The sequence below is a fragment of the Salmo salar genome, chromosome ssa05 (genome assembly GCF_905237065.1).
Source record: "Salmo salar chromosome ssa05, Ssal_v3.1, whole genome shotgun sequence".
NCBI lineage: Eukaryota > Metazoa > Chordata > Actinopteri > Salmoniformes > Salmonidae > Salmo > Salmo salar.
The window spans coordinates 30348691-30420779 of NC_059446.1; the positions used below are offsets into that span (position 1 = coordinate 30348691).

The 72089-nt window shown below is 42.6% G+C and overlaps 2 protein-coding genes across 7 annotated transcripts; one reads left to right on the forward strand and one right to left on the reverse strand.

The window, feature by feature from the left end:
• The first annotated feature begins 41705 nt into the window (after positions 1-41705).
• Positions 41706-47564, forward strand: lbx2 (ladybird homeobox 2). Its single transcript, XM_014199363.2, has 2 exons — positions 41706-43952; positions 44644-47564. Exons 1-2 carry the CDS (start codon positions 43628-43630, stop codon positions 45102-45104), a joined length of 786 nt encoding a protein of 261 aa, XP_014054838.1. The 5' UTR covers positions 41706-43627; the 3' UTR covers positions 45105-47564.
• A 1015-nt stretch (positions 47565-48579) lies between these two features.
• Positions 48580-56898, reverse strand: pcgf1 (polycomb group ring finger 1). 6 transcript variants are annotated; one of them, XM_014199360.2, is made up of 10 exons: positions 56750-56765; positions 56534-56619; positions 55849-55954; positions 54338-54490; positions 53972-54043; positions 53783-53885; positions 51112-51157; positions 50756-50842; positions 50346-50426; positions 48580-49434 (listed from the first exon to the last, which is right to left on the reverse strand). In XM_014199360.2, exons 2-10 carry the CDS (start codon positions 56615-56617, stop codon positions 49384-49386), a joined length of 783 nt encoding a protein of 260 aa, XP_014054835.2. In that variant the 5' UTR covers positions 56618-56619; positions 56750-56765; the 3' UTR covers positions 48580-49383. The 6 variants fall into 6 exon arrangements, with proteins under 6 accessions (XP_014054835.2, XP_014054829.1, XP_014054836.1 ...); XM_014199354.2 differs by lacking the exon at positions 56534-56619 and having other exon boundaries at positions 55849-55957; positions 56750-56898; XM_014199361.2 differs by lacking the exon at positions 56534-56619 and having other exon boundaries at positions 55849-55951; positions 56750-56894.
• Between the last annotated feature and the right edge of the window lie 15191 nt (positions 56899-72089).

Sequence of the window (72089 nt, forward strand, 5' to 3'; positions counted from 1 at the left end):
ACATTTTGGCAGTTAATTACCATTGTGACATCGAAATTAGGGGACAAAACCGCAGATGCCAGGACCATGGCATGGAGACATGCCCCTTGGAGAGAAAACAATAGCATTGAACTGGGAAATCATTACACAGTAGAACCTGGAGTTCTCCAGTGTACAGGGATGATTGCCTTTATAGTAAATATGAACATGAACAGTTCATTTGTAGTAGTAACAAAGTCAGACCGTTTATGGGAGCATTGCTGTTACGTGCTATCTTAATTTGACAAGTTTCTCACAGCAGGAAAATTATAATGTGGATTATAATTAATGGACATTTTTATAGGGGTTGATCATTTTTTTGTTAGAATAAATCAAGTCTGACATTTTAAAGTTGAGATGGCAACTATAGAAGCCTTTTTAAACCTAGAAAACACTACATTTTGCATTTTTCTGCGATAACAGAGTGATACAATTAAGATAGCACTTCCTTATGCATGCTGTTGTTTTTCATAGGCCAAAGAAATGTGCGAAATGAGGACATGCAGGATCAACTTGATGGCAGTGCTGCAGCCAATATTATCAAATAATAATGTCAGAAAACTATCACACTTGCAGGGCCATGTTGAACCCATGAGAATGGGTTATGAACACAATCAGATTTTTTTTTCTGAGCAGGTGACATGAGGAGAGAACGTCTTTGTGCGTGTGTGTGTGCGTTTGTGTGTGTGTGTGCGTGTGTGCGTGCGTGTGTCAGGACTTCCGCCGAAGTTGGTCCCTCTCCTTGTTTGGGCGGCGTTCGGCGGTCGACGTCACCGGCATTCTAGCCATCGCCGATGCACTTTTAATTTTCCATTTGTTTTGTCTTTGTTTTACACACCTGGTTTCAATTCCCCAATTACATGCTCATTATTTAATCCTCTTTTTTTTCCCCATGGTTTTTGTGCATGATTGTTTTATGTATGTTCGGTCCGTTATTGTGGGCTCGGTATTACGACATGTTATTGGAATATTTGAGTAAAGTTACTTGTGTTACTCATCTCTGCTGTCCTGCGCCTGACTCCTCTGCACCAGCTACACCCAGACCACTACAGCGTGCGTGCGTGCGTGCGTGCGTGTGTGTGTGTGTGTGAAAATTTGCCGGACCCCAAAAGGAAGAATGCGTATGGGTTAGGTTTAGGGTTAAGGTTACGATTAGGGTTAGAATTACTGTTAGAGGTTAGGTTTAGGTTTAGGGTTAAGGTTACGATTAGGGTTAGAATTACTGTTAGAGTTTAGGGGTTAGAAGTTAGGGTTAGGTTTAGTTTTAGGGGTTGAGGTTGAGGTTATGGTTAAGGTTAGGGAAAGTAGGATTTTGAATGGGAATACATTTTTGGGTCCGCGTTTGGATAGTAAAACCAACATATGTGTGTGTGTACTCATTTGTGTGTGTGTTGTGTACTTGCTGCCGCAAAACAAAACAAGCCCTGGTCCAGAAAGCCTTGGGGCTATTTATTGGAGGTGGCAGGCTGACTGGCAGACTTCTCTTAATCAGCATGCTACGAGAGGTAATTTAAAGACGCTTTGCCGCTGACAAGAATTAAATTGTGTTTTGATTTTCTCATTAGCCTAATCTCAAGTGGGCCTCGTTATTGTGTAATTTTCCCGCATTGACATGACATCTCGTTTTGGGAGCTGACAGCCGTATGCCACCGTTTTGGGGATGGGGGGGATGGGGACAGGGGGATGGGTGGAGGGGGAGGTGATGGCTTCCTCCAAGGTGCTGGTTGGTGGATTTCTTTGTTCCCCCTTGGCTGATGCGATGACAGTGGACACAAGATGACTCGGGGGGGGGGGGGTTGGAGCGCAAGTAAAGTAGCGTAAATGTGTTAATGGTGTGAATCAGGACACCATTTTGTCCTTTCGTTTTGACCAGAAGTGGCTTTGCTGCAGAGTATATACAGAAATCTCGAGATTTGTGTGTGCGTGAGCTGGTGGCAACTCACCATATATACATTACATTGATACATACACTGTAGATACACACCTATTGAGTACACATGCTAATGCACACCTGCTTGTTACCTTATGAAACCTGGGTATATCAACAACTTATAATAAACAGGCTAAAATTTTATACTGATAGTGACTCAATGGCCTTACAGGTCTTATATCAAATTATTTATTTTGTTTTTTTGTTTCCTTCTTATGGGTAAATCCTAATACCATTACATTCTGAGACGGATTCTCATTTGTTTTAACACAATTGTTGCATGTAGCAAAGTGAGGAGAAAAAAAATTATAGTAATTTCTTATGTCTCCTAAATCCTTTAGGAACAGGTGAGAAGAAAATAGTTCCCAGGAGAATTGTGTCTGTGAACTTTACTGGGTTACAGCTGAAGTTACAACTATAAATCAAATGCTAAAAGACACTTTCCAGGTTGACCTTATAGCACAGTTGTCATGGAAATTACGTATTTTTAAATAATAAGATCAAATATAAAAGGTACTCGTCAATGTATGGGCACTATCTGATAAATGTATTGATGGTGCAACTTTTTTAAAAACCTTTTCTTTGTAGTATTTTACATAGACTTGTCAGGTTTCTAGCAGGGAATAAATCATCAGTCTTGTACCCGGTTTATTGTTGCTAGTCTTTAGCAAGCCAAATGTGAAAGCTTTGACCTGCCCATTGCCCTCCACACCTGTTGAGTTGAATCTCGCTGTGTAGTCTAGGTATTAGAAGAGCTGGGACCATAGACCTCTAACCCTGGCAATTTGACTGGTAAACTCATGGGTACAGTCGCAATGGCCACCTGGTATTGTGATGCAATAATTTCCATGTTAATGTAGAATGATCATTCAAATGATGTCAACAGATGTGGCTCATGCAATGGAATGTATTTTTTGTAATGTCAGCTGAGTTGAATCAACAAATCGCAGCGTATATTGATGGGTACACTTCCTGCTTTTATTTCCTGCTTTCACTTCCTGCTTTGCTCGATGGGTACACTCACAATGGCCACCAGTCCACCCATTATGCCATCATTGACTTGTATGGGGACGGCCATTCTATTCATTATATTTCTATGGCTGGGACACAATGAAGGCACAGACCTGTATGTGAGCAAATCCTGTGAGCGGGAAAGTGATCCTCCCATTGCTGTCCCCTGTAAAAAACAACACTATTTTATACTTGGTTATTTCCCGCTTGATATTTTGTTGGATACATTTTTTACGGACGTTTAAGCGCAGGAATTTAAAATGTCTATTTTTTTAATAAATCAATGACCAGTAATGGTCATTTGAGGAAATGTACTTTACATACATTTTATTTTATCTTGAAACTGGTTTAACCATATACATTTTGGGGTGCTGTGTAAATCCTACCATAATATCTGTAGTGCATAATATCATTAGTCCTAATGTCTGTAGTGCATATGTAATGCGTGTATATGGGAGGCGAAGTTAAGTGCAGGAGAGCGGAGTATAATAAACAGGCGCAATTTAATACCGGTTACCAAAATACCAGCACATAACACATACAAGTGCCAAAAACACGGTCTAAAACAAAAGTGCAACGCCTGACAATCATCCACGTAACAAATAATAATCACTCACAAATACAACATGGGGAACAGAGGGTTAAATAATAAACAAGTGATAGGTGAGTGAAGCCAGATGTGATAAGACAAAGACAGAAAAAATGGAAAATTAAAAGTGGATCAGCGGTGGCTAGAAAGCCGGTGACGTCGACCACCGAACGCCTCCCGAACAAGGAGAGGGACCGACTTCGGTGGAAGTCGTGACAGTACCCCCCCTTGACGCGCGGCTCCAGCAGCGCGCCGACACCGACCTTGGGGACGACCCGGAGGACGAGGCGCAGGGTGATCCGGATGGAGACGGTGGAAATCCCGCAGCAACGAAGGGTCCAGGACGTCCTCCACCGGCACCCAGCATCTCTCCTCCGGACCGTACCCCTCCCACTCCACGAGGTACTGAAGGCCCATCGCCCGACGCCTCGAGTCCAGGATAGCTCGAACAGCATACGCCGGGGCCCCCTCGATGTCCAGAGGGGGAGGAGGAACCTCCCGTACCTCAGCTTCCTGGAGTGGACCAGCCACCACCAGCCTGAGGAGAGACACATGGAACGAGGGATTAATGCGATAATCTGTGGAAAGTTGTAATCTATAGCATACCTCGTTCAGTCTCCTCAGGACTTTAAATGGCCCCACAAACTGCGGACCCAGCTTCCGGCAGGGCAGGCAGAGGGGCAGGTTTCAGGTCGAGAGCCAGACCCTGTCCCCCGGTGCGAACACCGGGGCCTCACTGCCGTGACGGTCGGCGCACACTTTTTGCCACCTCACGGCCCGTTGTAGGTGCACATGGGCGGCGTCCCAGGTCTCCTCCAAGCGCTTGAACCATTCGTCCACCGCAGGAGCCTCAATCTGGCTCTGATGCCACGGTGCCAGAGCCGGCTGATACCCCACTACGCACTGGAAAGGGAGAGGTTAGTGGATGAGTGGCGGAGTGAGTTTTGGGCCATCTCTGCCCAGGGGATGAACGTTGCCCACTCCCCCTGCCGGTCCTGGCAATATGACCGCAGAAACCTACCCACATCCTGATTTACTCTCTCCACCTGCCCATTCCTCTCGGGGTGAAAACCTGAGGTAAGGCTGACCGAGACGGACGGGCATTCCATGAACGCCTTCCAGACCCTGGACGTGAACTGGGGACCCCGATCAGAGACTATGTCCTCAGGCACCCCGTAGTGCTGGAAGACGTGAGTGAACAGGGCCTCCGCACTCTGTAAGGCCGTAGGGAGACAGGGGCAAAGGGATGAGACGGCAGGACTTAGAAAACTGATCCACAACGACCAGGATCGTGGCATTGCCCTGTGAGGGAGGAAGATCCGTCAGGAAGTCCTCCAACAGGTGTGACCACGGCCGTTGTGGAACGGGTAGGGGTTGTAATTTCCCTCTGGGCAGGTGCCTGGGAGCCTTGCACTGGGCGCACAACGAGCAGGAGGAAACATAAACCCTCACGTCCTTGGCCAAGGTGGGCCACCAGTTCTTCCCACTAAGGCAACGCACCGTCCGACCGATGCCAGGATGACCAGAGGAGGGTGACATATGGGCCCAATAGATCAAACAGTCACCGACAGCAGACGGAACGTACAGGCGTCCAGCTGGACACTGGGGGGGAGTGGGCTATGTGCGTAATGCCCGCTCGATGTCCGCGTCCAGCTCCCACACCACCGGTGCCACCAGGCAAGAGGCCGGAAGTATGGGAGTGTGATGCATGGACCACTCCTCTGTGTCATACATCCGGGACAGTGTGTCTGCCTTAGCGTTCTGGGGACCTGGTCTGTAGGATAGAGTGAAAACAAAACGGTAAGTTGCTCTGGATAAGAGCGTCTGCTAAATGACTAAAATGTAAATTCTCTGCGGCCACAGATGGTGCAGGGAATGGCCCCTCCTCCGGTCGCCCTAAGTGCAGCACCTCCCAGCTCCATGGGCGGTTCTGGGGGATGGAACTGACAGGTCCCGAGCCGGACGTCTGCGGGCAGTCAGCAGGTTGTCCAGCCGGATGGACTGGTCCACCAGGGTGGTGTCCGCACCTGTAGTGATCGATCAGGGCCCTGTTGTTCCATCCCGTGCTGGTGGCCAGGGTCCGGAAGTCCAAGGCGAAATCCTGCGTGCTCCTTGTCCCCTGCCTCAGATGTTCACCTGCTGCTCAACCCTTAGGCGGGTGGTCGAACACTGCCCGAACATGGTAGGTGAACTCTGCGTAATAGTTGTGTCTCCCTGACTCCATATGGTGTTGGCCCACTCCAGGGCTTTGCCTGAGAGGCAGGAGACGAGGGCGGACACACTCTCACGCCCCGAAGGAGAGGTAGAGCTCCAGCTGTAGTAGAAACCCCTGGCAGCCGTCCCATGATACTCCCTTGGGAGAGCGAGTCGAATCCCACTGGGACCAGGTGAAAGCGGGGTGGACAGCGGGACCTCTTGTAGTGGGGCTGGTGGAGGCACTGAAAAACCTCATCCTCTCTCCCAATAATCCATAGTCTGCAGCATGCGATCCATGGCTGTGCCCAGACGTTGCAACATGGTTGTGTGCTGCTGAACGCGCTCCTCCACTCCAACTGCTGGATTCTTGAGGTGAGTGATTCTGTAATGCGTGTATATGGGAGGCGAAGTCAAGTGAAGGAGAGCGGAGTATAATAAACAGGCGCAATTTAATACCGGTTACCAAAATACCAGCACATAACACATACAAGTGCCAAAAACACGGTCTAAAACAAAAGTGCAACGCCTGACAATCACCCACGTAACAAATAATAATCACTCACAAATACAACATGGGGAACAGAGGGTTAAATAATAAACAAGGAGTGAAGCCAGGTGTGATAAGACAAAGACAGAAAAAATGGATAATTAAAAGTGGATCAGCGGTGGCGAAGCCGGGGTCGACCACCGAACGCCGCCCGAACAAGGAGAGGGACCGACTTCGGCGGAAGTCGTGACAGTACCCCCCCTTGACGCGCGGCTCCAGCAGCGCGCCGACACCGACCTTGGGGACGACCCGGAGGACGAGGCGCAGGGTGATCCGGATGGAGACGGTGGAAATCCCGCAGCAACAAAGGGTCCAGGACGTCCTCCACCGGCACCCAGCATCTCTCCTCCGGACCGTACCCCTCCCACTCCACGAGGTACTGAAGGCCCATCGCCCGACGCCTCGAGTCCAGGATAGCTCGAACAGCATACGCCGGGGCCCCCTCGATGTCCAGAGGGGGAGGAGGAACCTCCCGCACCTCAGCTTCCTGGAGTGGACCAGCCACCACCAGCCTGAGGAGAGACACATGGAACGAGGGATTAATGCGATAATCTGTGGAAAGTTGTAATCTATAGCATACCTCGTTCAGTCTCCTCAGGACTTTAAATGGCCCCACAAACTGCGGACCCAGCTTCCGGCAGGGCAGGCAGAGGGGCAGGTTTCAGGTCGAGAGCCAGACCCTGTCCCCCGGTGCGAACACCGGGGCCTCACTGCCGTGACGGTCGGCGCACACTTTTTGCCACCTCACGGCCCGTTGTAGGTGCACATGGGCGGCGTCCCAGGTCTCCTCCAAGCGCTTGAACCATTCGTCCACCGCAGGAGCCTCAATCTGGCTCTGATGCCACGGTGCCAGAGCCGGCTGATACCCCACTACGCACTGGAAAGGGAGAGGTTAGTGGATGAGTGGCGGAGTGAGTTTTGGGCCATCTCTGCCCAGGGGATGAACGTTGCCCACTCCCCCTGCCGGTCCTGGCAATATGACCGCAGAAACCTACCCACATCCTGATTTACTCTCTCCACCTGCCCATTCCTCTCGGGTGAAAACCTGAGGTAAGGCTGACCGAGACGGACGGGCATTCCATGAACGCCTTCCAGACCCTGGACGTGAACTGGGGACCCCGATCAGAGACTATGTCCTCAGGCACCCCGTAGTGCTGGAAGACGTGAGTGAACAGGGCCTCCGCACTCTGTAAGGCCGTAGGGAGACAGGGGCAAAGGGATGAGACGGCAGGACTTAGAAAACTGATCCACAACGACCAGGATCGTGGCATTGCCCTGTGAGGGAGGAAGATCCGTCAGGAAGTCCTCCAACAGGTGTGACCACGGCCGTTGTGGAACGGGTAGGGGTTGTAATTTCCCTCTGGGCAGGTGCCTGGGAGCCTTGCACTGGGCGCACAACGAGCAGGAGGAAACATAAACCCTCACGTCCTTGGCCAAGGTGGGCCACCAGTTCTTCCCACTAAGGCAACGCACCGTCCGACCGATGCCAGGATGACCAGAGGAGGGTGACATATGGGCCCAATAGATCAAACAGTCACCGACAGCAGACGGAACGTACAGGTGTCCAGCTGGACACTGGGGGGGAGTGGGCTATGTGCGTAATGCCCGCTCGATGTCCGCGTCCAGCTCCCACACCACCGGTGCCACCAGGCAAGAGGCCGGAAGTATGGGAGTGTGATGCATGGACCACTCCTCTGTGTCATACATCCAGGACAGTGTGTCTGCCTTAGCGTTCTGGGGACCTGGTCTGTAGGATAGAGTGAAAACAAAACGTAAGTTGCTCTGGATAAGAGCGTCTGCTAAATGACTAAAATGTAAATTCTCTGCGGCCACAGATGGTGCAGGGAATGGCCCCTCCTCCGGTCGCCCTAAGTGCAGCACCTCCCAGCTCCATGGGCGGTTCTGGGGGATGGAACTGACAGGTCCCGAGCCGGACGTCTGCGGGCAGTCAGCAGGTTGTCCAGCCGGATGGACTGGTCCACCAGGGTGGTGTCCGCACCTGTAGTGATCGATCAGGGCCCTGTTGTTCCATCCCGTGCTGGTGGCCAGGGTCCGGAAGTCCAAGGCGAAATCCTGTGTGCTCCTTGTCCCCTGCCTCAGATGTTCACCTGCTGCTCAACCCTTAGGCGGGTGGTCGAACACTGCCCGAACATGGTAGGTGAACTCTGCGTAATAGTCGTGTCTCCCTGACTCCATATGGTGTTGGCCCACTCCAGGGCTTTGCCTGAGAGGCAGGAGACGAGGGCGGACACACTCTCACGCCCCGAAGGAGAGGTAGAGCTCCAGCTGTAGTAGAAACCCCTGGCAGCCGTCCCATGATACTCCCTTGGGAGAGCGAGTCGAATCCCACTGGGACCAGGTGAAAGCGGGGTGGACAGCGGGACCTCTTGTAGTGGGGCTGGTGGAGGCACTGAAAAACCTCATCCTCTCTCCCAATAATCCATAGTCTGCAGCATGCGATCCATGGCTGTGCCCAGACGTTGCAACATGGTTGTGTGCTGCTGAACGCGCTCCTCCACTCCAACTGCTGGATTCTTGAGGTGAGTGATTCTGTAATACGTTTATATGGGAGGCGAAGTCAAGTGAAGGAGAGCGGAGTATAATAAACAGGCGCAATTTAATACCGGTTACCAAAATACCAGCACATAACACATACAAGTGCCAAAAACACGGTCTAAAACAAAAGTGCAACGCCTGACAATCACCCACGTAACAAATAACAATCACTCACAAATACAACATGGGGAACAGAGGGTTAAATAATAAACAAGAGTGAAGCCAGGTGTGATAAGACAAAGACAGAAAAAATTGATAATGAAAAGTGGATCGGCCGCCGAACGCCGCCCGGACAAGGAGAGGGACCGACTTCGGCGGAAGTCGTGACAGCATAACAGTAAACAAACAGCAGCAACTTTAAGGTAAATGCATCTGTCTACAAATGACCCCAAGGTTGGTAAATGTGACTAAAACATTTTCAATCAGTCCCTAACTCTTTCATGTACCAAGGTCAAAAGTCGGAAGCAAATAACCTGCGGTTTGGAGCTGTGAAAGGTCAAAACGAACAATCGCCCATCAAGGTACAATACAACTATGTAAACAATGGGGGGTGACTTCATTGTACGGTTACTACATTTGATTTCATCACTGTAATCTTGGTTCCCAGACAGAAAACCAAAAAGAAGTGTGGTCCTTCGACACACTTCTCACAGAAAGGGAATCAGGTTTACTTCAATAAGCACGCCCTATTTGGGTAGAAGAGGGGGTGGAGGTAGAGGAGGAGGGGGCAACTTTAACCCTAGTAATCCCCCACAGTTCCTGTCGAGGCTCCTGTCAGGAACCCTGGTGATGCGTTCAGAGGGTATCCGGTGTCTCCAGAGGCGTCATGCCCATAGGAGGCACAGGGGCACGTGCCCCCTCAGATTTCTCCTGTTTGTTAAAAGAAAAATGTTGTTGTTATTTCTTTATAATACTACTAAATACAGTGCCTTCAGAAAGTATTCAGACCCCTTGACATTTTCCAAATTTTGTTGTGTGATTAAAATGTGTCATTTTTTTGTGAACGATCTACATGTAATGTCAAAGTGGAAAAAAATTCTAACATTTGTAAAACAAATATGAAAAATAAAATACTAATTACATTACTATTCAACCCAAATAATCAATATACGCAATACATACAAAAGTATGTGGACACCCTTTCACCCTTTCAAATTAGTGGATTCAAATTAGTGGATTCGGCTACTTATTTAATTGCTAACAGGTGTATAAAATCGAGCACACAGCCATGCAATCTCCATAGCCTAATTGGCAGTAGAACAGCCTTACTGAAGAGCTCAGTGACTTTCAAAGTGGCACCGTCATAGGATGCCACCTTTCCAACAAGTCAGTTCGTCAAATATCGCCCTGCTAGAGCTGCCCCGGTCAACTGTAAGTGCTGTTATTGTGAAGTGGAAATTGCTAGGAGCAACCATGTCTCAGCCGCAAAGTTATAGGCCACACAAGCTCACAGAACAAGGACCGCCGAGTGCTGACGTGTGTAGTGCATAAAAATCGTCTGTCCTCAGTTGCAACATGCACTACTGAGTTCCAAACTGCTTCTGGAAACAACCCCAGCACAATAACTGTTCGTTGGGAGCTTAATGAAATGTGTTTGCATGTTGGCATGCAAACATGCCTGAGCAGCCGCACACAAGCTTAAGATCACCATGTGCAATGCCAAGCATCGGCTGGAGTGGTTTGAAGCTCGCCGCTATTGGACTCTGGAGCAGTGGAAACGCGTTCTCTGGAGTGATAAATCACGCTTCACCATCTGACAGACGAATCTGGGTTTGGCAGATGCCAGGAGAACGCTACCTGCCCCAATGCATAGTACCAACTATAAAGTTTGGTGGAGGAGGAATAATGGTCTAGGGCTGCTTTTCATGGTTCGGGCTAGGCCCCTTAGTTCTAGGGAAGGGAAATCTTAATGCTACAGCATTCAATGACATTCTGGATGATTCTGTACATCCAACTTTGTGGCAACAGTTTAAGGAAGGCCCTTTCCTGTTTCAGCATGACAATGCCCCCGTACACAAAAAAGTGTGGTTCAAACAGGAATGATTTGTTGAGATTGGTGTGGAAGAACTTCACTGGCCTGCACAGAGCCCTGATCTCATCCCCATAGAACACTTTTGTTTGGGATGAATTGGAACACCGACTGTGAGTCAGACCGAATCACTCAACATCAGTGTCGAACCTGACTAATGCTCTTGTGGCTGAATGCAAGCAAGTCCCCATATCAATGTTCCAACATCTAGTGGAAAGCCTTCCCAGAAGAGTGGAGGCTGTTATAGCAGTAAAGGGGGGACCAATTCCATATTAATGTCCATGATTTTGGAATGAGATGTTCGACGAGCAGGTGTCCACTTTTTGTAATGGAGTGTATGTTAGAATCACCTTTGACAGCTTTTACAGCTGTGAGTCTTTCTGGTTAAGTCTATAAGAGCTTTACACACCTGGATTGTGCAAAATATGCCCATTGTTCTTTTCACAGTTCTTCAAGTTCTGTAAAATTGGTTGTTGAGCATTGCTAGACAACCATTTTCAGGTCTTGCCATAGATTTTCAAGTAGATTTAAGTCAAAACAGTAACTCGACCACTCAGGAACATTCACTGTCTTCTTGGTAAAAAACTACAGTGTAGATTTACACTTGTGTTTTAGGTTGTTGTCCTGCTGAAAGGGAAATTATTCTCGCAGTGTATGGTGGAAAGCAGACTGAATCAGGTTTTCCTCTACGGTTTTGCCTGTGCTTACAATAGCTCCATTCCATTTATGTTTAATCCTGAAAAACTCCCCAGTCCTTATCGATTACAAGCATACACATAACACGATGCAGCCACCACTATGCTTGGAAATATGGAGTGTGGTACTCAGTAATATGTTAGTTTGGATTTGTCCCAAACATAACACTTTGTATTCAGGACAACAACAAAAAAGTATTGCTTTGCCACATTTTGTGCAGTATTGCCTGGAATATTTTTATTCTGTACAGACTTTCTTATTTTCAGTCCGTCAATTAGGTTAGTGTTGTGGAGTAACTGCAATGTTGTTAATCCATCCTAAGTTTTCTCCTATCACAGCCATTCAACTCTAACTGTTTTAACGTCACCATGGTGAAAACTGAGGATGGTAAAATCCATGAGCAGTTTCCTTCCTCTCCGGCAACTGAGTTAGGAATTAAGCCTGTATCTTTGTAGTGACTTGGTGTATCCATCCAAAGTGTAATTAATAACTTCACCATGCTCAAAAGGATATCCAATGTCTGTTAATCATGTTAAACACTATTATTGCACACAGTCCATGCAACTTATTACGTGCATTGTTAAGGACATTTTTTAATCCTGAACGTATTTAGGCTTGCCTTAACAAAGGGGTTGAATACTTATTGACTCAAGACATTTCAGCTTTTCATTGTTTATTAATTGGTAAAAATTTAGAAAAACATAATTCCACTTTGACATTATGTGGTGTGTACAGGCCAGTGACAAAAAAATCTAAATGTAATCAATTTTAAATTCAGGCTGTAACACAACAAAATGTGGGAAAAGTCAAGGGGTGTGAGTATTTTCTGAATGCACTGTACCAAGCAATTGTATGAAATTGGCTTTCGCAAGCCCAGATAGGTTCCCAATATCCCAATCTCATAACTAGCTACCAAGAAGCCATTTCAGGCTATCAATTAAGTTAGAGTAGCTAGCTTGTCTAACTATCTTAGCTGGCATGCCTGCTGTCAAAGTTGGTAGACTTTAGAAATTACTTTTACTCACATTTTGCAGAGATACAAAGAAACATATTTTAAGAAGATACAGACAGCTCAAGAGGTATACTTAGATATGCAGAAAAATAGACATATTTATTTACATAATGATAATGATTATGGCTTCAGATTGGAGGAAAAAGCTGTTTCAGATGTTTGACAAATACAAAATTCTCATCAAACCATTGCAGTTTTGTAAGTGTTGTTTTAATGTGTCAAGCTTCAAGACTGTCAGTGGCTTTGAAGGTTAAGGACAAAATAAATTGCGCTAGGAGTGTCTGAGTGGCTGATTACTGATGTATTCTATCCTCAACATGAACAATAGCAGTTCAGCTGTACTGTGCATTGTCTGCATGTTTGGTGTTCAGTGCATCTACAGCTGCTATTCAAGTCAATACTGTTTACAGACTGCCAGTGTCTCTGTCTACTGGCACAAATTTACATAAAAATGAGTCTGTCCCCCACACCAGAGTGATCCAACATCTGTGTTGATCAGAATTAATTGAAATCTGTAATGTTGTACAGCAGTGCTAATTCACAGAGTTACCAACAGCATATATAGCAGCTATTTAGGGATGTCTTCATTCCCCTGATGATTAGGAAAATATTAACAAATGCATATGCAATAGTATTGAGATTTTCTTTTGTGTATGTTTGTGTTATTGTCAACGATCAGCACTTGACTAATTGATCGGTCTATAGTTCTGTGATACTGTTGCATTGTTGTTCACCACTGCTCTGATACCATACCGCTCATTATATATATATATTAGTACTACATTGGCTGTTGAAGATCTTCTCAGACTACAGATTAACCCTAATATGGACTATACTGTTCTGATACTGGATAGGAGTCTCCTGTGTTAGCAATACTGTAGATGTCCTGTTATTTCAGTTAACCAATTTAAATGGTAAGCAAATGACAAAAGCTATGTCCATACCTGCACCCCCATAGTGTGGTGGTCACTGAGATGGAGACAATCATTTATTCTGGCTTAATCGGGGTTCAAAACACTAGCAGGATTTGACTCTTCAGAAACCAGTGATCTGTAAAGGCACTCCGCTGGGGTACCCTAGTGAGTCTCTTTTACGCTGTGATCTATTGCCCTGCTTTAACTCCGATGATCTATCACACGGAACTGACAGTAACGGATGAGAATGATCCTCTGGAAAAACTCTCTCATTTGTCTCTGTCGCAGTCAGTGAACTAGAGGAGAGGCTAATACAGGGAGACGGCCCAGGGAGGGGTATAATGATGTCTCTGTGCTCCTCTCCTTGCTCGCTGCGTACGGAAGGCATATTAGACCATAATAAAGCCAGGCCTCGCTTCCCTTCTTTCTTTTTTTCCCTCATCTCTCTCTCTCTCTCCTTTCCACTCCCCGTGGCTCTCCTCTTTTACTCCCACTGTCTCTTTCAGCAGGTCCCCTTTGGCTTACTCGCTATGCCTGTGGCCATTTTTTCCTCAAGACATTATATTTCATAGAAGGCTATGAGACTTTGTAAAGGGGTTGAATGAGAGGTGATATCAATCTACTTTACTGCCTATTTTAGAGTATAATGATAACACGTTTCTTCATATGAGGTGTTGTATAGTCTTATAAACATCTTCAGAATATCTGCAGGTACAGTCACAGGACATTACGAAACTGTATTAGAAAGCAATAAGGTACTAGAGGACCGTTAGTTGTGATTTATTTTCAATATATCACAACCTCTTGTGCCTTATTGCATCACTATAATCTTCGTTTCAGAACGATCTATTAGAAGGTTTATAAGGCCATATAATACTTCCTAAGAAGGTGTTTCAAGAAAAGTGTTACCAAGATAAACCATTGCGTTGGTAATGTTTCCCAGTATAATTTCAGGTGTTACCAAGTTTTAGAGCCATGCCAGTGGATGACAGGACATATTTTTGGGTAGGACTTCCACAGAGGATGGAAATAGAGAGGGAGAGTGAGAGAGGGGAAGGAGAGTGTCCATCATAACATTGATGGTAAATATAGCACAGCTCCAGCCACAGACTAGACTAGACCAATCACAGAGGACCACGATCAGTGTGTCACCACTTCTCTGTCCAGTATCAGGTGCATGGGAACCTGACAATCAATCCATGCCAGCCCAGTTCTTAATAATATTCTGTGTGTAGTAGCTTCCACAGGCTTGTCAGGGGGATACAGAAATGCTTGAGTTTTGCCAGCCAGACTCGCTCGCTGTATGACCATCCGGTTTGAATTGCGTTGCTCTCTGGATTCCAGTTTGGAGAGGGTGATAAAAGCTGAGGTTCCAACAGCTATTGGACTCTGACGTTGGGCAAAGAGCCGAGCTGGGCTGTTGCCTTCCCTCTGTGTGGGGGAAGAACTGTAGGCCTGACTGCGGGCCTGAAGACCAGGCTGAGGAGGCAGGACAGATGTGCAGTGCAAGATCCCAAAGCCCAGAGCCAAGGGACTTACGCAGAGAGAATACACCCCCTGATGCCAAGCACGTGTACACACGTATAATACACCCTCAGACACATGTTCACATAGAGAGAAAGGAAAATGCACAATACACACACTGTCGCTGAAGAACATCGGTGCTCCTAATGCATAAACAATCAGTGGGGCTATAATGATTTGTATGCTTCTCTTTCATCAGTTCAAACTTTGTTTCGCTATATTCAAGGCTAACCTTAAAATGTATATACGGCTAACAAGCTCTTAATCCTGTCAGGGAAAAAATCCGGCCACAATAGTATGCATCTTCCACGGTAACCAGTCAGTTTCCCACCAGGAAGCTGTGATATGAGACAAGTTCCCTCAATGACGGACGCACAGGAGACCAGCAGGAAGTGTGTATGTGTGTGTCCAGACAGTGGATTTCCTGTGGACCAAAGAGAAAAGCGTCACTGCGGCTCATCTGTCATAAAGGTGACAAGAACCTATGTCAGGCTTCTGCATTGTTTGTGCATGTGGTCATAGCCACGGGAAGTAGGGGTGCTGAGGGTGCTGCAGGACCCCCTGAAAAATCAGAATAATACCCCCACGCCCAAACTACTTCCCGGGGCTATGCATGTGGTTGTTGCTGGTGAATTAAGTGACCAGCACCAAAGAACTGTCAACTTCAGGCCTTGGGGAGTGAATCAGAGGATATTGTCTGTACACCCATCCAAATCCCTGAGGACTCATACGGGGAGCAAATTAAATCTGAAATGTGTCGAGATGTATCTCTGGTCAAAAATAGGTAGAATCAACGTAATTTCCTTGTTATTTCAACTTAATTCATATTTACTTACTTACTTACTGGTGGTGCTGAGCAGTGAACCGAAATTTCAGTTATTTTTTGTTTTTAAACAACTAATTGGTTCAATTATTTTAATTCCATTTAGTTTTTTTTCTGCGAGCTCAATGCACACATTGGACAGTTGGTCTAGTTTCCAACATGCCAATAATCTACATAGTTTAGCTAATACAACGAGGTTATTAACTACAATGACCATAATCCACTGCGCATCTACTTGTCCGGACTGTGTTTCTTTCACGCCTTCTACAGAAGAGGCAGAAGAATGCTTGATCGTGAGGGGATATAGAGAGCAGCTGTTGAGATGATTGATAGTTGGTACTCAGCAGTCATAAAGTATGCCTTATTTACTTTGAAGAACTACTAAAATTATGATTTTAGTACTATGCAAGTCCACTAAGAACAAATTCTTATTTACAATGACAGCCTACACCAGCCAAACACAGACAATGCTGGGCCAAACACAGCTGGTTGTGAACCAGGGTGTCTGACCTGACACCTCACGCACTGAGAGAAAGTCTCTTAGACCACTGCGCCACTCGGGAGCCCGTAGGTAGCAGCATAGACAGCAGCTCTACAGAGCTGAGATGATGACGTGGAATTAAATAATAAAGTAATCAAATAAACCTCCGTTACCCTCCTCTGGAACATAGACTTGTTGTGTGACATGTTCCATAATTCATCTGCATGTCTTGCTCAAGGTTTTCCCTGAGCTGTTTTTCCAATTTTCTCTCTTGTCTGCCTTGCCATAGTTAAACGAAAGGCTTGTTATGGGTAAGGGTCATTTTTGGGATCTCAAGCAGAAGCAATGTGACACATTTAATCACTTAAATTCATATTAAATTCTGGTGTGTTTAGTCCGACCAGGCCATTTCCAGACATATTGATACACATTGCAAACTAGGGAGAGGACGCAAATACAGTGAGATCCCAAAATATTGGGACTGTGACTAATTTGTTGTTGTTTTGGCTCTGTACTCCGGAACTTTGGATTTGAAATGATAGAATGACAATGAGGTTAAAGTGCAGACTGTCAGCTTTAATTTGAGGGTATTTTCATACACATTGGATGAACAGTTTAGAAATTACAGCACTTTTTGTACATGGTCCCCCCATTTTAGGGGACTAAAAGTATTGGGACAAAAACACTTACAAGTATTTTCAAGTAGTCAAAGGTTTAGTATTTGGTCCCATATTCCTAGCACGCAATAATATGATTACATCTAGCTTGTGACTCAACAAACTTGTTGAATGCATTTACTGTTTGTTTTAGTTGTGTTTCAGATTATTTTGTGCCCGATAGAGCCCTACCCATTCCTGTGACATTCAGGCCCCTTCCCTACCCAGTCCCGATTGCTTCTCCCAAATTTAAAGCCCGGCCCGGCCCTGCCGAAACCCACAATCAGAAATAACTTTCTCTGTTAGTAAATTCATTAGCTGCTCTTCTCTGTCTGTCACTCAATCCCTGCTCATGGTCGGCTCTGAGTCGGTGAGTATCCATAGCAACGGCTCTGCTTGGGATGTTCTACTCAATGACGAGACATGAGAGAGCAGTTAACTGTTCGCTACTTTCCTCACTCTGAACTCCGACAAAACTTAAGGAGCATTATTATTTTCTGTGAAATAATCTCTCCTGTCTTATATTTGACAAGGTTGAAGCACTTCTGACAATGTTATGATCTTAGTCAGATATGACTGTAATACGCAGCAGAGCATGAGAAAATGGCTCAGCTTCAAAATGTTGGTGATCAATATTGTGATACCCGAGCCCTACCCGTACCCTAGTTATTGATGAAAACATAGGCCCTACATGGCCCTAACCCTATGTATAATGTCGGGCCCGTTGGCCTCGGGTGGCAAAGCTGGTTTACAAAGCATGATAAGGCCTCTGTAGTCAGCTATAGCCTTGGGTGAGAAATTGAGCTAGAATACATGTAATTGAATGCAGACACATGATTTGAATGTTAAACTTTTAATATTTTGCCACCAAATTATGCTTCAGTGCTCCAATACATTTTCATCAGCCTAGTTTATAACATTTGAGATATCTACATATAATGCACAAATTCATTTTCTTAAAACCTAGAACTTGATCATTGTACTGGATGAAATTAGCTCCCACATGGCATTCCAACAGGACTGGGTAAAACAAACTAACTGAACAGTTGTCACGGCTGTCGTATTGATGAGACCAAGGCGCAGCGGGTTGCGTGCTCATCATATTTTATTTAAATGTGAACACCAAGAAAAAAACAAGAAACAAAGACCGACAGGAACAGTTTTGCAGGCTATACACCACGCAATGCAAAAACAACTACCCACAAATCCCCAGGTGAAAACACGCAACTAATATATGACTCCCAATCAGGAACAACGACGTACAGCTGTTCCTGATCGGGAGCCACACAGACCACACAGAAATAAACAAACTAGAAAACCAACCTAGAATACAAAACCCAGAACATACACCAAAACCCCGTAATACATCAATAAAACACCCCTCTACAATACTCATAACCCCCGAACCACATAAAACAAATACCCTCTGCCACGTCCTGACCAACCTACAAATACAAATAACCCCTATACTGGTCAGGACGTGACAACAGTGGTCTATGGGCGACCAACTTTTTGGTCCATTCGTACTTCATTCCATTCTTGAAGTGGCAGCATAGCTCAGCTAATGCTGATCTCAAACCCAACTCCACAGCCAGGTCACCTGCAGTAGAGTTGTAGATGGGGATGGCAGACAGGCGTAAGCATCTGCCTCTGATTCCAAAGATTTCAAGTTTGAATGGAAAGTTATTTTTGATATTTTTGTTTTAAGCCTTTCCCAAACCTTAACCCTTACCTCAACTATTCAGAGTTAATGCCTAACCTTAACAATTTGGAGTTCATTCCTAAACTTAACATTAAACACTTAGAAATTTGACGTTTGGACAAGTTCAAAATTTGACATTTGAGAAACATGGATGAACGTTTAATTCTGACATGAGACTGTGAGAGCTGGTAGGACTCCAAACCCCCTGGCTTGTGTGTCTCAGAGATCAACAGTCAATCACGTGTTTTTTTTGTTGAATAAAGTGAAGCTCAGGTTAGACCCCTTTGCCATTGGCTGGCTAATTGGAACCAGGGTCTGTAAAAATGGGAACTTTAGTAAAACATGCTGTATAATTCTTAAGGCTAACCATAAACTAACCGATTTCTTTCATTCCTTTAAAGGGAGCTCTAACTGAAACCTCTGTGTAAACTTTTACGAGGACCCCTGGGGTCACCAGTAAACCCGTTAATAGAGATGAGATATGAGTGGGGTACTTGGGACTCCCATTTCATTAGCATTTTTTTTTTTTTCGCGTTCTTTGGAGGGGTCAAGTGCTGTTCTGAGGCAAATGCAGCCTTGTCTCGGATGTCATTTATATGAAAGAGCGAAACTAAAATGTTACCATTTAGACAGGACTTAACAGATAAGTGTCAACACACTAAAATAGTCCCTCAATTTTGTCAGGTTTCTCTAATACCAAGTTTGTGGTGACAGCTATAGGAGCCACAAACAACCATGATGCTCCTTTAAGAGGTGAGACTCACTGTTTTAGTGACCTCCATGTGGTGAGGCTATCTTTATGTTCTCCTTGAGAAGAGAGAACATGGTGGCTAAGACCCACATCTTTGATTATATTTTAATGACCACAATTTTGTCTTTTTGTTTTGTTTAAACATTTCATAAGGTTTCTTGTCTTTTTTTTAAGTATGATAATACAAATGGTCTGAAAGATTTGACATGGTACATGCTAATGCTGAGATGAGTTAAGGTCCTAGAGGATCAATTTCTAATTGATGTAGTAAAGGCTGAGGTCACTACCCTAAAGACATAATCATGCCGTCCCAGAGTGCAATGCCTTATACATAAGCAGACACTTTGACCGAAGTAGGACATGACACCATACCTCAAAATACATGGCCAGAAATGTATCCCACCCAAAGTAAAACAAAGTTCACCTCTCTGTGATCTCAACTTTTCTACTATGCAGCCTCAAACAAAAAATGGAAATATGTGTTCACAATTGCATGCCTAATTTACTTCATTCACACAGTGAGCAAAGAAATGTTTCATATCAGGGAGGACTTTAATACTTCTAGGCATTTTGAAGACTTTGACAAAGTGCATCTCAGATTTGTTACTCCCTTGTTCATTTTGGCCTCCCTTACAGTTGAGTCTTCAGCCTTTGAAGGAAACACTCGTCTCGGCTCAGCAAGAATTAAGTGGCCGCTGAGTCATAGCAAATCTATTAGCACAGGAATGATGATGGTGCTGAAAATCCTGACAAAACAATTTGTTAATTTTACAAATGATAATGATTTTTTTGGTCAGTTGGCCCTGGGCAGCTAAAATATTAGGCCTGGTAAATCATTATGTTGTAAGAGTTCATGTGTCTGTGATGGTGTGGTCGTCCAGGGCAGCCATCTACATTGTTAAGTGTGACGTTAACAATCTCAGGTTACCTTGAAGCCTGAGCCCGAGACCACCCTTAGATTAATGTTCTTGTAGCGTCTTATAATTTGCCATTACAAAAGCCATTAAACCTGGAGCCTGATTCTGGGCTCCGGGGACTCCTTGTGAGGAGGGTGCGAGGCTCGGATAGGCCTCCAGAAAACAGACAGGTACTTAAAACAGGGTGAAAAGATCACTTTAAAGAAAACAAGGATGATTAATGGGGGAAAATGAGGGCCCTTTAGGTTCCTTTCATCTGGGACTGATTCAGGTCTTTGGTGGGCCATTAACCCATAGGACAACGGGTCCGCTAGATACGGGATGAAATGAAGTCCCAGTGCTGGGTTCAGACAAATGTTTATGCCTCAGAATGAAAGTAGAACGGGAGGGACTTTGGAGAGAATTTCAACAGAACAAGGTCTAGTATTGACCAGTTGGAGACAAATGTCCACTGATATTATTAGTAATGCTGTACATGGTACAAGTTAATAAAGGTAAGATTTGAACTAGATCTTGGTTGTAAGGCTACTGATTACATACCGTTCCTAAAATAGTTGTGCACAACATTTTTTAGTATACGGCAACAGATTAATTAATAAATGTATTAATCCACAAAGGGTTGAATTTCGTGATTAAAATAGACAGAACATTCAAATAATATTACTATACCTTATATTGATTTAAATCTCAGACATGCGCAAACTTTGTTAATTTATCAACTGGACAAGATTCCCCAACTATACAATTCTATTTGGAACATCAGTCTTCATTGTGTACGTAGAGTGATGCATCATGGGGTATTCCTATTCCTGTCATTATCATACCTAGGAACCATCACACCGTGTTCCATGCACATCTCCTTTATAGGTTCCTGGGTGAACATAGGAAACATATGAATTTGCATCTCCAAAAATGTTACGCAATAAAAAAATTCTACCGCAGATTATACCACAGGATGAAGACGTCACCTCGACGTCGAAACATCACTCATCTGTTCGCATCCTGTTCAATGGATTAAAATGAGAAAAATAAATACATCTCAGCCTTTTTTGACGAGGGCTCCAACACCTTTTTACCTTGAATGAGTTCTTTTGGGAGTTTTTCTTGGTAAGCCATTTTTGTGAATTTTGTCATTGTTGAGCACCCTTCCTTCCCTTTTTTAGGAAGAAGTGCAAAGGCCCACCTGAACACTTATAAAAGTTTGTTGAATACTTGCATATTCTGACTGGTTCATAACTTGCTAAAAATATTTCTGAAAAATTCATATTACTTTAAATTAACACTCATGTTGCACATTTATTACAAAATTCATGTTAGGTGGATGTATAGCTAAATCATTATTTAGGTACATATTTTTATTGAGCTTGTGTGGAAAAATTGTGGTTCTGGTTAGCGACTGAATTTTCACATCCAATGTTTCCATTAAAACTGTTGTGACAAAGAGCCCAGGTATGGGTGTAAATAACCAGCTTTTGGATGGAAAAGCCAGAGCATTGGTATGGTTCGTGGCAAGTACAAAGCCCACACCTGGCTAGAAGTGAAATCAAATCTATCCTGAACTCTGCCTCTCTCACTTTGCTCTGGCAGTTTTCTTCAAGCAGAGTTCTGGGTCAACAGGCAGGCAAGTGATTTCAGTCCAGGTCACACTCAGAGACAGTTTCACACAATAATGCATTTTAAAGCTGTGGCTTTGCCATGACTAAGCACTATACCAAACTGGGTTACATTGTATCTGTTTATTAGAGACTTTCTCTCTGTGTATCAGACTGTTTTTCTTTCTTTATAAAATATCACTAATAATTGTATTTATATTTTTAGACATTTCATTTGTATATATTAGTAGTTTAGCAGATGCTCGATTGCCACTGCGCCACCGTGGCAATCGAATCCACAACCCTGGCCTTGCATGTCACATAGGGTCCCGTGTTGGTCTACCAACTGAGCCGGTGTATGTATGGCTATTAATGTCAATCTGCCAACATAAGTTCTACTGTGACCTACTGTGATATATTTCAATGGTACATCTGTATTAAGATCAGAATCTTACCCTTTACATAAAGTATATAATGAGCATTAAACCACATATTAATCATTAAATACATTCTGTAATCTGTAAGTCAGTGACTTTGGTTATGTTCTGTCGTCTCCAATGATAACGTTGCTCCTGATTAAATCAAGGCAAATTATCTCCCTGAGATTTATCTCCCTAAATCTAGTTCCTTTCACACGGCTGGCCCCGGGAGAGAAGGCATCTCCTGCTGGGATGGAGGAATAACCATTCATTAACCTTTGAACTGGAAGGAGAGTCAATTGAGTCACCAGAGTGTGCTTTTTCACTGTCAACAGTGCCCACCACCAGTCAAAGCAAAGACAATTTACACAGTGGATCCAAACTTTATTAACCTGCTCCGTGCTTTAATGCAGTCACTTGATCATCCAATAAAGCACGTCCAAGCTATGCTCAGATCTGAATTACGTGTTATGTTAGCTTGTAGGGAATTGTTGAATGCCTGTTTTTATAGTAGATTTTAGGGAAATGAGGAGAAAAACTAAGAGGAAAAGGGAAAGAGTTCACATGAATACATAAATTGTGCTCAACTTCTATGGGGTGTGCCGATCTCAAATAAATAAAAAAAACAAACCAAATGTCATGGCCAGTGCCAAAGCGCGTCCATGGCCCCTGCTTTGGAGAACAGCATGCATAACGAAGGCCTGGTTTGGTCTGTTAGTACTTGGCTGACCTTTAATACATTTACAGTTCTCCTGACATTTCTCCTGATGGAGAGAAAAATACGAGGCAGAGCTGCTAAAAGATAAATCAGGACTTTCAGCTCTGTTTCCCCAGTTAGAGAATGGCTTTTATTGATCCAAACCTTTTGGTTTTTATAGAGGGTCGATGTTCCATGTTTGTTAACACTAACTTGTGACTGTTTTCATTTCAAAACATGATCCAGCTTGTATTCGTTTTCATGACTGGTGGCATGGCTGTGAGGATCTAGATCGCCTTTCCACAGAGTGTTCTGCATGGAACGCGAAAAGGTTCAACCTGGAACAAAAAAGGTTCTACTTGGAACCAAAATTGGTTCCTCAAATGGTTCTCCTATTGGGACAGCTGAAGAACCCTTCTGGAACTCCTGTTTCTAAGAGTGTACATATACTCTAGTTCAAACATTTTAAAATAAAAACCTATCTATCAAAATGATTCAAATAAATAAATAATTTTTTCATCTCTTTTTACAGATTATTTCCCTGTCCGTATCTATAAATCTAACAATGTATTGCATTAAGATTATTATGGCTCCAATGCCACCATATCCTTGTAAGGCCTTTTCTCTTCCCTCCAATCTGTTCTGTGTGAGGGGGAAACCTGTGAACCAAAGATGGGGCGGGGACAGCTGCTTAATAATTCAGGAGAGCGAGATTAAAAAGTGAATTCGGACGGCACTTTATTAAAAGCCATGGTAATTACTTCAGAACGCGCTGTCACTGCCTCAATAAGAGAGACTTAATTTGGTTACAGGCGCCTTGCATGTAATTGCTGAAAATGAACAATGCCATCTCTTACAGAATCCTATCCACATGGAATCCCCATCCCACACCTGATTCAATAAGGGGCCTTATGAAATGATGACTGCGATTTCACATAGTCTTTGACACAGCGTTGTCTTTGGAAAAGATCTCATTATATTACTGAAATGTTAGTTTGCCCACTTCATGTTTTATCATACATCTTTCCATTCTGGAATCTGACTCATACAAATAATACAAACATTTGCTGTGGTCTGCATAATTACAACACATTGTTACACAGTACTTACACATTTAATACTGGTTTGCTATTTCTATTTGTGTAATTACAAATGTAGATATTTACATGCATTATATTACAATGTAGTTAGACATTTTTATATAGGTTTTAGTGGCACTCAATGTAAAGTCGTCCTGGAATGGTAATCATTTTCATCTACACTGAGTGTTCCAAACATTAAGAACACCCTCCTCCCCCTCAGAACAGCCTTAATTCGTCGGGGCATGAACTCTACAAGGTGTCAAAAGCGTTCCACAGGGATGCTGGCCCATGAGTCCAATGCAGTTGTGTCAAGTTGGCTGGATGTCCTTTGTGTGGTGGATCATTCTTGATACACACGGGAAACTGCTGAGCGTGAATAACTCAGCAGCGTTGCTGTTCTTGGCACAAGCCAGTGCGCCTGCCACCCTACTACCAGACCACAATCAAAGGGACTTCAATATGTTGTCTTGCCCATTCAGCCTCTGCATGGCACACAGAAACAATTAATGTCTCAATTGACTCAAGGCTTAAAAATCCTTCTTTATCCTGTCTCCTCCCCTTCATCTACACTGACTAAAGTGGATTTAACAAGTGACATCAATAAGGGATCATAGCTTTCACCTGGATTCACCTGGTCAGTCCATGTTATGGAAAGAGCAGGTGTTCTTAATGTTTGATGCTCTTGAAATGTACTATTGATATGTTGTAGGCTAGCATACTCATTTTCATGAAACACACGACCAAAAGTCTACATGACCAAAAGTATGTGGACACTTGCTCGTCGAATATCTCATTCCAAAATCATGGGCATTAACATGGAGTTGGTCCCCTCTTTGCTGCTATAACAGCCTCCACTCTTATGGGAAGGCTTTCCACTAGATATTGAAACATTGCTGGAGACTTGCTTCCATTCAGCTACAAGAGCATTAGTGAGGTCGGGCACTGATGTTGGGCAATTAGGCCAAGCTCGCAGTCGGCATTAAAATTCATCCCAAACAAAAGTGTTCAATGGGGTTACGGTCAGGGCTTTGTGTAGGCCAGTCAAGTTCTTCCACACCAATCTTGACAAACCATTACTGTATGGACCTCGCTTTGTACACGGGGGCATTGTCATGCTGAAACAGGAAAGGGCCTTCCTCAAACTGTTGCCACAAAGTTGGAAACACAGAACCATCTAGAATGTCATTGTATGCTGTAGCGTTGAGATTTCCTTTACAGTTGGCACTACGCATTTGGACAGGTAGCGTTCTACTGGCATCTGTCAAACGCAGATTCGTCCATCGGACTGCCAAATGGTGAAGCTTGATTCATCACTGCAGAGAACGCGTTTCCACTGCTCCAGAGTCCAATGGCGGCAAGCTTTACACCAATCCAGCCGACGCTTGGCATTGCGCATGGTGATCTTAGGCTTGTGTGTGGCTGCTCAGCCATGGAAACCCATTTCATGAAGCTCACGACGAACAGGTTTTGTGCTGACATTGCTTCCAGAGGCAGTTTGGAACTCGGTAGTAAATGTTGCAACCGAGGACAGACAATTTATACACGCTACGCGCTTCCGCACTCGGAGGTCCTGTGTGGCTTACCACTTTACTCCTAGACGTTGACCAGGACAGCTCTAGCAGGGCAGAAATTTGACAAACTGACTTGTTGGAAAGGTGGCATCCTATGACAGTGTCACTTTGAAAGTCACTGAGCTCTTCAGTAAGGCCATTCTACTGCCAATGTGTGTCTATGGAGATTGCATGGCTGTGTGCACAGTTTTATACACCTGTCAGCAACGGGTGTGGCTGAAATAGCTGAATCCACTCATTTGAAGAGGTGTCCACATACTTTTGAATATAAAGTGTATTTCTCATTCTTGTTTTTTCAACACATTTTTCTGGAGGTCCCTGGTGATGTCACTCATTCAGTGTTCCAATCTTTTTCTGATTTAAACGTGAGCTGTAATATGAATCAATGAACCCAGCTGCTCGTTGTCTGACCATCCATCGTGTCATAAATGGCATATTAGGCACTGGGCTTTTTCCGTCCACAGACACTACATCACAAAACTGAGGGAGTTGCTACCAGATGGTTAAACAAACACATCGCCCAACTGCCCGTTACTCAAATCCACTTAGCACCCCTTGTCAACATATCTTTCCCTCAACCTGCTACTTCTCCTTTCTTCTGTACATGGAGGGAGGGAACAAGAGAAAAAAAAGAAGAATATTAAGTATGTGGAATAAATTCTTGCTTGGTTTGTTTAATTTTAATCAGCAAGCCCACCCATCCCCAGCTGTCTCTCTCTTTCTGTCTCCCTGTCTCCCTGTCTCCCTGTCTCCTCTCTCTCTCTCTCTCTCTCTCTCTCTCTCTCTACCTCTCTCTCTCTCCCCCAGGTGTGTTGAAAAGTGAGGGCGAGCTGCGAGACACCTGGCGCGTGTGAGGGTCACGGAGACAAAGCCCAAATGGGCTGTCCAACCAGGGCCTTTTTGTGGGAGCGCTCTGGAAGTCGCCCTGGACTCGGGGAAGGGGTTAAGAGTTGGGAGGTCGCGGGGTCATCCCATTTTCCTTTCCCTCTGCTTCATCCTCATGCTTAAAGCCTAAACGTCGTACTTGAGAGGGTGATTTATTATCCATCGTCTTCTCACTTTAAAAGAACTCACAGGCATTTTTAATTGGGTTAAGATGCTTCGTTCAGCTTTCCCATCCTTTAACTGTTTGTGTGAGAGAGCTATCTTAATCAAGACCATTCCAATAAGCTGAGTGAGAGACTGCGGAGGGAACGTTTGATATGGAATCTTTGCCATTCCTCTGCGTCTGTTAGCAGCAGTGTAGTACGGGTGAAAAGTTGAGAGATAACTATTATCTCAGGCCCGTAATAGTCAAAGGCATGGATACTTAAAGGGAATGCCACTGGTGACAGCCCAAATTGCATTTGGCTCTTGGAATGTGTAAAAGATGATTTTCAGACAGCAGAACATCAAACCCAGTTTAACTCCACCACTCCTGGGGGATGATGGGCACTGGGGATGATTGAGGGATGACAGGCGTTAAAAGTAGAACCAGATTTTCTGTCCTTAAAACTTCCACTTAAAGGCACAATCTGTAATCTCAACAGCCTGACCCTGCCACTTTGTGCTTATGAGTGAGCAAATGTTTTGTGTGGTTATGTGAGTAGGCCTACATTATTGTGATGAATTTCGGAGTACAGTATGTGTGGGTACAATAATGCATGTTTAAGTGTTAAATATGTTATGTGTTAATATACAAGCATATTTCCATTCTCCCTTTCATCCATGAAAGATACTTTGCGTTTCAGTTTCCTTATAAGCTTATACGTGTAGAGTGGGTAACACCATTGCCGGCACCGCTGGGATATATTTTCATTTGAGCACTGACACATTGTGCAAGAAAATCAGACGAGTGAGAGACATTAGAAGAAATGCTACCTGGCTAATCTAGCTATCATGCCATTGACTTCACTGTCATTGTTGCAAACATGATGGCACAAGAGGGAGTGCTATATAATATGAGTTGAGGAGAGAGGGAAGCGTTCTTGGATGAAATTGAAGAGTTCACCCGACTGAGGTTGTGACTTAGACCATGTAATGACAATGAAATGTTTACTGTTATTGTAAAGACAAACATTTGGCACTACCCGCTGCCTTATTCCGTGCATTCTGATTTCATAAAGTTGACCTGAAACGTGGGGGGGGAGATGGGCCAGAAGAAGTGGCTAGAAAAACCAAAGCAACAAGGACATGGCCCGAACCTGTCGTACTCCGGAGTGATAAAGCAGAGGTCCTCACAGAGTAGGATGTAATTTAAACAGCGGGTATTTATCTCAAAGCCCAAACGCTGTCGCTGCTTAGATAGCACTGCCAATGTGCAATGAGGTAATTCCCTTGGCGTGTGGTTGATTGATACATCCTGGCTGCAGTTCTTAACGGAGGCCTGCTGGACTGGTGGGGATGCAAGGGGTGAAAAAGAAAAGTTTCCACAGATAGAGACATCCAAATGGGAGCAGGACCCAGCATGGGGTTCATACCGCTGGCCCATACACTGCATACCTGTGGGCCAAGGCGTGCTGCACACTTTTAAGTCTCAGACTCCCTACAGCCAGACTCCCTACAGTTTTGATGTTTCCAAAACCAGCTTGTGAAGGTTTGGTGTGTGCATGCGTTAGTGTGTGTGTGTGTGTGTGTGTGTGTGTGTGTGTGTGTGTGTGTGTGTGTGTGTGTGTGTGTGTGTGTGTGTGTGTGTGTGTGTGTGTGTGTGTGTGTGTGTGTGTGTGTGTGTGTAGTCAGAGTATGATTACAGACGTCCACTCCATCTTCTGTGATGGTTCTTTTACATATCAGGGACAAGGGGAAGGGAAGGCAAAACGCTGTGATTGGAAGAGTAAGTGTCTCACAGACGGAGTCATGGAAGCATGCTGAGATGAGCTCAATGGGGGCCCCATCCACTGTGATGACTCAGAGTTGGGTCTACTTTACTTTAATGTCTTTATCTATGATTAGACACTGTATTCATTAATGGGGTTTTGTATTGGTGTGCTTCTCTGAACTGGTCAGCCTCCATTGTAAGCTAATACCTTGTAAGAAATATCTAAATTGGCGCAAATTCAATATTGTTTCATTGTACATTCGAGCTGGTTAATACGATCTCACATTATTCACATCAATATTGACAGGATCAAGATGAATTAGTTGTTGTTTTCCCCTACGACATTACTCGAAAGCAAATGCTTAGTTCCAGGGTAAATGTAAAGATTTTAAAGCCTTGCAGCACTATCCCATGTTTTAGCCAGACATTGATTAAGCTGTTACTGTGTTGTGTTCGCCCTAAATTAAATCATTGTGGGTAATTACACAATGGCTAATATGCTACAATTGAACTGAATGATCACTATCAACAACACCTCAAACCCCAAACGAATAGGTGGTGGAGAATACAAAATCAAAGGACAGGATTGTGACGGATTTGGAAAGGCTTTGTCTGACTTAGGGAGGGTGAAGATGCCTCTCTCCCGGAGTTTCTCCTTAGGGACATATGTACACATGTCACGGTCTGACATTGCATCAATAAGCCGTCATGTTATACCTAAAATAATTTCCAAGTTCCAATAGACAAGCTGAAGTATTGAGTCGGTCCTGGGCTGCTGTGATCAATGAGTCACCCTGAGAGACACCGCCATTAATGGAATGTGATTTCCTGAATCTAGACAAAAATCTGTGGTGGTTTTACAGTATACTGCAGTTCTGACTTTGTAGTATCCCTGGAAAGCAAATCGCCTTTAAGTTATGCAATTGTTATGGTGCAGTGCTGATGCGTTTGTTTGGCAAAAAGTGCATTACAGAGTACAAGCCTGCCTGAATTAAAACATTAGGCACGGTCAGGAAGAATGGAGGATAGTGACTAATTCAGAGAACAAAAATGTGGCCAATTACACCCTGCCTTCACTGGTGTGTCATCAATAGGATCATATAAGAGCATATTGGCTGTTTTATCTAATCTCTTACGTGTCTAAGTAAAGCTTCACTTACGAGTGCTTTCCCAAGTAAGGGGGTGACATTGCATGCACATAGTGTGTGTGTGTGTGTGTGTGTGTGTGTGTGTGTGTGTGTGTGTGTGTGTGTGTGTGTGTGTGTGTGTGTGTGTGTGTGTGTCTGTCTGTCTGTCTGTCTGTCTGTCTGTCTGTCTGTCTGTCTGTCTGTCTGTCTGTCTGTCTGTCTGTCTGTCTGTCTGTCTGTCTGTCTGTCTGTCTGTGTCTGTGCAAGTGTATATATTGAGAACAAGGGAGAGAGCGGACAGGGAGAAGGGCCAGGCAGTGCTTTCACCGCAGCCCCGGCTAGTGAGACAGAACACGAGGGGCGGGAAATTGAGGTGCATTGATCTGTCCCCTGCCGTTTCTCCCTGAGCTCGTGAAATCATTAACCCCGCTGACACGAACAGCGGAAGCAACAACAGATTATCTTTTAGAGGTTAATTAAAAATAAAACCACGAGGAGCTAGGGCGGGGCCGTTGCACACCAGGGACAAGCACACAGACTTCCAAATGAGCTCCAGTGTTGACTCAGGCTGAAGTTAGCATAGCACTACTCTTACCCAAGATGAGGATACACCATAGGAGAGATGGAGGTGTCTACAAGATTCCCTCATCCTCTGCTCCATTTAGGATGTGGACTAAGCCCTAAAACCAAAGTGTTACTCCTACTCATGTCTTCTTCTGCAGATATGGAAGAAAAGTTCACTGAGTTTTTCCATACAAAAAAAGTGATTTTCTGCTACTTTTAGACTTAATAATAAATGATTAACTGGAGACGAAGAAATGAAATTGTTCTTTGATGAAGATATTGCATTTCACAGCACATCTCTCTGTCACTCTATACCTAACCAATACTTTGGATGTGGTCTATATTACAGTATGACATTAACTCGGGAGAAATTATGATGACGGAGACTTTCGAAAAGCTCATATTGTTTGAAACGCAGTCAAAATGTCAATAGGATGGCAGATCAGTCTTTTGCAATTAGATTTAAGAGCCATCTTCTGAATGAAACCTAAAAGTCTTCAAGCAATAAAGGCAATATCATTTGTTCTGTGATTTAAAGGTATGAATCAAAGTGAATGGAACTTTCTGGAACCGTATCATTGGAGCTCTTTGCCATATCTCTTTGACCCATCTATTGAAAATACTGATTACGTCCTCTTAAAGACATTTAAAACCACAAAGTTTCTTAACACTTAATAAGCCGTCATGTGTATGACTGAGACATAATTTACGAAGGCTCTGATTTGATTACTTCAATGCGCTAGCATAAATCGTTTTATTAGTTTGCTATTGTTTGTACAGCGTAAACAGGTTACTTGTTTTCCGTATTCTAAAAATGTGGCATGGCTCTCCTTTATTGTCCTGTATTGAGTAGCTTTATTGCTTTCTCTGGTCCTGGGTTACAGGGGAAATGATGCTCCCCCTGTCAGATTTCTGCAGTGCTGCACAGCCCTCAACTAGCAGGCCTCAAGGTAATTACAACTAGTCTGCTGACTCAGGCCACACACACAGACACTCACACACACGTGCATGCCCACCCTTACGCACAAACACACACAAACACACACACATCACACACATATGTGCATGCAAACACACACACACACACCTATATACAGTATATATATATATATATATATATATATATATATATATATATATATATATATATATATATATATATATATGTACGTAAACACACACACACACACACACACACACACACACACACACAAAGCTCTGGTTAAACTAATTGGATAATCTATCCTCCATTACTTTTTATTCTACTAATTAGTTGTTCTAAAAAATGCAACTCCTGTAAAGAATATATAATCAATCTCCTACTGTATTAGTTGGTAAGATTGGTTAGATACTAGGTCAACTATAGGAGCCAAAAGATTTTTTTACTTTGCCATAAGGTTTCACTCTGAACGATCCCCCTAGGCTGAGTGCCTTGAGGAAATTGCCTTGTGCAAAGAGAAAAAACAAATCATTTGAATACATCCTCCGCTGCCCTAATGCTCATCTCAGAGTTGTCACTTAGGGCAGGGATAGATGGGGTGCATTGTGGCTGTGACAGCGCTGGCTTTGTACATGATGAATGGGACCGTCAGACACGTTGACAGCGCTGTGTTCAATACATGTGGATACAATACTGTCTACTGTCTGCATCCCTTGACAAGCTGATGGGGTTTTGTCCTGATAATCTCCATCGCATGTATTCTCTCAGCTTCCTTATGGTGAGTGTGGTCACTGATGGATATATCACAGCCCTTGAGCACAGTGTCAAGATAAAAAAAAATGTAAAGGGCTGTTTGTGATATCTGTCCAGAACTCAAAGTACCGGTTGACTATGAGAAATAGGCATGGTGCTGCAGGCCAATAGTGGCACAATGTTCCCCCCTACCTTTACTTTTGCAGGGCTACTCCATTGTGGATGAATTGATTGAAATTAAAAGCTGTCCTGACTGCAGACCTGGGTGCCGCTTTGGTTCTATTGGCACCCCGCATTATAATAGACTTGTGGTAACCATTAGACATGGCCACAGACCCAATCACAGACAAGGACCATTTTATGCTTTACATTTACAGTAATTTAGCAGATGCTCTGATCCAGAGCAACTTACAGTAGTGAGTGGATACATTTTTCATACTGGTCCCCCGTGGGAATCGAACCCAGAACCCTAGCATTGCAAGCACCATGCTCTACCACCTAAGCCACACAGGACCTGCTGTGACATCTGGAAAATATGTATATCCCTATTTAAACTGAGGAGAATGAAACGTTGAAACACTCATGGTGACTAGTGATGGGTTGGCTACATTCTCATTACTGCCCAGGGGCTATGCTAACCAAATACTAGGTATGCATGAGGATGAAAGATCACATTACACAAGTTGAAAGGAACAAGGAGAATAGTATAAATTATTTTGGCATAGTAAGGATGCTAAATAAAAAAATGTAATAAATATCCAGTGTTGAAAACTAAATAAACATCTTTACAACATTTCAGTAAAGCAATAATGTCTATGTTATGGTAGAAGTGTAGCCACTACACTTGTATGCAGTCTATCTAGTGTACGTTGGGGACTCAGGATTAGTGAATACTAATAGATTAATGCTACAACAACCATAAAAACACAATAATCACACTCCAAAGAATCCCCTCCAAATCCAATTTCCAGATACCACAATCCCCTCCATCAGTTCTTCATTTGCCAAAGCTTTTACTGTAATCCCAAATATCTGAACAAGTATCCTCATTGTTGACTCCTTAACTGCATGGAAATTTGCAATCCTCTTGTGCACCTTTCTTTTATATTTATCTTTTCTTTCCTTTCTCGTCTAGGACATTTGAACTAAACAGCACAAGGAGAAAATACTGCTGGGTCAGGGAGGGCTGTCAGCAAAACAAATTAGAAACCTAGACTTTCCACTAGAACATACAGTATGTCTGTTTGTTACCTGGAACAGGGCATAGCTTGGACTGAAGGCTATTTTGGGCTTAAGGAAAGGTCTCTCGCCCGTGGGACATGAACAGTGTTCTCCGAGGAATCATTGCTTATGATTTGGACTGGGTGTGAGCCTATTTCCCAGTGACAAAGTAAGTTATGGGGAAGCTTGGGCCAAGACCTTCCTCGGTAGTTTCACTCCCTTGTTATTTATGTTGCCCAACTTCCTGTCCGTTTTAGATGGAGCCTGAGTAGAATAAAAGAGAAAAGGGGAGTTTGTGCATGTTCAAAAATGACAAGCAAACATTGATGTGAAAGCCAGTTAGTAGTGTCAGTGATAGATAAAGTAGGCTGGAATGAAATCTACACTGACTTAGCAGTGTTTATGCAGTGGTGTTGTTAGCATAACTTCATACACATGCCTCTTATTTTGAAAACTGGAACCATCAATCTGCTATTTTTCCAGAACCGAAAACCATTCTAGCTTGTGGTTCTGCACCGGGGTTAAACCAGTGTCTATGATTGTTATTACTAGGTCATTTTCAGTAAAGAGTAGAACATGCAATGACATTTTCTTGTTTGCACACATAAAGTTAACAGCCCCATTGACTTCCCAGTGGCTCATGCTGTGTTTTCGCTTTACAAATGTATGGTGTATAAAGGCTCTAGCAGGCTGGTTTCCGTTATGTTGATGCATTACTCTAAGTGGCCTATTAACCCTCTGATGTCCTGTGTTGTGTTAGGACTGGCCAGGTAGGCTGCAGAGTAACCCTTTGTTTTGGATGAAGACACTTAGTAGTGCTCAGCCTCGCAGGGTGAAAGATGTTTCACAGGGGAGAGCATCGCTCTCCATGAAAGATGACTTACTTCCCGACATTAGATGTGTTTTTTTGTCTTTCTTTTGCAGAGCTAGCCTAAACCCAAAACCAGAGGGTATTACAGTTTTGGCTCACTCAAATGGCATGGGACGGGATACCTTGAAAAGCCGAACCAATGTCTTACATTGACATTTTATATTCTCTAGCATTGCTTATTTGTGGAAACGCGTTCTCTGCAGTGATTAATTACGTTTCACCATCTGGCAGTCCGACGGACGAATCTGAGTTTGGTGGATGCCAGGAGAACGCTACCTGCCCCAATGCATAGTGCCAACTGTAAAGTTTGGTGGAGGAGGAATCATGGTCTGGGGCTGTTTTTCATGGTTCGGGCTAGGCCCCTTAGTTCCAGTGAAGGGAAATCGTAATGCTACAGCATACAATGACATTCCAACTTTGTGGCAACAGTTTAGGGAAGGCCCTTTCCTGTTTCAGCATGATAATGCCTCCGTGCACAAAGCGAGGTCCATACAGAAATGGTTTGTCGAGATCAGTGTGGAAGAACTTGACTGGCCTGCACAGAGCCCTGACCTCAACCCCATCAAACACCTTTGGGATGAACTGGAATGCCGACTGCGAGCCAGGCCTAATCGCATCAGTGCCCGGCCTCACTAATGCTCTTGTGGCTGAATGGAAAGAAGTCCACGTAGCAATGTTCCAACATCGAGTGGAAAGCCTTCCCAGAAGAGTGGAGGCTGTTATAACATCAAAGGGGGACCAACTCCATATTAATGCCCATGATTTTGGAATGAGATGTCCACATATTTTTGGTCATGCCATGTACATGTCTTGGGAAAGTTTAAGTCTCAACGCTGGATATGTACTTATCCTAAATATTGTTTGACCTTCCCAGCGCCTGGCCATTACTCACCTCTGAGTCCTTCTCGCAGATGGATTTTTCGTTGCATTAATCCCCGAGATCAGGTGGGTTTTGTCAAAGTGTTAAACTTTAATACTTTGGGTCATTTATCTTTACGGCCAAACCCGGGGTCTGTCAGCGGCCAGACGAGCTATTTCCTCATTTGGTTTGGGAGCAAAGTGGCGCAGGAGTGCTCACGGCTTAATGAAATCCTGATGTGAGAAAGGGGAGAGCTGCTTCAGGTCGTGGCGCCGAACCATCTCAAGAAACGATACCTCTCTGGAGAGGTGGCTTCAGTTATTCATTTTTTTCTTTCTCTTTTCAAGAACTACAACACTCTGCTCGTAAAATGTTGCACCGATGCGCCCTCATTATCTCGGAACGTGTATTGGGACCCACCAGGTGCCCAAGTAGCCGTGGATAGAATTGCAAGTGATTAATTTGTTGACGGCTCCAAAGGTACAAAGTGTACTCAGAGAAGCATTTATCTTCATTCACAAAAATATGTGCAGTGACACTGTGGATATGAGTCCCAGTTCAGTCCAAATTAATTATCGTCCAACAAAAAGAACAGATGTCACTAAAATGTACACACATTTCTGTTATGTTTTGAATAGGTAGTGTGTGTTAGTATTGTTATGGAAATATGGAAGCTTTCCATGTGGGCATTCATTCAAATGTTTGTAATGACTGACTTTCTGGCTTCTTGTTTGAAGAGTACCTTTCTGACTGTTTAGTTGTATTCATAGTTCCATGAGTCATATATTCCTAAGTAGTATTACTACACAGCATCATTTATTATCACAAGCAGCTTCAACTTTTCACTGTCCTTCTATTTTCTTTTCTTTGCGCGTTACTTTCTACAGCTATGAATGAATAGAGTATATTTAGTATGTGATGTTGTTCTTGAGGCTGTGTGTATGTTCAATATTACTTTTTCAAGACTTTTTGAGTTAGCCTCATCTTTATCGCATTAACTTTGGGTTTTGGTCTCCTGGCCCAAACTTTAATCCTAACCATAAACCTTGCAATTCTTGAGGGTTTCGACAAAACTTTAAAACCTCAGTAAGTCCAATTGTTTTGATAAACGTCATTATGTAAGGTTGCAAGGTCAAATCCCCGAGCTGACAAGGTAAAAATCCGTTGTTCTGCCCCTGAACAAGGCAGTTAACCCACTGTTTCTAGGCTGTCATTGTAAATAAGAATTTGTTCTTAACTGACTTGCCTAGTTAAATAACGGTTCAATAAATAAACACATAAAACATAACGTGACCATTTGTCCATGAGATCAGGTAGGCTTTATGTTGGGGTCAATTGACCAATCTGAGCTCTTCCAGTTATGAGTCTGATCCTGTGCTGTGGTTGTGAGCATGTCTCAGTCTAACATTCGAGTGTGAAATAGGCACATAACACCTACTGCATCTGTCATGTGTTTGCCTTTTACATTTAAGTCCCTCTTATCCAGAGCAACTGACAATCAGTGCAGACAAAATCAGGTTAACAACATCTAATTTGTTAACAACATTGATACACAGCTTTATCTCCATTGAATATAATAATGAATGATTAACTCCAAAGATCATGGAAATAAGTTGTGGGGGGGGGGGGCAAAACCGTATATCCTATCCTAATTCATTCAGTTTTGGCGTTAATATTTGTTTAATTGAACTTAGTTCAGTTTATCAATGTATGGTTATTTATCAATGTATGGATCATTATGAATCATTTCAAATGCATCAATTAGAAATGATCCATACAGGATAATGCTACATAATTTTGTGAGCAATACTGTACATGAGAAAGCAAAACCCTGAAAATGGAATCAGACCATGGTTTCTCACCCCACATCTAACCAATAATAAGTGGCTTGGGCTCAACCGCTCCATATCTTCTCATCGGTTGGCGTCCATTTGGGGGGACAGTGTGGTTCCTCCCTTTGATCTGTCCCACTTCTCTCTGTATTAGTCTACTGGTGCCATGTTCAAAGGCAAACATCCATCAAGATATATCTCTCTCGCTCTCTCTCGCTCTCTCTCGCTGTGTGTGTGTGTGTGTGTGTGTGTGTGTGTGTGTGTGTGTGTGTGTGTGTGTGTGTGTGTGTGTGTGTGTGTGTGTGTGTGTGTGTGTGTGTGTGTGTGTGTGTGTGTGTGTGTCTGTGCGTGTGTGTCTGTGCGTGTGTGTCTGTGCGTGTGTTATTGAAAAACGAAATCTGTAATTGTGGGTACAATATGTTACAGTACACATTAGAGTCAATGTCCACCCCATACACTTTAAATTGAAGTGATTCCACATGTATTTAATTGATTAAGAACATTCTACTACAGCGTATTGAGTGGAGACATCAAATTCAGACCATCTACTGGAACTCAAAGCTGTCATCAGGAAGAAAAGAACAACCAATGTATGGGCTATGAATTTATCAAAAGTAAAAAATCTTAGAATTAAGCAATAAGGCCCGAGGAGGTATGGTATATGGCCAATAAACCATGCCTGAGTGCTATACTCAGCTATTTACAAAATATGAATAGTGTTTGTCTTTGCAGTAGGACTTGTACAGTTAGCTCAGTCTAATCTATTAGTCGTGTTTGACATTATGGTTAGTTTAATGGTGCTTAAATTGTTTCTGATCATTACAGGCTAATAAAGCCTATTATGGCCCACGGTGCAGATACATGTACTAATGCAATGTAATCTTGTTAAGCCCTTCTGGTCGGGCGCTTGGCCTCCCACATCCGTCTTTATGATCTTAAATGGACTCCAATGGAGCATTACTGTCGAACAACACCGCTTCCCGGGGGGTTCCAAGTTCTGACCGATGAGAGAAAATCAACTGTGCAAAGGTGATAGGGCTGCGAAGCGGTTTGGCCCTGCGCGTTTGGGGTTCCGCGTTTGGAAATCTAAACATTTGTCAACCCAGTGGGTGAAGGGAGAAAAAAGCAACAGGTACTAAACACCGTGGAATATGACACTGTCAAAGGCAATGCGCAATGTAACAGCCTAAGCACCTAAAGGCCGACGTTTACGATTGCTGTTGTTTTAGGTGCTTAAAGAGAGGGTGCTTGAAACCGGCATTCATGTTCTTCTCTCCATCCCTACACGCGTCAAACCCACTCACGCACGCCTAGAGAGAGAATGGATGGAGATGTTTTGTCTCCAAGATTACGCATCCACCTTGCCTGTCATGTACGCGCGCACTCACAAGCCTCCACTTTCTTACTCCCCGTTTTCACACACACACGCGCGCGCACGCACGCACACACACACACACACACACACACACACACACTGCAGGGAGTTATTCTTGCGCTCACTCACTTTTTCTCTTATTCAGGGGTGGTGATGATGTGTTGTTTACTAGGGCTAGGGTACCCATGATTATCGTTAGAACGCACGAGCAACTCAAGATCACATATACCCGAATTATTGACAGTAGTGTTTCCTTGAAAATGCATCATTGCTTATAACGATCGCTTCGTTCAATAAAGCTTGTTTAGGCCTAACATGTTTCGGCCGGTGCAGAGAAAATAAGGGCAGTCAATAATGATGTTAGATAACATTGCAAAAAAATATTAATATATAGGCCTACTACCATTTTGAAGAGAAATAGCCTGTATTTCGCTCTCTTGTCACGTTGGTCAATAAATGTCATAATCGTGATTCCTGTAGTGACAGAATGTTGTGAATGACTGCATTATTAGTAGTAGGCCTACCATTATTTTTCTTGTTGAAAATAATAATATTATCAATAATTTTTATAATAATAATAATATACATTTCTATTTACAGTTTACAATTTAAAATATTGGTTATGATTTGTTATGCCTATAAAATAATGATTAAATGAGGAGATGAAAGCCCACAATATCACAACGATTATTTCGTCTTTATTATTGCTTCATTGTGTAGCGTCTTATAAAGCCCAAACCCATTTGTAATCAAAATGGTTGACTACTGATATTGTGTCGACATGCCCTGCTGGCATTATACAATTTGATTGTATAGGGTAATGTCTAGGGTAATGTCTAGGGTAATGTCATTAGAAGGCATATACATTGAAGTCACTAGCCTCCTCCCCGATACCACATCAGATTATAGTACTGAAGATTGAACCTCGGTCTTAATGCAGCGTTAGGGTTGTTGTAAATGTAGGGCCTGCATAGACAAATATCTTATGTTTCAACCCTGTATGCCTAGAAATTCACAGGACCTATAGGGATACAATGGAGACCAACACAACTGATGCAAACTCAGCAAGCCCTCTATTTCACTACAAGTATGTATCACTCTCATGTGTCACCATAACTCCCACGTTCATGTGAGTGTTCCTGTATCATGGTATATTTAAGTTGTTAGTACAGCTGTTTTGTTTTGCAACAGGAGTCAGTAAGGATTATAGTAAGAAGGTGATGAATAAACCATAATAGGTCTAGCCACAGTAAGGATATTCAGACGTGTAACTCGACACAGTAGCATTGCATTGGGCTTGCCACGTTTCGAACATTTTTGTAAAGCCCAAATAATATTGGCGATGAGAGATTATCAGTCTATAATAATTGTATTTAAATCATGGACAGAGACCAACAGAGAAAACGTAGAAATGACCGAATCAATGCACCTGCGTATGTTACGTATTAGCACAATTTGGTAGAACTACAGTATGTTTCTCTGGTTTTACAAGTTTATTGGACGTACCAGGTCAGGGTACTTTTATCATTGCTCGAATATCTGCAAAGCATCAAGACAAACCATGCAGTGCAGCCTAAATAATCCGAAAATCCACATTCACAACCAACTGTTTATGTTTACAGTTATTCCAAAGGCCAGTTCTAGACTATTGGCTTGATATTTTGATAGTCTGAATACGGCTTTCCCCAATAGCCAGCCCCAACCAATCTTCACTGTAGGAGGAAAACTGAAAGGCCATGAGCAATATGTGACCTGTCCGGGGACCATGCAGCTCTGGGAAAGGGGACTGACTGACTGGAGATAGAGCTTTGACGAATATAAAACACAGCTCCCAGAAGAGTTCATGATTGATGATGTCAGGTGTTCGGTTTCTAATTAACGGTTAAATTAAGCCAAAGAAAACCTTTCGAATTAGCACTGCTCTGCTTGAGACCGTAAAGATCATTGGAAACGTGTTTGGAAAAGAGATATCGGTGGACTTATCTTTAGAACTATCAATGCTAGCCGCGTTTGAGGGAAATATAAGACTTCATTCCATCGCTCCATGGATCGTTTGCCCTCGGCTGTGTTCTTGGTGGGCGTAGAGTGCAGCTGTATCTCTTTCTGAAAGAACCCTATGATATCAACACCAACGTTACATTCTGCGTTTTTCCTGAATAGGCCGACACTATGAATTGCACCAAGTCTGTTGGCATAAATGTAAATATTTTTAATCAAGACAATATTAGCCTATGATATCAATAAGCATGGTTGGTTCGTTTCCATTTTCAAGTTCTCCTGTAAATAAAAACATGTTTTATGTTATAGGCTACTGCGATTGTAAAAGGTTAGCAAGGGTTATTTTACAGGTAGAGTTAAAATATAATAACACGTGGAGAAGAACAGTATTGTAATAAAATCATTGCAACCAAATAGCCCTGCTAAACGGGATCCTTGGGACCTCCCTACCCCCATTGAAGTTGACATTTTAAATCGTTACGGTAAGGGTTAAGTTTCGGGTAGAGTAAGGGTTGTGGTTATGGTTGAGGTTGGGGGTTAAGGTTGGGTTCAGGGTTAGGGACGTCCCAAAGATAGCACTGACCGCAACCAAATAGTAAAAAAAAATATATATATATGAAATTGTTGATCAGCAACAAGACGTTGGTTTATAGTTATCTGGCTGTAGTTTAAAAAATATATAAATTCGATGGATGGCCTAGGCCTATAGTTCTATGTAAATAATCATTATTTGAGCTAGGCGAAATCCTACAACAAGTCGTGAGATTAAGCAACACATTAATGACGTTAGTGTGATAGGCCTACAGATGTGTTTTTTTAAGAAGAAGAAAATGTTCGTTTTACAAGGCCCAATCGACTCATCTAGCTGGAGAAGACTGTACCCCCATTGTATTATATAGCTAAAACCACTCTGAAATGTTATAACCTCAAATGTTGTTTGTAGTCAACAGAGCCCTTCGAATGAATTCTACATCTTTAATAGGAAAACCTCCCTCTCAATATTGCTAAATGACATCCAAGACAGCGGGTCTCCATCCAAGCCAATAGAATCTCGTGCTGTTTTATAACTCCTATGCTATTTGGCCTGGTTTCGTCCCTACACGAATGTCACCATATGGGGTTCTTGGCACGAACAATATGGCGTTTCTGCAAGGTTCTATTCACTGTTAATGGTTCACGTAAGAAAGACATTTATAATTTCAGTCGATTATTAAAACGCAATGAAATAACCGCAACATTGGACATTAACAGTAGTGTACCTCGGGTTTGAAATAGATAGTTGATGTTGTTGACACGCACGGTAGGGCTGTGGGAATAAGCTCCGAATTGCCACCTCTGAATCTTACATCTTTCTACCACACCGCTGAGAGAGCACGGTGGTCATTTGCTTAGTAAAATACATTAGAAATGATCCTCCAACCGTTTGTAAACATGTCAATCGAATGTATTTTCATTAGAAATAAATATGGTGAAAAGCATTATATTCATATGCTGATATTGTCCTATTTCATTTAGGATATTTCCCTTTTTGCGATTAGCCTAATAGGCTACAAATATACATTTTTATGGTAGCCTACGTGTGCACCATAAACAATGAAATAGAGCTGGTTTAAAAAAATATATAATACAAATTGTAAACACTTTTCTCAGTATATTATATTTTAATAAGCTAAACGAAAATACAAACACCATTTCGCTATGTGCATGCAGATCAAATTCCTGTCGAAGCACATTGCTTATTTTGTAATTGCAATTATTGAATTCTTTAGCATGCAACATAGCATGATGGGTATTTTCATACCTCAGATTGCCGTTAAACCCATTTAAAAAATCTTTATAACGAACTATTAATGCGTGCATATTCTACACTAGGTGTTATTGTGTCAAATTAAGTAGGCCTAATAGCCTGCTCAATAGATAAAGAACACACACAACCAACCTGATCCTCCATGCTTTCGAACTTGCCCCTTTTTCATTCTGTGATCTACTCTCTTACATGGTACAGCCCGGACATCATCAGAATTTTAATTCACATCATTAACGATGGGGAGAGAATGGCAGCGTGACAACTCTTCTGCGTCTCGTCTCTTTACCTGCAAGCTAAACAGATCACATAAAGTATTGTCACTGGCCACGGCGTCAGATTTATCAGCTTGCTATTCTAGGACATTTTATGGAACATTATAGTGTAACTCAACACTGTCCTACAATGCACTATTTATCTCCTAATCATTCCCAGGTTGTCTCTTTGGCTTGCTATACGGTTATAGGAGATAAAAGTAGGCTGCAGCTATTGTTTTTTAAAGCACCCTTAGCTTATGTTCAAAAAAAAGGATAAAGGTTTCAAGAGTTAACGGTTTATCTTAGTGGTTCCTCTACCAAAAGATCCCAAACTATATGCTCACGACAGGAAGGATAATGCATGTCTATGCTTTGTTCTTGAAACATAATGGGCATGCTAAAATGTAATGTTAATAATTATGTGGGCTTACTTTTGTATAGTTCTAAGAAAACAATTATGTTGATAATGTAGTAATAACATATACAGTCCTGCCTATCATAATAGTAATGCATTCAATAAAAGAAAATAAGAAGAAGACATTAGTAGCCTAATAATAACAATAATAATGCACATTTGTCACATTGCAAAAGTCATTTTTACTGCATTTGCGTTACCTGCGTTAGCTTACTATATTGCATAATTGAAAATGAGACTAACCGTGCAGTGAGCACAGTTTGATGTTGCCTACCCTGTTCAAGCTTTTGGGGTTGCTAGAACTCCCATTATTCACCAATCCTTTTTGTCTCCGAATCATAAGTGCCTTCAAATCTCTCCTATCATTTTGTATGATTAAGCTACAAGGGTGCCAATAGTGCAGTTTCTTTTTATATCACTCAATTAGGCCTAGTGTGTACCATAATAATACAAAGTTGACCATAATACACAAGAATGCTTATGGCATTGTTTAAATGAGCATCAACTCTCCCTTTCCAGAGGAATATACGGATAGCATGTTGCCTGTGGGAAGGGGGGCGGGAAAGATACATAAACATTGCAAGCCATCTCCCGCTCCTCAAACATCCCCAACATTGCTGAGGCGAAACTCCTCCTCTTCTCGCGTCCAATTAATTATAATGGTCTGGCCCTTTAAGACGCAGCAGCGGGTCAGCAAGTAGTGTAGCTAGTGTTTCTCTAATTGAACTTCGCCCAATCAACAATAACTCGTTAGCGGTTGCTTGCTTTTTCTTGTTCCTTGAGACAGCTTATTCCTTTGCAGGGAATCGCCCCCAGCCAGTACAGTTATACTTTCTAAAGATCTTCATGGAACTTCGCAGAGGAACTGTCTCTCTCTGCAAGGAAATACGATTTGGTTGCCTGTGAAACTGCAACCTACGCCCGAACCATGGTTATTTTGGAGAAAACATTTCAGAAAAGTGTAGTTGCATAATTCGACTGAAAGTTCTAAAAAAGTGGGCTGCGAAGAAGACGACAATTGAAGGAAACACTTGTGGACGTTTAAACGACAATTTGAATGAAATAATCAGCCTTTGTCAGCAGTAATTCCTTGGGACTGCAATGACCTCCAGTAAAGACATGAAGGCAGGCTCCGTGTTGCAGTCCAGCGGTGAGGAGAGGAGACGGGGTCCCTTGGACCAGCTCCCTCCCCCGGCCAACTCCAACAAGCCTCTGACGCCGTTCAGTATTGAGGATATCCTAAGCAAACCCTCCGTGAAGAAGTCAGTTGCAAATCTCTGTCCGCCGAGAGTTATTGAAAAAGTGTCCGGCTCAAATGCAGCAAGGAACGGTATTAGCACTCCCTCTTCGCCGTTATGCGCTCTGGAGGAACTAGCCAGCAAAACATTTAAAGGTCTGGAAGTCAGCGTTATACAAGCAGCTGAAGGTAATGATTCATATTCAATATTGACATAACGTTTTAATATTTACAGATTCAGTGAGTGATTGTATTGAATAAGCATGCATAATCATCGAAAAAGCCATTGGTGATAACCTATCGTGTCAACTGTTGTCAAACGTTTACAGTGAGTGCGGTTCTAAAGGCATTGCAAATGTCTCAAGCTATTGCCAAGCCTAGTCTGTGTGATGTTATCTATCCTTGGCTATTATGTCATAGTTTAATTTTATTTGTGCGATACTAAACAGTAGGCTATAAGGAAACCTGGAATGTATTGAGGTGGAAAAGGAGGCCTCTCTAAACTGACATGTTCTATTGTGCTTCCTGGTTTAAAATGTAATTAAGTTGCAACGTTTTATATGCTGTTTTATTGGGTAGCATGTTATTTATTTCAATCCTGATATTGATAAATATTTTAATCCTAGTGATGCATGGACAATGTAAAACATGAATCTGTTATTCATTGCATATTGTCTCTATAGAAAGGTTGTACGCAAGTTATTACCAAACCATACCCAAAATAATAACAACAATTGTTTGCATCTGCTTTACATATTCGATAAAACAAGACCTCAATTACAGCGCTGCTGATTCTATCATGACACACTTTAGGACACTTGTAGACATGTTCTTCTGATATTGTTTTGGAAAGTGACTCTGTATTTCCGTTTCCCTAAAGGTCGTGAGCATGTAAACGCCTTTGGACAGAGGCAAACCTCAAAAAAGAGGAGAAAGTCCCGGACAGCTTTCACCAACCATCAGATATATGAACTTGAGAAGCGCTTTTTGTACCAGAAATACCTGTCTCCGGCCGACCGAGACCAGATAGCTCAGCAGCTGGGGCTAACCAACGCTCAGGTCATCACCTGGTTTCAGAACAGACGGGCCAAGCTCAAGAGAGACTTGGAAGAGATGAAAGCAGACGTGGAGTCGCTCAAAAAAGTACCACCACAAACCCTGCAAAAGCTAGTCAACATGGAAGACATTGACGACCTGCAAGGAAGCTCTGGAGCAATATCCCCTAGCATCTCCCCGTCGTCACAAGGACACCGAGCATTTCCTCAGTCCCCCTCGTCATCCAGAGACCAAACCACGGACGAATTCTCAGAGGAGGACGAAGAGATTGAGGTGGATGATTGACAGTAGGCCCATGTTTTAAGAAAGCGCATTTTTCAAAACTTTTGCACGGATATTGACGTTGATAGCAGTTAAACTTAAAAGGAAAGTTTACTTTCTCCTCTTCTCCATTTTAATTTAATTAATGGGACTGTAAAGCCTTCTAGATGTCCCCGTTTCAATTTCACCAAATTATTTGAGGAATACATATTTATTTCAATAGGTAATGAAACATACTTAGTGTTAAAGTACACGATCAAGACTGCAAAGTGTGTGTGTTTTTTTCTCTATGTATCTTTTTTTGGGGGGGTGCAATTTTTTAACTATTCATCCATTTTCAGCTGCTAAAGGACATTAAAGATTTTCAACTCGAATGTCCTCAAGTACAGACCCAATTGTAACTTTTAAAATGCCCATGTAAGTGGAGTGTAGGATAAATCTTGATGTACATTTTATATATATAAAAAAAAAAAGTGTTTCCAAGCAATAGCAGTCATGTAAAAATCCATTATCAATATCCAGTTAAACATATGCCAAAACTTTTACACGCTATACGTTCTGTATATAAATTAAATAACGAATGCCTAATTTTATTGTACCATTCTATTTAATCAACATTATGTAAATAAAGGGTATGATATTTCATGATATTATCCGCAATTACATCTGTCTCGACGTGTATTGGTTTAGCCTACAATTTGTGGCATAACACAATGGCAAGGCAACATTTTATTATCGTGAACATTTATCTAGAATTTAATTTTGTTTTCCTTATGGTAACATCAAAATATTGGTTATTACACGTGATTTGAACATCTGAATATCCTTCTGTTGATTGAAGGCCTACTGCTCTTTGTGTGTAAAGTGGCTTTGTGCGTAAAGTTGCACAATTAGCAGCAGTTAAACAAGTTCTTCCTTTTTACTCCCTCCCTGACAGTTGTCACAAGTTGGTAAGGACCCGGGGCGGCAGAAAATAATGTTGCGACTACTCCACTGCCATATGGTTTAAGAATAGTCTTTAACACAAAGTGGTCAACATGATTGATTAGGTTAACCCGCCTTACCGTACATAAACAGTTTTCACTGAGCCGGCAGCAATAATGGCACGCATCTGCGTCTCTAAAAATGGGTGTGTTTTAGAAAAACGACCATGAATAGCAATTGATTAGCATGGGGTTCCTAATGAATAAATCTCAATAGGAGGCAGTGGAAATAGGAGGGTTGTTGCCTTTCTCCCCCGCATCCTTGCTGTTCTAACTGCAGTCTGCTTAAATATCTCTCGGCACATTTGTAACACTTGTAACCAGATCGAGGGGGATTCTTCAGACAGTGCACACAATTGGTGTAATCGCTTGGAATTGTTGTGGTTGAAAAGTCAACTAGATTTTTATAGGTGCATTATGGAGTGACTCAGCCAGACCTTGCCAGATAGGCATACAGGTTTTTTCTAGGTTTGGGTAAAGAACAGTGTGACCCGCAACGCGATATAAGGCATTTGATTCACTGCTCGCCTCATCACACACATCACAATATTTTGAAAGGGAAACTATTTAGCGGTCTACATGAACAACAAATGTTACAGAAGCTTGAATACAAATAATGATACATAATTAGTATGTGGCAAATAAAACCAAGCTTTCGTTTACATGTCATTCGATAACATATGTAAAGTTCATAATATTTATCACAACGTTACCTTAGTCTAACAACGTTAAATCAACGGCTTTCATTTGATGTTTTTCATACAAATGCAAGAGGAATGCTGGAATATATGTACCGCAAAATAGAATAAGCAGTCTCCGGAGGCAGTCTTTTGTTACAAATGCTCAGATCTATTTGTATAATCAAATGTCAGCTAAACGAAGAAGGGGGAAACGTGTGAGTGTAATAATTATTTCTAATAGTTATGTATTAACAGTTATTAAGATAAGCCATTAATGGGCAAGGTCTAATTGACTCAACAACCAAAAACACATATTTAGCTATGTTAATTAACCACAAAATCAGTTATTTCAATTTTTTTAATCAAAGTTAGCTGGCTAACTCATTTATCCTGCGTTGTAGTATACCCCTCTGGTTGTGGCATGCACAATTTCAAGTATTTACAAATGAACACTTATGGAGAATAACAACTGAGTGATCAAAAGTAATAATTTTAAGGGAGGTGGTTTAGCCACACTTAGGTGCCTTGAGTTTGTTTAGGCACGCGATATCACCACTGCCACAGCCCATGATGACATTGGCCTGGCACCACTGTTCTTGATGGTTAGTTAAGGAATGTACTCACATATGCACATTCTATGAAGTAGGCTATGTACTTCTGATGATATCAGTTTTGAGATGGCACTTTATGGTATTTACTTGGAGATTGTGGTACAATGTGTACTTTCTACTAACAGTACTTTCAAAGAATTCAACAAGTGGTAACTGCATGGTGCCTAGTGGTGCATGTTTTAATGAATGCCAAATAAACAAGTAATAGGTAATTATTGTATCATTACAATTTCATCAAATACTTTAAGTAAATAGCTGGTAACTTCTTTAGCATACGGTGGAAATGTATTGCTCGACATACTTAGTTTTACATGAAAATATGCCCCTTGATATGGTTAGATACCCATCAGTTGATTTTAAAGCCCAAATATACTGTGCTACAAAAGATTACATGGAATGTATGGTGTGTGTAAACAAAGGCCATGACTGAGAATAACATTGACTCAATGGCACAAATCATCCTGTATGACTGAGTAATATTAGAAAGACACACAGATGGCATGAGAAAAATTATTCTAAACATGTCAAGCAGCACCATAGCGCCACTGATAACAGCCCCTCATGGGTGATGGTCTCTCCTCAGTCAACCTGAAAGTGAAGTAATGCGTAGAATGAATCAAGTCTGCCACCTAGTGGGATGTTATCACTTAATGAAGAAAGAACATTAGAACCAATCGTCTGACAGTCATATTAAAACAAAGGTATCTAGTATGAGATTTGGGAATAGCTTTAAGAGTTAGCACTGATTCCCAATGCTGGCATACCTGGACATCAGCTGCTCCTGTCCAGCGTGACTCATCAGCACAAACCATAAAGGGGCTGTAAAATAGCATCAAGTATGTACAGAACATCAGTTCCACTGTATGTAGTACAGTTGATGGGAGTTTAGGTGCTTCTAAGAACAAAATTATTTACCAGAATTGAGTTCTCCAATTTGATCATTCCAGACTTGCACCACTGAAACTTCAACAAATTACAATTTTAGTGAAAAGCTTACATTTTCTGGTCTATAAAAGTGTACATAATTTCACTCCTTTAATCAAATGCACTACTAAAGCTTCAATGCTTTTATATCTTCCATGACTGAGTTGAGACGACATTGCACGGTTCATTGATCGTTGCTTCCATTCCATTTTGATGTTGGCTTCCCATAATTGAACATAGCAACTGTTTAAAAAAAAATTGTGCAAATCTCCAGATAACCATAAAGAACACTGCACATTTGTCCACGACTTTCAAATATTTATTTTCAAAAATACAAAACAAGCAAAATATGTACACACACTATTAAAATAGAATATATTTAATACAAAATATATACAGCTGCTGAGGTCATTAGAAAGGGGGAAGTCCCTGCCTGACAACTCACCCCAAATGTAATTCTGAGGCCGGAAGCCGTGCTTTGTGAGGATTCTGAATGGTCAGCTAGCAACAATGAAAAGAGCTGTCATGTGGGGAATCGTAGGTGGCTGGTTTCAGCTAGTTTCATCTTGTTCTTGATACCATGTCTTGTTTTGAGGTTTGACTGATTTAATGTCAATGCTAATATGGCAAAAATTCACTAGCTAACCAACAACTAATGTATGAAGAGACAAGTGCTCATTGTTTATTTAAAACAAATACATTTGCACATTGAGACTAGTTTACATGTTGTCAACAAGCTAAGCCAACCTTGTTTGTTTTGCCCCATAGTCGCACACAATTCAGTTGTTGCTAAACAACCAATGAGTCTACCGATCGCTACAAACGTTCAGTCTGAAACTGCCATCCTAGAAGTTGTTTGTCTGACTTCAAAATGAAGGCCTTTGTACAAACAAATTCATCAATGATTGGATCGTCTAACAAAGAGTATCAAAGTTGATGACATCATGTAGGCCGGCTCTGGCCCAACCCATCGGTTTCTGTGACCAATCAGGATGTGTTTGCATTCTAGAAATTGTCGGGGGGGGGGGGCAAACCCAGACTCATGGTGGACAAGAAACATCAGTTGGCCGGAGTGATGTGGATGGGTAGCCAGGCAAGAAAAGTTCTATCTTGTCCTTTTGTCCTTAATAGTGTAGTGAAGGACCAACGGTTGAGCCTGGAATAAAAATACCCAATTAATTACATACGTCTCAAGTGATCCTACGTGAACATAAATCCAACTAATCTGAAGAAACTCCCAAATCAATTATAACCCGGTTACAGGATTTGAGGTAAGTCAAAAAGTACTTTCTCACAGTACAATTCATTATTTGGATTTATGAAGGAAGATGTACAGTGAGATCAGTGTCAGCATGACTTAACTTTTTAAATATGTATGCACTCTTATGTTTAATTATTGTGAGAGACTATTTGTCTTACTCACAAACAATGTAGTTTTCTAAGTAACATACAATTACTTTCGTCTTGTGCTAGAAAACATGTTTGAATTGAGAGTTTGTTTATCTTCTATGCATAGTCACTTTAACTACACATTCATGTACATACTACCTCAATTGTCCCAATCAACCAGTGCTCCCGCACATTGGCTAACCAGGCTATCTGCATTGTGACCCGCCAACCCCTTTTTACACTACTCTCTGTTCATCATATGCATAGTCACTTTAACCATACCTACATGTACATACTACCTCAATAAGCCTGACTAACCAGTGTCTGTATATAGCCTTGCTACTCTTATTTTCAAATGTCTTTTTACTGTTGTTTTATTTCTTTACTTACACTTTTTTTTCTTCTTTTTTCGCACTATTGGTTTGAGCCTGTAAGTAAGCATTTCACTATAAGGTCTACTACACCTGTTGTATTCAGCACACGTGACAAATAAACTTTGATTTTAGTAAAATTGCCATAGACATTGTATAATTTGAAGTCACTACAGAATATTGATTTGGAATATTATTTATTTCCTTAAATCCAACACAATGCTGTTTCCACCGCAGAGCATCCAAATGGAAAAAGTTCAAGTGTAAAGGAATTCAGTGTGAAATTGTTGGCTCAACTTGGAGGTACCTTGCCAAACCAGTGAGAGATCCACAGCCGTTTCATGGTCATATGATCTGGAAGGGACTCATTATTGAACAACATCTGGACCTGTGATGAAATGGAGACCACACAGTGAGGACAAAACATGACAACTGGTCCTGGGTCAACTGTACAAGCACACATATGGTCCACTTCCAATTCTCTGAAACATTCACATACTAACTCAAAATACAACTAACTTGTGTATAATATTCAAAGCACTCGACTATAAAGTTGCACAACAAGGGATTATCTAATAGGCTACACTTTTGTAGTCATAGGACATGGTTCCTGTGTTGTAGTTTTGGACTGTTTGCAAATAGGTACACTGCACATGTAATGTAAAATGGTGCTGATATGTCCGTCTTAAATGTAGTCTTGCTAGACCATCAACTGACCTGGTGCTTCTCCACATTCAGTCGATGACACAGCACTTTACGCAGGTGTCTCACCTCAGCTCGGACCGAGCAGCGCACAAACTTCTGCTGCAGAGACGAAGCAGAGCAACATTACTACAACTCCAATTCCACACGTGATTCCAAATGATTCCAGAATTAAAAACGGAAATACCAAGAAGTGTGTGGGCAATTCTATTAGGGACTGACAGATACACTCAAATTAAATACAATTGCAAAAGCGATTGAGGGAAGCATTGCTTGTGGAGACCCGATCCAAACAGAACAGACCACTGCAAGTTAAACTAACAGAGACCTCTGGTGGCATAATGTGGTTCCATTACACACACACGACTTACTTGAAGAGTCAGTTTGGTCTTATCTTTTTTTTCAGACAGAGATGAACTGTAGGGACAAGAGAGACTACATGATTAAGCATGAAACACTGGGAGGGATTTTAAGGGGCATTTTGAACAGACAGCATTTCAGGAAACATTTGTGACGGGATTGTCATTTTAAAAATGTGAAATTTACCGGCTATATTTAATAGAAACTCATTTGAATGCCACCGTGTGAAGATTAAGCTCTTTTTTTTTTTTTTTAGGAGTACTCACTGCCAATCAGTGGTCTAGTGGAGGGTATATGCAGGTATAAGCTGTATACCCAGTTATTTTTCAGTGGGTATTGCATATACTCCTTAATCCCCACAATGTCTGTCAAAGTAGTGTAGGTATACGCTGTATCAATTAACAAGGCTGATGGAACAAGATCAGAATGTTTAACGTACAAATGTCGATAATTATTTCTTCAAGTTTCAGGCGGTGCAATGTGCAGTGCATTCGCAAAGTATTTTAGACCCATTGACTATCCACATTTTGTTACATTACAGCCTTATTCTAAACCAGATTGAATAAAATCCTCAATCTACACACAATACCCCATAATGACAAGGCAAAAACAGAAATACCTCATTTACATAAGCATTCAAACCCTTCACTATGAGACTCAAAATTGAGCTCAGGTGCATCCTGTTTCTAGAACGTGATTGGAGTCCACCTGTGGTAAATTCAATTGATTGGACATGATTTGGAAAGGCACACACCTGTCTATATAAGGTCCCACAGTTGACAGTTCATGTCAGAGCAAAAACCAAGCCATGAGGTCGAAGGAATTGTACGTAGAGCTCTGATACAGGATTGTGTCGAGGATCAGATCTGGGGAAGGGTATCAAACAATTTCTGCAGCATTGAAGAGCCCCAAGACCACATTGGCCTCCATTCTTAAATGGAAGAAGTTTGGAACCACCAAGACTCTTCCTAGAGTTGGCTGCCCAGACAAACTGAGCAATTGGGGGAGAAGGGCCTTGGTCAGGGAGGTGACCAAGAACCCAATGGTCACTGACAGAGCTCCTCTGTGGAGATGGGAGACGCTTCCAGAAGGACAACCACCTCAGCAGCACTATGCCAATCAGGCCTTTATGGTAGTGGCCAGATGGAAGCCACTCCTCAAAAAAAGGCATCGAAAGGAAGACCATGACGAATAAGATTCTCTGGTCTGATGAAGCCAAGATTGAGCTCTTTGGCCTGAATGCCCAGCATGTCTGGAGGAAATCTGGCACCATCCCTACGGTGAAGCATGGGTGGCAGCATCATGCTGTGGGGACATTTTTCAGCGGGAGGGACTGGGAGACTAGTCAGGATCGAGAGATTAACGGAGCAAAGTACAGAGACATCCTTGATGAAAACCTGCTCCAAGAGTGCTCAGGTCCTCAGACTGGGGTGAAGGGTCACCTTCCAACAGGACAACAACCCTAAGCACACAGCCAAGAGAACGCAGGAATGGCTTAGGGACAAGTCTCTGAATGGTCCAGCCAGAGCCCAGACTTGAACCCGAACAAATATCTCTGGAGAGACCTGAAAAAAGCTGTGCAGTGACGCTCCATCCAACCCGGACAGACCTTGAGGATCTGCAGAGAAGAATGTGAGAAACTCCAAATACAGGTGTGCCAAGCTTGTAGCGTCATACCCAAGAAGACCGGGGGCTGTAATCACTGCCAAAGGTGCTTCAACAAAGTATTGAGTAAAGGGTCTGAAAACTTATGTAAATGTGATTTCACAATTACTTTTTTTATACATTGCAAACATTTCTAAACCTGTTTTTGCCTTGTCATTATGGGGTACTGTGTGTTAATTGGGGGGGGGGGGGAATATTTTAGAATAAGGCTGTAACAACGTGGAAAAAGTAAAGGGGTCTAAATACTTTCCAAATGCACTGTACACAGAGGTAGGCCTATGTGCAAATGTTACAAAATACAATTTCAAAACACCATGCAAGCGGTTTCATGAGCAAAGATAAATATCCCTTAAATTTTGAAAGAGGGGAGATAAGATACAACTATCCTGAGTGGCTAAAATGACTAGGATAATACCTTTGGCTGCTAGACAATGAAAGAAAACCAAGAGTACATCAACACATGAGTCGTCGTCATAAAATAATTGCCTTCACATTTCTATGGTGGGATTTTGGTTATAGGCTACTTTGAAGCAAGGTAAGAAATGCCTCGAAGTAAAACGTCCAGGTCTCAACAGCATATTGACAAGCAGCAGGACACATGCATTTTGCATGGTAGGCTATTATAGCTCAAATCATTGTCACCAGTTTGCAAAACATAAAATACTGCAACACTTCTGCCCCTGTCACACTAACTGACTCACTGGCGCAGGAAACTCTGCAGGCCAGTACCAGTTGATATGTTAGCGAGAGCTCAAGACAGGCAGAGTAAATAGATGATGCAATTGAAAGAAAATCTGAACCAATTTCCATGCAGAGCCAATGCAAACAGGATATATTCTAGAGTGGCAATGTTGGTATTGGACAATAGCTTGCAATTACCAGAAACACTGATGGGTGGGATGTAGAATAAAAAAACTGAAGTTAAGCACTAAGTATCAGTGATAATCCACCAGCGGTCTGAGAATAGACAGTAGGCTACTTACTGTAGTTTTGTCAAGACATGACACGAAATCTTACCTTTGCCTCTCTAGACAAAGCGAGACCTGCTCGTCGTATCTGTAGAAGTGGGCCTTGGAATGGTCAAAGCTGGTAAAAGGTAATCCTGTATCTGGTATGGAGTCTAGGGGTGACACACAGATACCATGTAAAAGTACAAGCTGTAGATTCACAAAACATGAACAATCAAATGAAAATCTAAAGGCCTACCTTCCCCAGACGGTTGGATAACTCTCTCAAGCCCACGCGACTGATAGAATTCCTTTATTCTCTTGTCTTCACCTGTTTACAAAGAACAGAAAATAAGGACCTTACATACACTACCATGTAAAAAATAAATTTAAAAAAAAAACTTTTTTTTTTTTATCAACCCACGCTAAATTGATAATGTATTTGACGCAGGTGTTTAAGTAACGCTGTTACACTAGTTGTCATTGCATGAGAACTTTACAAATTAAATGATTAGGAGTTAAGAGCTTTTTTTCTAAGTAAACAGGAGAAACAAAATAAAACCATTAAAGTACTATGTAACAAAAATCAGAACAAGTATTATTGTATGAATTTCAATGTACTTACTTTCTTGAAGTCCTGGAACCAGTTTGTAGACAATGTCTTGCATCACTCGATCCAATTTCAGGTTCAATAAAGGCTGGGTTTCATGAATCTTTATGTTGCACATTGGACAATACTTGCTGGTTTGGAGGTATTTCACGATACAACTTTTACAGACTGAAATAGAAGCAGAAGAGACATTGGCCATTACAGTCCCTGAAAAAGGATATTCTTTATAATAACATTAAAATGCACTATACAAACTTGTTTTATTACCATGTACACTACATGACAAAGTATGTGGACACCTGCTCATCAAACATTTCATTCCAAGATCATGGGCATTAATATGGAGTTGGTCCCACATTTGCTGCTATAACAGCCTCCACTCTTCTGGGAAGGCTTTCCACTAGACGTTAGAACATTGCTGCAGGGACTTCCATTCAGCCACATGAGCATTAGTGAGGTTGGGCACTGATGTTGGGCGATTAGGCCTGGCTCACAGTTGGCATTCCAATTCAACCTTTAAAAGGAAAGGGCCTTCCTCCAACTTGCCACAAAGTAGGAAGTGTAGAATGTCATTGTATGCTGTAGTGTTAAGATTTCCCTTCAATGAAACTAAGGGGCCTAGCCCAAATCATGAAAAACAACCCCAGACCATTATTCCCCCTCCAAACTTTACAGTTGTCACTATGCATTTGAGCAAGTAGCGTTCTCCTGGCATCCGCCAAACACAGATTTGTCTGTCGGACTGCCAGATGGTGAAGCTTCATTCATCACTCCAGAGAATGCGTTTCCACTGCTCCAGAGTCCAATGGGGGCAAGCTTTACACCACTCCAGCTGACACTTGGCATTGCGCATGGTGATCTTAGACTTGTGTGCAGCTGCTCGGCCATGGAAGCCCATTTTACATGAAGCTCCCGACGAACAGTTCTTGGGCTGATGGTCCAGAGGCAGTTTGGAACTCGGTAGTGAGTGTTGCAACTGAGGACAGACGATTTTCACACACTACAGCACTTGGCGACCCCATTCTGTAAGTTTGTGTGGCCTACCACTTCATGGCTGACTCGTTGTTGCTCCTAGACACTTCCACTTCACAATAACAGCACTTATAGTTGACCATAGCAGCTCTAGCCCGGCAGAAATTTGATGAACTGACTTGTTGGAAAGGTGGCATCCTAAGACCGTGCCATGTTGAAAGTCACTGAGCTCTTCAGTAGGCCATTCTACTGCCAATGTTTGTCTTCGGAGATTGCACGGCGGTGTGCTCGATTTTATACACCTGTCAGCAACAGTTGTGACTGAAATTACCGAATCTACTCATTTGAAGGGTGTCCACATACTTTCGTATATATAGTGCATTACTGCACTTTTGAAGCTAGAAACAAGTATTTCGCTGCACTTGTAAATCTGTGTACGAGACCAACAAACTTTGATTTGTACACATTCACATGCAGTAAAAGTTAGCCTATTTCCTCAGAGAGGTAACGTCATAAGAGCCAAAACATAGAAAACACAGGCTAGGCCCACTTACATGTATGCAGACACTCGGTAATAGTTGTGGCATCGATGAAGTACCCAGCACAGAGATAGCACACTATGTGCTCGTTCAGGTCTTTGATCTTCAACTTCACTTCCTCCTGCAACAATATGAAGTTGCTATTGAAATCTCAAGAATATAAAGTATCCCATTGCAGTTTCGTTACATTGTTGCTACTTGGTGTAAAAGTTAAAAATATATATATATAAATAGCAGAATGATGATATTCTAGAGGAGCCTGGTGAGTTCATTCAAATAACTCGATTGCGCGTGCTCTTTTCCACTACTTTGAGCAGGTGGGTGTGTCAGGTGGTTGCAACGTTGTACCTAGGTATGATTGCTAACACAATGGCAAGTAACAGTGTAGCATTACATTTACACACATATCTTTATAAAGTTATAGTTAGCAACCCAGTACGCTACACACGGAATTGCAAATATTGGACACAGGTAAGTCACTTTACAAGCAAGGTTTGACAAGCCCGTCACGAGAAGCTATCTAGCCTAGCGAACACAATTAGCTGCTACTAGTTAATAAGTGTAAGAACTAAAACATCACTGTCAAAATATTTTAACCATGCAAAACGCACATTAGTATTTTAACAAACAATGCACCGCGTTTCTGGTGTAAACCGGGGGGAAATGGGTAGTTTGAACGGTACACATTTGCACGAATTACCTGCATTAGCTGCCCAGAACAACAACACGGGTGGACTTCTTCCACACACGCCTGCGCACACATGGTAGGCAGCTCTCTCTCCATCACTTAGGGACGGGAGAAAGCGCTCGCATTGCTGCCTTTCCTCGTCGTAACTAGTTATGCGGCTAGATCCAGCCCTGATCAACTCAAACAATTCTCACTGGTCTATAGAGTCCAAAATTAATTGGTACCTACCTCATTTCGTAACGGGTCGAGCTTATATACGGACTGGAGTTGATTTCTTAGCCGCATAGCTATCGCCATTGGCCCTTGCTCCGCCATCTTTGGGAATTATTCGTATTTCCGGGTGGAAGGAGTGTGTTGAAGAGCATGCTCCAAGTCCGTTCTGTGGCTGAATTTCAATCATCTTTCATCGTGTCCTGCCCTCTAATCCTTCACTCGCTTCCTATTTTGTTTTCTCACTCGCTACCTACTCAAAACTCACCATCAAACGTCAGTGACGTTTTTATGTGTTAAATATTTTAATGAATAACACCTCGAAAAATACTAAACTAAAAGCAGAACACAAATTACAGAACGGTGAGTCCTGTTACTCAGCTTGCATTTCTTAGCATACAGCTTCTCATGATGGGTTGTACGCTGCGTGTAGGACAAAGCTATACTACTTAAAATAATAAATTATATTTGCATGGAGAAATTAAGTTGGCCTAATAGTGACAGCACTAGCACCTTCTATGCCATACGAGCCATATGGCTCACTGTTGGGCTCACACACAGAAACGTTTTTGAATAGCCTTGTATGGTAGGCTCTGTGCTACCTGTCTCTTGTCAGTAGATGGCACTGGAAGCATACGACTCAATATTGTTAGACAACAGCAACATTTATTGGGTAGAAATTGTCCATATAAATAGTTTTTCACGTTAGTTGTTGGCCAATATCTTAGTTTGGAGATTGCAATCACCACTACGGTTATAGAGCATAGGCTACTCATCCACAGGGGTAAGCTACACTGTGTGACATATTTAAAAGAAATGGTGTTCTCAGTGACGACAGTCATAGTAATAAAACTATATCAATTATGCAGGGGCGAAAATCTGATATCCACTTTGGAGGGGACAATTACATGAAATTTTCTCAAGAGCAATTCCTGAGGGGGACACCAAAAGTGCTGCTGTAACACATAGCCTACATTGTAATATGGTAAATGTATATTGAGGAACCAAAGAAATAAGGTGTTTGCTGTACTCCTAACTACTGGTACCCAAAACTACACAACTAATCACAACAGCAATACCATTGCCTTTAACAAATCTTAGTTCAGTCACCAGTTTAAGTTGCGAGTGGGGGTATCCATGGCATTTTCCAATTATGTTCCTATTTTACGAGTCAAAAAAATTGAGAACCTTTCATAATGTTGCCAAACAAAGACTCAACAAACTTACCTGAGACTCCCTGTCCCTGCCTATCTTTCCCCAGCTCTGCTGTCTGTGTGCCATCTGTTGCCTGCTCTGCCTAATGACATCATTGTGAAAAATTTCCATTAAAATTGTATTTCTTTCTTATGAACATTTTATCAACTAGTCTTTGAGATATTAGGCTACTAGGGTTCTTACTATGCGTTTTGGTGTATTGAAAAATACTCTGATGTCCGTCTTATTTTTCTGCCATTTTTCTACCTGGCTGGCTGGCTACACACACAGTGTGTAGGTTATTTACAGTAGGAGATGGGCTTCTATCATCTTCAATCATTCTATATGGGCTTCGATCTAAAAGGTAGCTAGCAAATGTGAAACGGATTCAAATGACAAGAGTTGACAGCTGTATGAGTTCACCATTTACACAACATATGCTGCAACCTTTTGTAATTTTAATAGTTTGTTTCATATTGGCTGGCTTCCAACAATAGCTGAATTTGCAAAGCTAGCGAGCACCAATTCAGTTTCAGTGGTGTTTGCTATAATCTTTGCTACCCGGGTTAAATAAAGGTGAAATAAAATAAATAAATAAATAAAAGTTCCCTTGCGACAATTTAGCTTTTGCAACGAGACCATTAAATATATTTAAGACAATGGTAGAAGAGAGTGTAGTTCTGTTCAGTTTGGACTTCAGTTTATCGCTAACCTTATCACAGGGACTTTGAAGCACTAACTTACATCATCTGCATGCTGATTCCATCTTTGATGACGCCACATAAATGCAATAGGTACTAGCTAGCTTAATAGTTAATATTTTCGCGCTAGCTCTGCATATTCAGCTAGTGTGTGTGTGCGCGATTGACTGGATGAACCTCAAGGCAGTTACGTAGCAAGCTAAGGAACTGGCAGTGGATCAAACCATTGTGAGGCAAAGGGCGGGGGGGTTGCAATCTTTTGAAACTTAAAAACGCGCTATTAAGTGTCTATAATCAGCACAATTGCTTTCATTACGTATTATTAATATTATTTAAATTACATAGTTATGTTTCAGTGATATATTGGGGGGGACAAATCATATTTTTCCCAGGATGGGGGGGTCGTGTCCCCCCCGGGATTTCCGCCCCTGCAATTATGTCCATAAATTTAACCAATTTTCCCTTAGGTGAATCTTTAGAGATCACCACTACATATTGCCTTTTAAAATATGTCATTTGTACCATATGGAATGATATTGTATGGTCGCTTTGAGCACAGGTTTGCTGTGACAAGTTTCAGAGAAGTAGCATCTATAAAAAAGAAAATTATGTAAGTTAACTTTTGAGTCGCTCCTTCATTGATGGAAAGTGCTCTGGGCTGTCTTGAACGTTTATTTAGAATTTGTAGTGAAATCCCCCAGTGGCTTTCTATCTGTGCACCACCCAAATGTTATGTTGTCTTGAACAAAAGCTCATGTTGTCTCACCCTTTGTAATTTGTCAATGTCGCACTCATTCAAAATATGTAGCACATTGTCTCCCACTCCATGGTAAAGCACGTTGTTGTTTGGTAAGCCAATGGAATATACGCATGGAGTGTTTTTTGAACCCCATTTGGTGCAATGTCAAAAAACTGTAGGACTAATAGGTGCATTCAATTGATTCTGGAAAGATGTACATGATTTACACATAACACGTTTCACGTTTACAGAAGAATTTTACTGAAGGTTTAAAAAAGCTTCTAAAGTTAGAATTTTACGATGCAGAGTAAGACATACAAAATAGTCACACAAGAGGAATAAAATATATAGCTCTGTTATTGTGTATTTTATTCCTTTTGTGTTACTATTAGATTTTTTTTAACTGCATCGTTGGGAAGGGTTCGTAAGCAAGAATTTCAAGGTTAAGTACACCTGTTGTATTTGGCACATGTGACAAATACAATTGTATTTTATTTGCAGAGGCCCACTCACATCATATAACAGAGATACCTGTCTAAACTGTGTTCTGGACCTGAAAAGGAAAGACAAGTATCCACCAGATCCAGATTTGATCCAGTCAATCTAAATTGGGAGATGGCAAGAAGAGGACAAGCGATACTTCATTCTTGGCAGCCCTATGTGGTTGAAAAGCCGTCGTGATCAGCCTCGCTTCACTGAGCCTTTATAGTCGGCCTTGTGTCCCCACTGTCTGCCGTTCCCTCTTGCTGTGTAATGTCTTATCTATAAGGCCTGCTAGGTCAGTGCTTATCTGATTGACAGGGCTTTTGACTCCATGCAATATCCAAATTACCTGAGGGCCCGGAGACAGGAGATCACAGTATGGCAAAACACGTCAGCCAGGAGAGAGAGGGATGGGAAAGAGAGAGAGAGATATGTCAGAGAGGGCGCACTGAGCCTTTCATTTATTCTCATTACCTCACATAGGACATGGACAATGGGGCCCTTTTTTTCTTGGACAGTCTGTAAATCCGCTTGACTTCTCAGCCCTTTTATTTGAAATTATGAGTTTATCTGATTCAAACACCTGCCAGGCAAGACGGAGAGGTCCAAAGATGAAACACCATCCATATAAGTGGACCGTGTAAAACATGTCACCCAACAATTTGCATAGCAGGAAGTAATAGATAATAAATAGGTTTATAGACAAATCTCATGGTTAGAAAATCCAGACTATAGTTGGCAGGAAGTACAGTGCACCTTTATTTCTGATTTGACATATGAAACGGCTAGTTCAGGTGTGCACTGTAGTAAGGCATTGGCTCAGAAAGAGGAAACATGTTTGTTGTTGAAATAGCACTAGAACATAGCCTGCAGCACATCGTTGACTGTGGTCTCGTCTCCAAATTGAATATTTGCTTTAAATTAGTATCGTGGAATGTCAACGTCCTCATCAAAACAGGAAAGAATCCTCCAACGTTGCACACTGAATCAATTGACTGACATCCAATAACTGATAAAGACCCAGTCCTGGACGGCCTGTGCCAAAAACAGCCAAACAAACATTCTGCGGGGGAATCTGCGCTCCGCCATGCCAAAACGAGGCCCCATCCCGTCCCAGCCGGGGCACATAGATTTTTTTTATCCCCGGCCCTCTCGGAGCAATCAGAGCATGCAGGGGTGGGCGTGGCTTTTGTCTCCGCTGCTCCCCGCAATTGGCCGCCAAGTGGCAAGCTAATGGCGAACGCCCCCAGGCAGCGCTCCAAAGCACCCAGGCAGCACTCCAAAGGCTGTTTTTGAAGTGGAGGGCAGAATGGATGATGTAGTTCAAGGCCCTTTAGGCCTCCCTGGCAGGAAACCCACAGCACGTTGTCTACTACGTACTCTTAGAACATACCCACCAAAAGAGCATGTATGTATAGCCTATTAGCTCATTGGTCAACCAAGCTGGACTGAGTAGTCATATCTGATTGTAATCCTTGACAAGCAGCCCTGTCTCTGCAAAGTTCCAGTAGGTGGATGAGTGTGTGTGCAAGTGCGTGAATTTAGTGAGTGAATGAGTGAGTGTGTAACTTTCTGCCACTGAGTCCTGAGGGACCAGTGGACTTGCTAAACTTCAAACAAGCCTATATAAAGGTTGGTAGTTCAGCAACAAACCAAAGCGTGCGCAACTATGGGGCAAAACAGACAGGGTTGGCTTAGATTGTTGACAACATGTAAACTATATTTTGTCTCCAAATGTCTATTGAAAACATAAATACATTTGCACATTAAGAACTTGTTGTCTCTCAAATACATCGTTACAGGGGTTGGTTAGCTAGCTAGCTAGCGAATTTGAGCCATATTAGCATTGACATGAAATCAGTCCAAACATCTCAAAACAAGACATGGTATTAAGAGCAAGATGAAACTAGCTGAAACCAGCCACCTATGATTCCCCACATGGCAACTTCTGGTCATTCTTGTTAGCTAACTGACCGTTCGGAATCATAACAAAGCATTGTTTCCAGACCCATCAATGTGCACGCATAATTTTCATGACGGTGTCAGCCAACCTGTCTATTGGCTGTGTGTTTGTTAGTTTTCTCTCTAGTGGAGGACCTAGTGCAGCAACACTTTGCCATTGTATTCTGATTTCTCTGGCTCGTGTGTGAAACCCCAGAACTCACCAAATCTCTTTTTCCCCCTTCCTCATCTTTCCCTTCTGGGCCTGTCTTACCTCCCTTACATGAAGGGAGTAGGTTGTCTCTCACAATTAGGTCTTGATAAGGTGATTTGTTACATGTGCCTAGAGTTCACCAACAATTCCTCATCGAACAGAATTACATCCCTGCGGTGCGAACGTCTCAAACTCATTTCTCCACGGTTATCTGGGAGCGTTGTGCTTGTTGACCATCTAAGGTATTGCAGCATTTCAACAGGTGTTATGCTATAATAATCATGTCATGGTGAAAGTTTGGTATTTACAGTAAATATCACTTCAATGCCATTGTGTCCAGCGTGCACTAGACAAGGCCACCACTACATGCCTCCACAGAGGACTCCCAACATCACCTCTCTTTCGTAAAACCCCAAAAGGAACAGGCATCACACTTCCCATCTGCTGTATCCCCACACGGAGAACCTTCTCAATTACCCCACACCCATCTTATCTTCACAGACATTTAAGAGGATGGGGGGCCGAGGGAAAACATGCTCGACACAGAACCTGAGGGAGCAGCAGCCAAATCCCAGGCAGCATGCAGGTTGAGCAGAACACGGTTACTCACCTAGCCCAATTACGTTGCGCTGACGCGTCCAGATAATCGGCACATCAAAGCGTGCAGAATCACAGAGATTCCCCCCCCCCAAAAAAATGTTGGGAGCTTGGCTAAGAGATAACGGCAGTCCTTTGATGCTGCACGAGCCAGTAGCTGTAGCCTAGCACATTATTTTCTTTATGGCCTCCCGTAAAGAACTTTGATGGGGTTTTAAAAAAAAGGCCCTTATTGCCTGCACTGTGTCAATAATGGAATTGTTTTGGAGACATGTATTCTCTCTGTCTCATCTTCTCTCTAGTCCCTGCATGCAGGCTGTCTTTCATCTTGTTTCAGTATCTCCTTCCGTAGCATGCGACTGGCTGCTGAGAGCCATCGCCGGCCCTGCCACTTAAAACTCCTTAAGGAGAAAATACAATTTCCCATCACTCTTTGTGTTTTCCAGTATGCACACTTCTAATTCCATTAAAGGTGTGCATACTTCAGCTCCCAGATTTCCGTCATTCTCATTGTTCGTGTCACTTCATTCACATTCAGACTCGATGATTGATATTGACAATGCAATTAAGCAACCTTAGAGTCATAGGGATTAATAAACATCAACACACATTTACTTCTTTATTTATTTTACTCAAGGGTGAGCAAGCCGATTTGCCCATTAATCTCAGTAGCGGCATGACAGCATAGTCCAATTTAAATTCTGCTCTCAAATGCATGGACAGGTTTTGTAAGGTGGACCTGACCGCTGTGTCTCCCCCACCCCACCACAGTGCAAAATGAAGAAATCGTTAGAGCCTTTTATAACTGTTCTGGCAAAAAAAAAGCAGCCACTTGAAATAATGACAGGGAATCACAGGCTAAGTGGTGGGAGATCAAAAGCAGGCATTCTTGGGTAATCTGGTGGTGTTGCAAATCTTGGGTAATCTGGCTGCCTTGTCCCCACTGTTTGACATCTATTTACTGTATGAAAGGGAATGGTGCCATCAATTATGGCCCCGCAGTGCTTTTGTTTACTTTTGCCCAGGCCTGAGTGCGGGGCCTGCTTTGGTGAACTATAGATCCCCTTGTTTGCTCTTCGCAGGCAGAGGTGTGTGCCTCTGCGTGCTCTGCTCGCCCTTGGCTTTAGGGTGGGGGCTTGCGGGGGGATGGGGGGCTTCCTGTGGTATGGGAAGAAGGGAGATTAGGGCTAGAGATTTGACTAGCGAGACAGACTGTTTGTTCTGCGTTGAAATGTGAAAACGGAGGGCTTTGCTCACCTACGACTCACACACCTTGCTGTTTGAGTGTCTGGTGTTATTAAAGTGGGATCTCTGACAACTAAGCACACAAAGTGGGTACTTTAGATAACAATTGACAGTGTGTACATTTTTAAGACAATATTTCTAGCTTGTCTTCTCCCCAGTCATAAATCTTCCATTAATATATCTATATATTCACTTTGATTTGTTAGGAAACTATGCAGTATTTAGTTTTTTATATATTATTTCTTAAATTGTTACCCCAGGAAATCTTAAGTATTACTACATACAGCTGGGAAGAGCTATTGGATATAAGAGCAACATCAACTTATCAACATTACAACCAGAAATACGACTTTCTTCCTGAAGTGGATCCTCTGTTCGGACCACCAACCAGAACAATGGATCTAATTGCAGTAGTCGACCCAAAACAACGGCGCCGCAGAAGGGGCAGACGAAGCGGTCACCTGGTCAGGCTCCATAGACGTGCACATCGCTCCCGAGTATAGTACTAGCCAATGTCCAGTCTCTTGACAACAAGGTAGACGAAATTCGAGCAAGGGCTGCCTTCCAGAGAGACATCAGAGATTGTAACATTCTCTGTTTCACGGAAACATGGCTCTCTCGGGATATGTTGTCGGAATCGGTTCAGCCACCGGGCTTCTCCATGCATCGCGCTGACAGAGATAAACACCTCTATGGGAAGAGGAAGGGTGGGGTGTATGCTTCATGATGAACGACTCATAGTGTAATCATAACAACATACAGGAACTCAAGTCCTTCTGCTCACCCGACCTAGAATTCCTTACAATCAAATGCCAGCCATTTTACCTACCAAGAGAATTTTCATCAGTTATAGTCACAGCTGTGTACATTCCCCCTCAAGCAGACACCAAGACGGCCATCAAGGAACTTCACTGGACTATATGCAAATTGGAAACCATATATCCCGAGGCTGCATTTATTGTAGTTGGGGATTTTATCAAAGCAAATTTGAGAACAAGACTACCTAAATTCTACCAGCGTATTGATTGCGCTATGCGCATGGGTGTGGTCTCGTCTCCCAATTGAATATTTGCTTTAAATTAGTATCGTGGAATGTCAACGTCCTCATCAAAACAGGAAAGAATCCTCCAACGTTGCACACTGAATCAATTGACTGACATCCAATAACTGATAAAGACCCAGTCCTGGACGGCCTGTGCCAAAAACAGCCAAACAAACATTCTGCGGGGGAATCTGCACACCGCCATGCCAAAACGAGGCCCCATCCCGTCCCAGCCGGGGCACATAGATTTTTTTTATCCCCAGCCATCTCGGAGCAATCAGAGCATGCAGGGGTGGGCGTGGCTTTTGTCTCCGCTGCTCCCCGCAATTGGCCGCCAAGTGGCAAGCTAATGGCGAACGCCCCCAGGCAGCGCTCCAAAGCCCCCAGGCAGCACTACAAAGGCTGTTTTTGAAGTGGAGGGCAGAATGGATGATGTAGTTCAAGGCCCTTTAGGCCTCCCTGGCAGGAAACCCACAGCACGTTGTCTACTACGTACTCTTAGAACATACATGCTCTTTTGGTGGTTATGTATAGCCTATTAGCTCATTGGTCAACCAAGCTAGACTGAGTAGTTATATCTGATTCTAATCCTTGACAAGCAGCCCTGTCTCTGCAAAGTTCCAGTAGGTGGATGAGTGTGTGTGCAAGTGCGTGAATTTAGTGAGTGAATGAGTAAGTGAGTAACTTTCTGCCACTGAGTCCTGAGAAACCATATATCCTGAGGCTGCATTTATTGTAGTTGGGGATTTTAACAAAGCAAATTTGAGAACAAGACTACCTAAATTCTACCAGCGTATTGATTGCGCTATGTGCATGGGCAATACCCTCGACCACTGCTACTCTAACTTCCGCGATGCATACAAAGCCCTCCCCCGCCCTCCCTTCGGAAAATCTGACCACGACGCCATCTTGCTCCTACTGTCTTATAGGCAGAAACTCAAACAGGATGTACCAGTAATGAGAACCATTCAACGCTGGTCCGACCAATCGGAAGCCACGCTTCAAGATTGTTTTGATCACACGGACTGGAATATATTCCGGTCAGCCTCAGAGAACAACATCGACCTATACGCTGTCTCGGTGAGTGCATTTATAAAGAAGTGCATTGGAGATGTTGTACCTACTGTGACTATTTAAACCTACTCTAACCAGAAACTGTGTATGGATGGCGGCATTCACGCAAAACTGAAAGCGCGATCCACCGCATTTAACCATGGAAAGAGGTCTGGGAATATGACTGAATATAAACAGTGTACTTACTCCCTCCGCAAGGCAATCAAACAAGTGAAATGCCAGTACAGGGACAAGGTGGAGACGCAATTCAACGGCTCAGACACGAGACGCATGTGGCAGGGTTTACAGGAAATCACAGACTACAAAAAGAAAACCAGCCACGTCACGGACATCGACGTCATGCTTCCAGACAAAAGAAACACCTTCTTTGCCCACTTTGAGGATAATACAGTGCCACTGTCGCGGCCCGCTAACAAGGACTGCCCCACCCCCCTCTCCTTCTCTGTGGCTGGTGTAAGTAAAACATTTAAACGTGTTAACCCTCACAAAACTGCTGGCCTAGACAGCATCCCTTGCCGCGTCCTCAGAGCATGCGCAGACCAGCTGGCTGGTGTGTTTACGGACATATTCAATCTATCCCTATCCCAGTCTGTTGTCCCCACATGCTTCAAGATGGTTACCATTGTTTCTGTACCCAAGAAGGCAAAGATAAATGAACTAAATGACTACCGCCCCGTAGCACTCACTTCTGTCATCATGAAGTGCTTTGAGGCTAGTCAAGGATCATATCACCTCCACTTTACCGGCCACCCTAGGCCCACTTCAGTTTGCATACCGCCCCAACAGGTCAACAGACAATGCAATCGCCATCACACGTACACTGCCCTATCCCATCTGGACAAAAGGAATATCTATGTAAGAATGCTGTTCATTAACTACAGCTCAGCATTCAACACTATAGTATCCTCCAAGCTCATCATCAAGCTGGAGGCCCTGGGTCTCAACCCCACCCTGTGCAATTGGGTCCTGGACTTTCTGACAGACCGCCCCCAGGTGATGAAGGTAGGAAACAACATCTCCACTTCGCTGACCCTCAACACTGGGGTCCAACAAGCGTGTGTGCTCAGCCCCCTCCTGTACTCCCTGTTCACCCTCCAACTCAATCATAAAGTTTGCAGACGACACAACAGTAGTGGGCTTGATTACCAACAACAACGAGACAGCCTACAGGGAGGAGGTGAGGGCACTCGGAGTGTGATGTCAGGAAAACAACCTCTCACTCAACATCAACAAAACAAAGGAGATGATTGTGGACTTCAGGAAACTGCAGAGGGAGCACCCCCCTATCCACATCGAAGGGACAGCAGTGGAGAAGGTGAAAAGGTTTAAGTTCCTCGGTGTACACATCACAGACAAACTGAAATGGTCCACCCACACAGACAGTGTGACTGAAGAAATTTGTCTTGTTACCCAAAACTCTGACAAACGTTTACAGACGCACAATCGAGAGCATTCTGTCTGGCTGTATCACAGCCTGGTACGGCAATTGCACCGCCCTCAACCGCAAGGCTCTCCAGAGGGTGGTGCGGTCTGCACAACACATCACTGGAGGCAAACTACCGGCCCTCCATAACACCTACAGCACCCGATGCCACAGGAAGGCCAAAAAGATCATCAAGGACATCAACCACCCGAGCCACTGCCTGTTCACACCGCTAACATCCAGAAGGCAAGGTCAGTACAGGTGCATCAAAGCTGGGACCGAGAGACTGAAAAACAGCTTCTATCTCAAGGCCATCAGACTGCTAAACAGCAATCACTAACTCAGAGAGGCTGCTGCCTACATTGAGACCCTATCACTGGCCACTTTAATAAATGTATCACTAGTCACTTTAAACAAAGCCACTCTCTAAATAATGCCACTTTAATAATGTTTACATATCTTACATTACTCATAATTCCGTGTATGTACTGTATTTTATACCATCTATTGCACCTTGCCTATGTCGCTCAGCCATCGCTCATCCATATACTTACATGTACATATTCTCATTCACCCCTTTAGATATGTGTGTTTTAAGTAGTTGTTGGGGAATTGTTAGTTTACTTGTTAGATATTACTGCACTGTAGGAACTAGAAGCACAAGCATTTCGCTACACTCACATTAACATCTGCTAACCATGTGTATGTGACAAATAAAATTTGATTTGATTTATACAATTTTAATACAGACAAACAGATAGAAGGCATGGCAATGAGGCATGTGAAAAAAAGTTTCAACAAAACAATTTGCTATTGCTCAAAGCCTATTTGATCCAAAGAAGAAAGCAGGAATTTGTACTTGCGGGCTGGATCTTAGTTCTGTGTGTACATGTGCAGCGTGGCTTGGCACCGAGCTAGAATGGTGGAACACTGGAGAGGACAACCTGTGCGCAACAGTGGCCAAATTTACGAGGTAATGGAGAACTTGTGAGTCAAGAGCCTTTAATATCCTGATAGGTGGGTGGATCAAAGTTATGATCTGATTAAAGGGACCAGGACAAAAGGAGGCTGGTAAATATTTGGACAATGGATTCTTTCAGAAGCTTGCCTTGATAGTTTTTTGTTGTTGTTCTTGGACAGGAGTTATCGTGCCCTATATTATGATGAGGTAAGATATATGATTAAAATGATTCATAGTGCAGACCCTGGAGCATTGTGCTTCGTGGCATTTTCAGAAATTCTCTCCAAAGTCAGCCATTCAGTATGAAGGTATTATTTGAAACTGTGTTTTACTACTACTGTTATGAAGAGGCAAGGTAAAGAAGATGATGCCAAGGTTGCATCATAGTGACCACCAGGGTTTAGTCAAAACATCCCACCCCCTCTCCCATACCTCCCAGACTCTCATCCTCTGATGTCTTTCTAATGATCACCTCCCTTGAGTCTGTCCAAGTTCCCCCAACACACACACCCTTCCCATGTGTGCAACTTCTGGCCCGAGAAGAAGCATCGGAGCAGCCTAGGGGCTCTCTGCTCTCCCTGCCCCGGCCACAGAGATGATGAGGTAATCTGATGCAACCTTATTTTCCCTCAAATTGCACCTCTGATCAGCGCAGTGTTTCCTGCCACAATTAGACTGACCCCAAGTCCTCATCAGAAAAGACTGAGGGTAAAATGTCGAACAAAGACCACTTAGGCTAAAGAGAAGAGAGTTTAGTCGAAAGAGAGGCTTTCTTAAAAGTGATCTCCCATCAAGTCTTGGGGCTCTCCTTTTCATGTCACCTTCTCTGGGCTGATTTCAGGAGGACTGAGGTCCAGCTCCATGTAGAGGAGATTTGAAAATGTGTGTGGTTGATCTGGAGGGTGTATGACCTCAGAGGCATCATGGCCATAGGGGGCACATAGGCACGTGCCCAACCTCATAACTAGCTGCCAAGAAGCCATTTCAGGCTATCAATTAAGTTAATGTAGCTAGCTAGTCTAACTATCATAGCTGGCATGCCTGCTGGCAAGGTTGGTAGACTTTAGTAAAACAATTACTAAGGTTTTCAGGGAGGACTTTTTTGGAGGGGGGGGGGGCTTGGATAGTTGAGTGGGTGGATTGTGTTTTAAAATGCAATAAACTTTTTTTGAAAAAAGAGTGGCTGAAATCAGTCAATCAATGAAAGAGGCTGAAAAAAATGTGATTGCCGTAAGAATTCACTTTTTCTGTATCCTATTCATGTTCTTCAATTAACTGCATGATAACTAATAAAAACGGTAACCTTTTACCCATATTGGAATGGGGATCAACTGCAGGAGCCTTGTTCTTTGCACTGAACCATGAAGACTGTGACCAGATTGACTAAGCCTGGACTTTGATCAAACACAGACTGCTGAAAAGTTCACATAGTTTCTGGACTAGTAAAAGTCTATTCTAATGCTTTTATCAGTTAATGGCTGTAATGACAGGATGGCTGTAATGACAGTTGCATATTTCTGCAAGAGGGAACAAATCATCACTACGACATCAAGCTTTGTGATTTCTGCCTGTAAATGAAAAGTGCTATACAAATAAAATGTATTATTACGGGTTACAAATGGTAAATTACCACATACATGGAAGTAAACTTGAAACAATTGCTTTTTTCTTGACTTTTGTTGCTTTATTCACATAGCGAACAATTTGCTGTAAATAATCCAAATTCCTCAGTGTGATAAACTGCGGTCTGTCGTCCGAGGTGTGCCTTTCCCAATGCATGGATTTTCACATTTATCTGTTGAGCGGCTCAATCAGTCATAGCAATGTGTGAAGAGCATAGCGCCCGTGGAGATAGGGGTCTATATATCAAGAGACAGATTTGTGGCGATGTGAGGAACTGGTGGTGTTTAACCAATTAGAGCCAAATATCTAGGATGGGGCTTTGAGGAGATAACAGTGTCTAAGGCAGTTGAAAGAGCCCAGTGAGCTCCATATCTCTATTGTTGCTGGAGGGTAGTATGACTCCTAGAGTTAGATATGACCTTCAGATATCGCCCAGCCTAGCAGGAAACCTCAATAGTGATACATCAAATAAGTGCATCTGAAATGATTACTCATTGAAAACCAAACATTTTGATTTTAATCGATGCATGCCTTTTCTCTGCACAGCGGAACTTTTATTTTTGCGCAATGCTGTGCAGTGTTCAATTGAATTCCATCCCTCTGGCGATGCAGCTGAAAGACACTTGTGGCAATGTTTACTGGATGAATTAGCAGCTGTGCCACTCCCCATACAAATAAACAACAGATTGACATTTTTGAGAAAATATACTAATTACAAGAGCTGAACACACACACACCTACACACTCTGAGGACATCATGCACCTGCTCCTTTTCTTTGACTAGGGTGCAGGACAGAAACAGTGCAGGTCTGCTGATTATCATTATGATCATCACAGTGGACTTGAGCAGAGACACTCCTTCGTGTGGGGCCCTGGGTAGGATACTAAGCTCATTCATCACCTACACGCAGAACCCTCACACTGTAAATCGAACTCGGTCATATTTCATTTGCGCTGCGCTCTAGGCCAAATGGCTCAAATTTGAGTCAGTTTGATATATGAGTGTCCGTGTGTTCCATATCAAATCAAATCAAGCTGTATTTGTAAAGCACATTTCAGACACGGAATGCAACACGATGCTTTTCACTGCAAAAAAAACGAATAAAAAACAATGAAACAAGGAAAAACAAGCTAAGTGGAAATGTAATGGTTGGAATTTTAAATCAGTGAGTATTTCTCTAGTGCTGCACCCGATAAGGAGACAGGGAAGAAGAAACACATTTTTAACATGAGTGTAATGCCGGGGGTTTTAGTGTTGGCTGGCGGTGGTGATGATAACAGTAACATTTGAGTTATGAATAGTCTCATGTTCTCTGAAAATCTGCTACAAATCTTCTATATGGGTGTATTTTTTATGTTTTATGAACAAGTTGTACACAAGCTGATTCTAGATAATCCTATAGACTTTCAGTTGGACGCAATGGAATATAACATATTCTCTTGTAGATGTTAGTAATGTCATAATGGATACAACACAGGAAATGGCTCTGTGCTCTGGGCTTTCTCAATAGCCATTTTTAAGTGATATGGAATTGGTTCACTCTTCACCAGCAGGTGGCAATGCAAAGTAATAGCTTGCGGTTCATATATATATCAATATATATATATATATATACTGCTCAAAAAAATAAAGGGAACACTTAAACAACACAATGTAACTCCAAGTCAATCACACTTCTGTGAAATCAAACTGTCCACTTAGGAAGCAACACTGATTGACAATACATTTCACATGCTGTTGTGCAAATGGAATAGACAACAGGTGGAAATTATAGGCAATTAGCAAGACATCCCCAATAAAGGAGTGGTTCTGCAGGTGGGGACCACAGACCACTTCTCAGTTCCTATGCTTCCTGGCTGATGTTTTGGTCACTTTTGAATGCTGGCGGTGCTTTCACTCTAGTGGTAGCATGAGACGGAGTCTACAACCCACACAAGTGGCTCAGGTAGTGCAACTCATCCAGGATGGCACATCAATGCGAGCTATGGCAAGAAGGTTTGCTGTGTCTGTCAGCGTAGTGTCCAGAGCATGGAGGCGCTACCAGGAGACAGGCCAGTACATCAGGAGACGTGGAGGAGGCCATAGGAGGGCAACAACCCAGCAGCAGGACCGCTACCTCC

Bases quoted from the DNA above. Each gene is read 5' to 3' on its own strand.
- pcgf1 (XM_014199354.2), bottom strand. From the start codon at position 56,836: ATGGCGGAGCAAGGGCCAATGGCGATAGCTATGCGGCTAAGAAATCAA. The intron at 54,044-54,337 runs GTAAGTACATTG...CTTTGTAAACAG, and splicing joins GGTTCCAGGACTTCAAGAAA to GTGAAGACAAGAGAATAAAG. The intron at 53,886-53,971 runs GTAGGCCTTTAG...TGTCACCCCTAG, and splicing joins TATCCAACCGTCTGGGGAAG to ACTCCATACCAGATACAGGA.
- lbx2 (XM_014199363.2), top strand. From the start codon at position 43,628: ATGACCTCCAGTAAAGACATGAAGGCAGGCTCCGTGTTGCAGTCCAGC. The intron at 43,953-44,643 runs GTAATGATTCAT...GTTTCCCTAAAG, and splicing joins CGTTATACAAGCAGCTGAAG to GTCGTGAGCATGTAAACGCC.